General features: G+C 43.9%; 1 protein-coding gene across 6 annotated transcripts; it reads right to left on the bottom strand.

Annotated features, from left to right (window-relative positions):
• Window positions 1-32,118: 32,118 nt before the first annotated feature.
• On the bottom strand, window positions 32,119-71,212 carry LOC136541816 (structural maintenance of chromosomes protein 6B-like). Of its 6 annotated transcripts, none has more exons than XM_066533924.1 (16): window positions 71,005-71,212; window positions 70,792-70,897; window positions 70,242-70,375; window positions 69,361-69,416; window positions 68,257-68,343; window positions 67,560-67,880; window positions 66,576-66,695; window positions 57,119-57,253; window positions 54,588-54,664; window positions 54,429-54,504; window positions 52,119-52,193; window positions 51,886-51,990; window positions 51,621-51,787; window positions 51,445-51,547; window positions 51,225-51,337; window positions 32,119-32,371 (listed from the first exon to the last, which is right to left on the bottom strand). In XM_066533924.1, the coding sequence occupies exons 1-16, from the start codon at window positions 71,111-71,113 to the stop codon at window positions 32,299-32,301; spliced, it is 1,857 nt and encodes a 618-aa protein (XP_066390021.1). In that variant the 5' UTR covers window positions 71,114-71,212; the 3' UTR covers window positions 32,119-32,298. The 6 variants fall into 6 exon arrangements, with proteins under 6 accessions (XP_066390021.1, XP_066390022.1, XP_066390023.1 ...); XM_066533925.1 differs by having other exon boundaries at window positions 32,119-32,365; XM_066533926.1 differs by lacking the exon at window positions 32,119-32,371 and adding an exon at window positions 34,124-34,443.
• Between the last annotated feature and the right edge of the window lie 696 nt (window positions 71,213-71,908).

Genomic DNA, 71,908 nt, shown 5'->3' with positions numbered 1-71,908 from the left:
CATTTGTATCGGTTAGCCGACACGATTAAGTTTTAGAAAAGACTATTCACCCCCCCCCTCTAGTCGCCATCTCGACCCTTCAAATGTGCTGCTAGTAGAGAGCTTGAGCTTTAATTTGCTATCTGTGGCTCAATTTGTGTGACCTTGGATTTAAGTTCATATTTAGAGTAGATGATTTAGAGATCATAAGTGTAGATGGCTCTAATTTGATCTTCAAAGGCTTTAGATTTGAGAATCAATACTTGGTTGATTTCAGTGCTACTAAAGCTCAATTATCAACATGTTTGTTCACTAATTCTAGCATGGGTTGGTTATGGCATAGAAGGTTTGGTCATGTTGGAATGAAACAATTGAATAGATTGATTAAGCATGACTTGGTTAAGGGCTTAAAGGATGTAGTATTTGAGAAGGACAAGTTGTGTAGCTCTTGCCAAGCGAGGAAACAAGTTAGAAACACACATCCTAAGAAGAGCATAAGAGTACATCTAAGGCATTTGAGTTGTTGCACATGGACTTATTTGGACCAATACAATATACTAGAATTGGTGGCAATAAGTATGGCTTTGTGATAGTGGATGATCATACTAGATACACTTGGGTATTCTTTCTAATAGATAAGAGTGATGTATTTGCCACATTCAAGTCATTTATCAAGAGGTGTCACAATGAGTTTGAAACAACCGTCAGGAAAGTGAGAAGTGACAATGGTAGTGAATTCAAGAACACAAGAATTGAAGATTTGTGTGATGAATTTGGGATTAGGCCAGCCAAGTACACTCCATAATCAAATGGCCTTATTGAGAGGAAAAATAGAACTTTGGTTGACATGGCAAGGTTTATGCTTAGTGAGTATAATGTTAGTCATTCATTTGGGCCAAAGTAATCAACACGACTTGCTATTGTAGCAACTACCTCTATGGTCACCCAATGATGGAGAAGACACCCTATGTGCTATTGAATGGTAGAAAACCCAACATTGCATACTTTAGAGTCTTTGGATGCAAATGCTACATCTTGACGAAAGGCACTAGATTGAGCAAGTTTGATAAGAAATGTAATGAAGGTTCTTACTTGGATACTCCACTACAAGCAAAGTATATAGAGTTTGGAATTTGGCTAGTGGCACTCTTGAGGAAGTTCATGATGTTGAATTTGATGAAGCCAATGGTTCCCAAGATGAAGATGAGAATCTTGATGATGTTAGAGGCATTCAATTGACAAATGCTATGAAGAACATGGATGTTGGTGACATAAGACCTAGTGGTGATAGATGTGGAAGATGATAGAAATCAAGTGCAATCCTCTCCAAATGTGCAAGTTGGTACAAATCAAGCTAGTACAAGTGGTGCTCATGACAATGTGCAAGATCAACAAGTGGCTAGTTTATCATCTCAAATGAATCAATCAAATGATCAACCAAGTGCAAGGAATCAAGTTCCATTGCTCCAACCAACCGACATAGCAAGAGATCATCCTTTGGATCATATTATTGGAGATATTTCTAGAGGTGTGCACAGATCAAGATTGGATTCATTTTGTGAGCATTTCTCATTTGTATCATCATTTGAACTAACCAAGATTGAAGAAGCCTTGAATGATGTTGATTGGGTTAATGCCATGCATGAAGAGTTGAACAACTTCACTATAAATCAAGTATGGGAGTTAGTTGAAAGACCAAAGAACCACAATGTGATTGGAACCAAATGGGTCTTTATAAACAAGCAAGATCAAGATGGGATAGTTGTAAGGAACAAAGTAAGATTGGTAGCACAAGGTTACACTCAAGTAGAGGGTCTTGACTTTGGAGAAACTTATGCCACAGTTGCTAGATTGGAAGCAATAAGGATTTTGCTAGCCTATGCTTGTGCCCACAACATCAAGTTGTACCAAATGGATGTGAAGAGTGCTTTCTTGAATGGGTACATCAATGAGTTGGTTTATGTTGAGGAACCACCTGGTTTTGAAGATGACAAGAAGCCCAACCATGTTTACAAGCTAAGAAAGGCATTGTATGGATTGAAGCAAGCACCAAGAGCATGGTATGAGAGGTTGAGGGATTTCCTACTCTCTAAGGGATTCAAGATAGGCAAGGTTGACACCACTCTTTTCACCAAGAAGACTGGCAAGGACTTGTTTGTGTTGCAAATCTATGTGAATGATATCATATTTGGATCAACCAATCAAGACTTTTGTGAAGAGTTTGGGAAATGATGGCTAATGAGTTTGAGATGTCCATGATTGGAGAGCTTGGTTACTTCCTTGGTCTTCAAATCAAGCAAATGAAGAATGGCACATTTGGGAGTCAAGGCAAGTACATTAAAGACATGCTCAAGAAGTTTGGAATGGATAAGGCCAAAGCTATTAGTACACCTATGGGGACAAATTGAAACTTGGATAGTGATGCTAGTGGCAACATGGTGGATCAAAAGTTGTATCGGTTGATGATTGGAAGCCTACTCTATGTGACCACATCAAGGCCAGATGTCATGTTTAGTGTGCATGTGTGCAAGTTTTCAAGCCTCACCTAGAGAGAGTCACTTGAAGGCAACAAAGAGAATATTGAGGTATTTGAAGCATACACAAAATGTTGGTTTGTGGTATCCTAAGGGGTCAAGATTTGAATTAGTTGGATATTCGGACTCCGATTATGTGGGATGCAAGAAGATAGAAAGAGCACATTGGTCACATGTCAACTATTGGGAAGATCTCTCGTGCCTTGGTCATCAAAGAAGCAAAATAGTGTAGCACTTTTAACCGCTCAAGCGGAGGGCTGGTAGTTGTTGTGCTCATTACTTTGGACGAAGGCCACTTTGGATGACTTTGGAATCAAGTTCAAGCAAGTGCCATTGCTATGTGACAATGAGAGTGCAGTGAAGCTCACCAACAATCCGGTTCAATATTCGAGAACAAAGCACATTGATATCCGCCACCATTTCATAAGAGATCATAAAAAAAAGGGGACATTTCAATTAAGAGTATGGGCACCGAAGATCAACTTGCAGATATATTCACCAAGCCACTTGATGAGAAGAGGTTTTGCAAGCTAAGAAATGAATTGAACATACTTGACTTCTCAAATATGTGTTGATGTACCCACACTTACATGACATGCCTCTCCGTCGAACAAAGCAAGGTAAAATTGTTTGGCATGGCATACACCCTTTGCTAAGGACTTGTTTAGTGCATCTAGTCATTCCTCATATGAATTAGGCTCATTCATGAAAATCAAATGGATTTGATGTTTGTATGGTACCACTATTGCTTTTGTGATTGACTTGATCTAGTGGTATCATATGACATGTTTGTGGGCTTGTGAACCTAGTGTTTAATCTAGCTAATGAGCTAAAAGGGTTTAACTAAACCTGGGCAAGATAACCAATGAAAGTTGTGTAAATAAGCTTATCCTTGGATCAAACCGAGTTAAATTTCTTTGGTAAATGATCTACATTGAACCAAATTGAGTAAAATGATCCTAACTTACATGGTTTCACCCCAACCTATCTCAAATTTGAGCTTATCTTTCGTGGTAATTAATGGCAAAGGGGAGAAATAATTCACAAAGATAGTAAGCTAGGGGAGATTTGACAATCTAAGGGGATCAATTAAAATTTGAAGCACACAAGTAGAGGGAGCAAGCTCATAAACTTGAATATTGCATTTGAATGTGCACTAACATATGTTTGCTTGCATTTGCACAATTTTAAATTTGAATATCCATGCTTGTGTGGTGTTTGCTAGTTGTAGAACATGATAGATGAAATGAAAACTAGCATGCATAGGATGATAGCTAGATATTATATGGTTTATAAGTGGTACTAGAGCCTTGCTTATAATGTTGATCTCACGAGGTATCTAGTCTTTGTTGTATCTAGCTAACCATGGTGCTAAGGATGGTATTATTGGTGCACTCTGAATTGGTATCATGCTTCAAAGGTCCATTCTTCACACCTTAGCATCATTTGGTAGACATTACTCTCGCACATTTCCTATCCATGCATATGTGCAAGCTTTTAATCCAAACTCTTAGCACATATGTAGTGGGAGCCAATGCTACCAATTCGGGTTTATGAAACTTGTCCAAATCCTTTACATATGGTAAAAATGCTTGGGCAAGCAACATGAATCCAAAATAATTTTAATTCATATCTTTGTGAAGGGTTGTCATCAATTACAAAAAAGGAGGAGATTGAAAGCCCTAGTTTCATTTTGGATAAAGGATGAAACCTATTTGGACTAACCCTATGCTCTAAGTGTGAAATTAAGATAGGTTGGTCAAACCCAAGTGATGGAGCAAGGTGATGATCATGATGTTGGTGATGACCACAATGAAGATCAAGAGCTCCATTTTGGAAAAGAAGAAAGAGAAAAACAAAATGGGCTCAAGGCAAAGGTATATTTGATAGGGCCATTTTGTTTTGCCAATCAAGACACCTTAGTGGGTGTGAGTGGATTTAGGATGGATAGTTGTACTATTAAGAGGGGTGATCTCACAGTTAATGTGGTTATCTAAGTGCCACTAGGTGAACTAACACCATGCATTTGCATTAGGACCTAGTGAGTGCTAACAACCATTGAAAATGCTTTTGAAAAGGCTAACACACATGCACAATGGTGATACACTTTGTGGTTAGCATTTGGGAACAAAGGTGAAGTGACAAGAGAAGAGGAGAAGGTCACTACGGTGACCGGATGCTGTCCCCGGGTGGACCCGATGTGTCTAGTACTTAACCCTAGGCTCGGCCTACTTAGGCGGAGGTGACCGGATGCTGGCAATTGGGAGCGATCGGACATGACTAGAACATTGTTCATCGACTAAAAACATGAAGATAGAGTTGACCGGACGCTGTGGTTTCGACCGGACTCGGGGGTCGGACACGTCTAGTCACGTTTCGGTAGCTCTCTGTCTTGAAAATTAATTCCTCAAACTCTGGTGGAGTCCGATCGCTAGGACCGGATGCGTCCGGTCAGTCCTAAGCGGCTCTAGGAGCTCTCTGGACACTGACCAGACTCACGGCGTGGGCGTGTCTGGTCATTGATCGGTGCGTCCGGTGCGTGGCCGACTGAGCGCGCACGTGTAGCCATTGGGCGCCAGCAGTAACTTTCAAATGGTCGGGACACATGGCTGCTCGTGAGCGACCGAACTCTGTTGACCGAATGCGTATCAGTGCACAGAGACTGGGTTAAGAGCCCAACGGGTATGTGACTTGTGGGGGCTCTATAAATAGGTGTTGGCTAGCTCTAGCTCACTCGCTTGGATATTTTGATCACTGATACATCCTTGTGAGCTAAGCCTAACCTCTCCCACTCATCTCCATCATTGATTCATCATCTTTGTTAAATTGGGAGTGATTCTATTGCATTTGCTTAGTGTTTGAGCATCTAGTGGCACTAGTGATCGTGTGAGCTATGGGATTGCTTGTTACTCGATCTTGGTGTTTGCCACCACCTAGATGGCTTGGAGTAGCTTGAGGAGGTTGGCATGTGTTGGTGATTGTTCGTGGCCATCTCCCGGTGGATTTGTGAGGGGTTCTTGGGCTTATTCCCCGGCAGAGTGACAAAAGCACCTCTAGTGGATTGCTCATAACTTGTGGATCCTCATCTTGTGTTGGTTGTGCGGCAATTATGGGTTTGGTGCGTGATGCCTATTAGCGCGTGAACCACCAAGTGAATTAATCGCTACAACAAGGACGTAGCTTGCTGGCAAACAAGTGAACCTCGGGATAAATCTTGGTGTCATCTCTTGGTATTCTTGATTGATTGATTGTCACTTGCCACGGTGGTATAACCTCTCTAGATCTCTTGTATTACTTTTGCAATTATCTTGTGTAGAGCTTGTGGTAGCCTAGCTAGTTGAGTAGCTTAGCTTAATTAGTTGTGATTAGTTTATAGCTAGCTCAACTAGTGTAGAGAGTAGTGACATAGCCATTGTGTGCTTAGGGATCATAATTAACTATAATTGTTGATAGGTGGCTTGCCTTTGTGTAGAGCTAGAGCAAAACGCATTTCACCATTTAGTTGACTAAAAAAGTTGCTCTAGTGTATTTATAGAAATTTTTATTGGCTATTCACCCCCCTCTAGACATTTAGGACCTTTCACAACAAAGGTGTAATAGAGTGCATGATTGGGTTTAGGATAAATAGTTGTACTATAAAGAGAGGAGCATTAAAGTGTTTATGGTTGTCTAGTGCCACTTGGTGATGACATTCTTTGCGTATACATTAGTGAAAACCCTAGTTTGGTTTTGGTAATTGAGTGCCAACCATGTGGACTAATGCTTTCATTGAGTATGATTAGCTAGGGTCCACTTGATAGTGATGAACAAGGCATAAGAGGTGATGGAAATGGAGATCAAGATCACATACATGCAAGTGTTCATCAAATGGAGAGAAGATGGATCAAAAGCAAACCACAAAGGCAAAGGTATAAGATATGGTTTGTTTTTGCCAACCAAGGTGCAATAGAGTGCATGATTGGGTTTAGGATAGATGGTCATACTATAAAGAGGGGAAATCTTTAGTTGCAATATGGTTATCTAGTCCCACTAAGTGTGAGTTTCATTTACATATGCATTGTGCTTAGTGACGTGGTGAGGTGCAAGAGAAAACCCATTAAAATGTTTGTGAAAAGTCTATCTCACTTGCACAAGTTGTTGGAACACTTCAAGACTTAGCACATTTGAAAAGGGGTGAAAACTAAGTGTTTGAGGTGCCTCTTCAGGCACCAGATTAATGTGGTGTGGCCCTATAGAGGTCACCAAATCAAGCAGCACACGGTACAAACTTAACCCACGCTAGGGTTAAGCACCGAATTGATCTGATGCTCAACCCAAGGGACCACCAGATGATGCATGGTCACTATTCCTAACATGGGGTTTTTAGAGGTGGTCACTGGATTTATGGTGCTAGGCACCAGATCAATCCTGTGACCCAAAAACCTCTTTGGTCGCTTACTGGATGTCACCAGATTGATCCAGTGTGTGACCAAAGGGTGTCACTAGACTATGTGTTAGGACTTTTTCGATCATTGGGCTTAATGGATAGTTCTAAAATCCGACCGTTGGATAGTCACCGGATTGATCTGGTGGTGCTTGAAGGGAAGCACCAGATGATCCGGTGATTATGTTTTCTAGGCCGTTTTACCCCCAATGCTAATTGAGTTGTTGGCTCTATATATCATGTTTGGCTAGCTCTTTTGAGGTTCTTGGCACCCTTGGCTTGGCTAAAATTATTGCACACATAGAGCTCAAGCAACCACTCCAACTCACTTGCCAAGTTCGTGATCGCATTTGTGTGAGATTGTGAGTGATCTACAGCATTGCAAATTGAGGGATTGCATTTGGTGGCACTAGGTGGTCTTTGTGACTCGAGATTTCTTTTTAGTCTTGGTAATTGTTGTCACCTAGCTGGTTTGGTGCTTGTGGAGGATCATTGAGGAGCTCTTGGTGATTGTTGTCGCCTCCGATCATTGGCCATTGTGAGGGGTTTTGTGCTCACCCCCACGGGAGATTCGCAAAGAGTAACTATAGTGAAATCAATCAAGGTTTGGAGAGGTTGTTAGTGATCTACCATATTCGAAGTGAAGTGGTGATCTAAGGATCTACCTCAATGGGGACGTAGGTTGCCGGCAATCAACCTAACCTCAAAGAAAAAAATTTGTGTCACTTTCCCTCATTGGTTTGCTCTCTCAACACTTGCTTTTACATTTCATATCTTGTGCTTATGTTGTTGCTTGGTAGCTTAGTGTAGTTTATTTGGTCTCTTTGTTAGCTCACTAGTTGCTATGTGGTAATTCTGGTTGTTTGTGTACTTGAGTGCTTAATTACTTGTTCTTGCAACTAGACTTGTGTTGGAGGCTTGATTTGTATTGAGTAGGCTAGGCAAAGTAGTGCATATTGTGATTGTCTCTTTTTACTAACACTTTGCTTAGTGTTTTGAGCTTATAGAAATTTTTATTAGGCTATTCACCCCCCTCTAGCCATCCATAGATCCTTTCAATTAGGCCTGGTAACATTGTGAGAAGCAAGCAAAAATGCTTTCAGAAACTTCCTTGAAAATGCTAACTTGGTGCTCAAGTGTTTGTGTTCAAAGGATGAACACACTTTAAGTTACTACACTTGCAAAATTGGTGAGAAGTGCTGTAGAGATAGACTTTTTGTACTCACTGGAGATGTCTGGTGTGCACTAGAGTGATTACACAGTGCATATAACACCACCTCCTAGGATGTAACTCAGTCGTTATTTCAAGTCAGTTTGATCCAAGGGCTGAAGATTAATGCTCTAGGCTATATATACCTACCTGCACCCCCCCTTAGGGCATGCCTCATTTGATCCTGAGAGCTGAGAAGCCAGAAACCCTAATTCATATGTCCACCAGGATCAGGGCTAGCAATCAAGAGAAGATTAGTCCTCGATAGGATCTAGTCTTGTATTAGAGATAGAGAGATAGAGTTAAAGGGAAGAGTTTTGGAGGAGTCTCGGCCTATCGGTGCTCTTTATGGCTTGTACCCTGGCAGAATTAAGTTCTTCTTGTGCTTGCTTCTGAGATTTCTGTGGTAATTGACTTCTAATTCAAGTAAGCATCTTATTCATATTATTCTTCAGGTTTGCGACTCTCTTTTGAGTACTTTAATCCTTGTAGCTCCTGGGTTAAAGTAGTATTCGTAGTATAAGTGTGGTGCTTAGACTCGGTTACTCGTGGATGTACCCTATTTTCTGGATCGGTGGTAGCTCGTGAGGGTGACTCTTATAGCCTCATTGAATCCTATGTAGTCCACCTCCCATTAGTAGGCCTAGCAGAACTTTGTTACTATAGGAAACATACTCTGCTTGTGTTTTCTCTAGTAATATCCCTAGAATTGAACAATAGAAGACAAAGCTTACCAAAGTTAGAACTAGAAGACCTTAGCAGTCTCCTCTATGTTCCTATTATCTAGCCTTGATTGTGAAGTTGGGTTAAGTTAGAATTGGTTATTCTCACCCCGTTCCTTTGGGTTCGATATAAAACTGGGTTACTCTCGGTGAAGTGCTATAACGGTATAATATCTGTGCACTTGTGGATTATTCTGTGTGCATTAATTTATACCAACAAGTATTTCTGGCACCGTTGTTGGGGAATGGTTGTTGAGTTAACTTCGAGTCTAGCTTAACCTTGTACTATACTTTTATCCTTTTATCTTTTCTTTCCTTTTTACCATGGATCTAGAATCCACCCCTATCTACCAATATGGTGCACCCATGGGCACAAGCCTATAGCCACAACAATCTTCAAAGCCTATCCAAACACCTGGCTATGAGCTGTGCTCACGGTTAATCAACATGGTTCAGGATCAACCCTTTTCAGGCGAGGATGATGAAAACCCCTATTCTCACTTAAATGAGTTTGAGCAGACCTGTGCATGCCTACACATTGCGGGCATGTCAGATGAAACCTTATGATGCAAGCTTTTTCCCTTCTCTTTGACAGGAAAAGCTAAACATTGGTACAATCTCACCATGGAGAGTAGACAAGGAGATTGGGAAGCCCTATGCTCTAGCTTTTGCTTGCAATTCTTTCCCATCTCTAGGGTAGTCAGACTTTGTTTAGAGGTTCTATCTTTTAGACCAAAGAAGAAAGAATCTCTAGGCATGGCTTGGGAACAGTTTAATACTCTCATTAAAACTAGCACTAACCTTGCCATTCAAGACCCTATTCTTCTTCAACACTTTTATATGGGTCTTAATAGGAAAACCTCAAAGCATCTTAATATGGCCTCAGGAGCCTAGTTCTTACATGTATCCGCCAATACGAGGAGAAGCATTCTTACTAAAATCTTAGAGGATGCCTCTGAAAAAGTAGAAGAGAAGCCATTAGAGGAAGAATCCCAGATAGCTGAATCTGAATCCATAGAAAACCCATCACCAACTTTAGCTATCTTAGATCCAGAACCACCAGAAAAGGAGGAAACTCCAATTTCGGATTTCATGCTTGAATTCGAGGATGAACTTTTTGATGAATATGGAAATACCTCGAATTACCATACTATGAGGAGACCCCAGAAGTCTAGGAAATCATCATTTCATGAAGAATCTTTAGACCCTTCTGAGGAAGCTTTCCTTAAAAAGACTACGAAAGAGCTAGGGTCTATTATAAGCAATGAATGGCTAGAAGAATCAGAGCTTTCCTCTTATGTGATTCACCTAGATTCACCTTCTATATCCATTCATTGACAAATCAACAAAGCTCCTTTCGATGCTCTTTACAATCTAGTTGTGGGTGTTAACATCATGTCTACATCTTTTGCTCATGATTTATTGAAACACATGCTACTAACCCCAATAACAAAGTTATTGAAAGGCCTTTCAGGACACATTCTCCCAAGTTTGGGAATACTTTATATCCTTCCTATCTAGGTAAAAGGAACTAGGGTTCATCTAAGCTTCTATATCTTTGATATTATGGAGTTCGACCTGTTGATAGGACAACCAAATGAAAGACTTATCCAAGAAGGACAAACAGGGAAGTTGAATCTAAGACTTGGGAAAAACTTTAAGCTTTCTATACCCATTACTCATTCTCTAAATGTTGAGACTGAGCCAATTTTTGAGGAAGACCTAATGGAAGAGATTAAGGTTGCATCTCTTGATGACTTGATCGAACCCAACCTTAAAGATGATGCCTAGTTCTTCATCGAAGAAGAAGACAAAAATCCAATAGACCCTAAACCTCTAGATGAATTGCTGGAACCACCTAAGCCTACCATTGAGCTTAAACCCCTACCTTCTGGTCTTAGATATGCTTTTCTCAATAATGATCAGGATTCTCCTATGATCATAAGTGATAAATTCTCTCATGAAGAATCCCTACGCTTGCTAACTATCTTAGAAAAGCATCATTTTGCTTTCGGCTACTCACTCCAAGACCTTAAGGGAATTAGCTCTGCTCTTTGCACCCATCGTATCCCTATAGATCCTAACTCTATACCTTCTAGGGAGCCCCAACATAGGCTTAATAATGCGATGAGAGAGGTTGTTAATAAAGAAGTTTTGAAACTCCTGCACGCTGGGATCATCTATCCCATGCCACATAGTGAGTGGGTAAGCCCTGTTCAAGTTGTGCCTAAAAAGGGAGGCATGACTGTAGTTAAAAATGAAAAGAATGAATTAATCCCCCAAAGAACCGTCACTAGATGGCGGATGTGTATAGATTACCAAAAACTTAACAAGGTAACAAAGAAGGATCACTTTCTGTTGCCCTTCATTGATGAAATGTTAGAGCGACGGGTGAACCACTCTTTTTTCTGTTTCCTTGATGGGTATTTAGGTTACCACCAAATATCGACTCATCCAGATGACCAAAGCAAAACCACATTTACATGTCCATATGGAACTTATCCTTATCGTAGAATGTCTTTTGGATTATGTAATGCTCCAGCTTCTTTTCAAAGATGCAAGATGTCTATATTTTCTGATATGATTGAAGAAATCATGGAAGTTTTCATGGATGACTTTTCTGTTTATGGAAAAACTTTTGATGATAGTCTTGAAAATTTAGACAAGATTTTGCAAAGATGTGAAGAAAAAGCACTTAGTCCTTAATTGGGAAAAATGTCATTTCGTGGTTAGAGAAGGAATAGTACTTGGACACTTGGTGTCCGAACGAGGAATTGAGGTTGATAGAGCTAAAATTGAAGTAATCGAACAGTTACCTCCTCCCATAAATATAAAAGGGATCCATAGTTTTCTTGGTCATGCTGGTTTTTTACCGCTGCTTTATAAAAGATTTTTCACATATTGCTAGACCACTTACAAATCTTTTGGCTAAGCATGTTCCCTTTGAATTTGATGATGCATGCTTGAAATCTTTTAATATTCTTAAGAATGCACTCATCTCTGCACCAATCATACAACCCCCTTATTGGTCGCTACCTTTTGAAATTATGTGTGATGCTAGTGATTATGCTGTGGGGGCAGTTTTGGGACAAACTAAAGATAAGAAGCATCATGCAATTGCTTATGCTAGCAAAACTCTAACAGAACCTCAACTTAATTATGCAACAACTGAAAAAAGAGCTCCTAGCTGTTGTTTTTGCTATTATAAGTTTAGATCTTACTTAGTAGGAGCTAAGGTGATTGTTTATACTGATCATGCTGCTTTAAAATACTTGCTCACTAAGAAAGATACTAAACTAAGATTGATAAGATGGATTTTGTTACTCCAAGAATTTGGTTTAGAAATAAAAGATAAAAAGAGAGTAGAAAATTTTGTTGCCGATCACTTGTCTAGAATGTAGTTTCAAAATTTGTAGGATCTGCCCATCAATGATTTGCTACGGGATGACATGCTCTACAAGGTCACAAAATCTAACCCCTGGTACGCAAATATTGTTAATTTTATGATTGCAGGTTATGTACCACAAGGGGAGAACAAAAGGAAGCTCATCTACGAAAGTTGTCTCCACATATGGGATGAACCGTACCTCTTCAGAGTTTGCTCTGACAGCCTACTCAGAAGGTGTGTACCGGCAGAAGAAGACATCAAGATTATAGAATGATGCCATTCATCACCATATGGAGGATATTATGGGGCATTCCGCACTCATGCGAAGATCTAGCAAAGTGGATTCTTTTGGCCAACCATGTATGAAGATATGAAGGACTTCATCTAGAGATGTGGAGCATGTTAGAGGCACAGGAATATCAATTCAAGAGATGCCATGCCACTCACCAACAACCTCTAGATAGAGCTCTTCGATGTTTGGGGAATTGACTACATGGGCCCATTTCCAAAGTCAAAAGGCTATGAGTATATCTTGGTGGCAGTTGACTATACCTCCAAGTGGGTTGAAGCCATGCCATGTAAAGCTGCTGATGCAAAGAACTCCAAGAAGATGTTTGAAGAAATAATATTTCCAAGATTCAGAGTTCCAAGGATGGTGATTAGTGATGGAGGAACTCACTTCACGGACAAGAACTTCCACCACTATTTGACAAAGCATGGGATCCATCACAATGTTGCTACTTCGTATCACCCTCAGACAAGTGGCCAAGCAGAAACATCAAATAAACAAATCAAGAACATTCTGCAAAAGACAGTCAACGAGATGGGAACTGCATGAAAGGATAGACTACCCGATGCACTATGAGCCTATAGAACGGTCTATAAAACACCATTGGGGATGTCACCATATCAATTGGTCTATGGAAAGACCTACCATCTACCTATCGAGCTAGAATTCAAAGCTCATTGGGCCATCAGGCGATGGAACATGGACTTTGAAGCCACAGGAACCAAGAGGAAGATGCAACTCTCTAAGCTTGATGAATGGCATGAAAAAACATATCATAATGCCAAGATATATAAGGAGAGAACCAAAAGATGGCATGATAAGAGGATCAAGAAGAAGGAGTTCGCTCCTAGAGATAAGGTATTACTTTTTAATTCTAGGGTTAAATTATTCAAGCACGGAAAACTTCGAAGCAAATGGGAAGGACCATTCAAGGTGATAAGCACCTCATCACTTGGAGCAGTAACACTTCAAAATGATGAAGGTACATTATTCAAGGTAAATGACCACCGTCTCAAGATCTTTCTAGATGCTAATAAACCACCTGAGGAATTGGATGAGGTAGATTTTCTGATTTTTCCATAAATTACACCAGTGTCATCCTCCGTAATGAATTGTAATGCGAAAATATACTTTTCGGGATTAGATAGAGTTTAGAAACCCACGTAAGAAAAATCACCCTGAGAGGATGACATGTGGGGCTAGTTGGCCCCACCCCTAGGCTGCCTAGCCCACTATCAGCCCCTCTCACATTCCCTCAACTATCTCATGTCTTCTAGATGCTTCCTTGTTAGAATCCCACAATTTTTCAATTCATTCGCATATCCTTTCGTATGGCACCCTTAGGAATAGATCTTGATCGCTACTGCAAGTTGTTCCCCCCTATATAAACAAGCCTCTGCCTGCCTCCATAGCCATCTCATCAAAGTATTCTTCTCCAATAGCAGCAAAGCTCTCCTCCGCTATAGTTCCCATGGCCGACAAGCAGAACATCCCCTTTGGGACCGACCTCAACAAGCTACCTCCTATAGAAAAGCCTCTACCCTTTGTTCCTGTAGGTGAACATCTCCCTCTAGCCATTGTTCCTCCCAAGTAGTTAGCTCCAATTCCTCCAAAAAGGAGCTATGGATAGTCTTACTTCGCCCAAGTTCGTCAACCTACGCTCACTCCGTCGTAGGAGCGCCTATTCCTGAAGGACAAGTCGCATCAGTTGAAGGGCCCAATGATCCAAGTATAGAAGAACATCAAGCTCTTTCCCTCGAAACCCAATGAGATGCTGACGAGTGTGAAGACTAACAAGTTCAGGGAGGTCTCATGTGCCAAATACACTATGGCCACGCCCTGAGTAGTTTTTGATGGCGTACGAGCTGCACCAGGGCAGATCAAGATCATTCCACCAAAGGAGACGATGAAGAGACCTACACCAGCTCCACTAGAGAGGGAAGAGAAGCATCCGAGGATGATAGTTGTAGCCCTAGAGAAGAGAATTGATCTTCTTACCTAGACCATCACAACCCTCCAAGAGAAGACCAATCTCCTTACTAGGACTATCAAAGTTATGCATAATAGGATGGAATTAGAGCATCTTCAGTGGAAGAATTTAAAAAGCAAAATCTCTATCCTTTCCAGCTGTGTTGAAAATAAAAGACAAAACTAAGTAATAGGTCGATTAATAAGGCACAAGTGTTAGGTTAAGTGTTATCGTGTGTTTAGGTTTGTCGCTTAGCTCAGATAGTTAAAAGATTGTGTCAGGTTAGTTAAAGTTTGTGCTTAGTTTGTGCTTGTGTAATAAAGTGACTTACTAAAATTAATGGAGTCGTATTATTATCTGCTCTCTATTTTTTTTATATATGTTTGTCTCCACATGTTGTGCAAAAAGTTATACAGGGAAACAAGTGTGGGGGAGACACACCGCAACAACAAAACGTAATTTAATCGCGGAAATCATGAAATTCAAAAAGGTAATGAGTCAAGAACCACGTATGACAAAGCGGGCCTTGAGCAGACCCTAGAGTGGGCCGTCTAGCCTCCTCTATGGGCCACCCGGCCCATCACTGCACCGCCTTGCCTTGCGCTTTGTCCATGGTCAGGTTTGTGGCCCATACACTCTATTTTTACATGTTTTGCTTTCCGTTTCGAACCAAATTGAAAATCACTTGATAAAACAACTTAAAACATGAGGAAAGGTTATTTCAGTCATGACTTAAGGATAGACTCACATAATACTTTTCCTAGAAGTCATGCTACTTTTGGAACTTATTATTATTAGGGACCCCATGTCACTTAGGTTGTTGTGGAATGAGATATAATAGAATAATGAGAACTTGGTTCTTGATGTCTTGTTATTGGAGAATTTTATTTCAAAAAGTAAAATGAATACTCTCCTTTGTGGTAAAGCAATGTCCTACCAGAGCCATACATGATATATAGACTAGGGAAACCTTCTACATATACTACTTGTCATGGTATTGAGTTTGGTCAAACCTTGTGACCCTTGTTGAGAAACTTATCATGCTCTCAAGATCAAGATCACGTACACTCCACATATACCTGCTGCTCCTACACTGGGAGTATGCAACAATATGCTTTCTATCCACCCAAAAATGTTCTACTCCTACACTGGGAATAGACACAAAAAAATATGCTTGTTAGGATAAATGCTCCAAGTTCTTGTAAATGTTCTCTTGAAAAGTTTCAATTATAGAAAAAGAGGCATGGGGCTATGCAAAAGTTATTCATGAAAGAAAAAGAAAAAAAGAAATGAAAAAATGGACAAGTGTCCAAGATATCTAAAACAATGGGTACTCAGACACCCGCCATCAAAAAAAGAAAAAGAGAGATGAATAAGATAGACCATGTTTTCTCACAAAAGTGTCTCAAAGTTTCAAAAACAAGAGAGATATATTTCAAGGAGCATAGTAGAATTAGGTTAGCCACCATATACATATTCCACACACATGCACATCTTGAACTAAAAGTATGACATTTTTCTCCTTGGATCCTTATTTTGACTTTACAATATATACAATGCAAGTATGTTTTCATATTCTTCCCTACCTGAGCTCCACATAAGCTTTTAGAAGTAGGCAAGAAGAAGGCAAAGTCATTAATGCCTTGGTGAGGATCCAAAAATACTACATATACAGAGTGATTTGAGAGTACTACAAAAGGAGAAGGTAAGCTATGTTTTATTTTAAAAAATCTTAAACTATCCCTCCAATTGACTTGACTGAAGGAAGATGGTGATCTGTTTCAAGCTGTTCCACGCATGGTAGACACTTTGAATCCCATAGTGCATGTATAACTGGGAGTAGTTTTATATTGATGACTTGTCCTAAGGTTGTCTTGAGTAATCTACCCTTTTATCGAGGACGAGTAAAAGCCTAACTGTGGGGGAGTTTGTTGATAGTAGTTAACATTCATCACAAACCATCAATATACCTTGCATATAGATCACCAACATAGACTTAGGGGTTTAAACTGACAAATTCCATGAGTTTTGGTGAATCTGTATTTCTAGCATGATTTAATCAGAAAATCATCAAGGGGGACCTATTTGTCAAAGGAAATCACGGAATTCCACCGTGGGATCAACGTGGGAAGGTTCCAGAAGACTCCAGGAGGCTCTCCACCAAAGCGGGGCTTGACCCACTGACATGTGGGGCCAACTGGCCCCACCTAGAGGCCACCGGCCCTAGTGGGCCCCACTTGTCATCCTCTTTGTTATGTCGATTCTACACCGCTTCCTAGGATGCATCTCAGCCGTTATGTCAAGTCGGTTTGATCCAAGGGCTGAAGATTGATGCTCCAAGCTATATATACCTACCTACCCCCCCTCAAGGCATGTCTCATTTAATCCTGAGAGCTAAGAAGCCAGAAACCCTAATTCATATCTCCACCAGGATCAGGGCTAACAATCAAGAGAAGATTAGTCCTCAATAGGATCTAGTCTTGTATTAGAGATAGAGAGATAGAGTGAAAGGGAAGAGTTTTGGAGGAGTCCTGGCCTGTCGGTGCTCTCTCTACGACTTGTACCCTGGCGGAATTAAGTTCTTCTTGAGCTTGCTTCTGAGATTTCTCTGGTAATCGACTTCTAATTCAAGTAAGCATCTGTCGATGTTTGACCACCAATAGCCTGCCATGGGGGGTACCTAGGGCAGTATGTTTGGGCTTCAGCGTATGCAGAACTTGATAGTAAACGCAAGAGACAGTTGATTTATCCTAGTTCAGACCCTCGATCTTTGATCGAGTAATAGCCCTACATCCAGTCGGCGTTAGCCTTTGCGTTGGATTGATTGTAAAGTGTTCTGTTGTCATACAGTTGTTAAAAGTCCCTATCCTTAGGATCCCTGCCCTCCTTTATATAGTCAGGAGGTCAGAATCCTAGTCAGTTTACAATAAGAGTAACTAGTAGGATTATAGAATAATACTACTACTAAGATTACAGGGGAAGAATCCTAGTTAGACTAGATCTTCACCCTTCCTTGCGGGGTATCCCATGGGTCCCACACCAACAAGCCCCCGAGCACTTCATGGTTGAGTTCTGGAAGCCTCGTCTTGCTCCTTCAAGTCTTGTCGAGCAGGAACAAGCGTCGTCCGAGTGCTTTCTTGAGCGAAACTATGTAGCGCTTCGTGAGATCTTCGCATGGTGTGTACCTTTTTTGAAGAAAAAAGTACTCCCATTTGGATGTAGCCCCCGAGCCTCTTGCTGTTTGGCACAAGGAGCTTGAGGGTCTTTTCTTAAAATCACCCTGATTCTTCGTCGAAGGGCTCCCGAGCATATACCCAAGTTCTTTGTCAAAAAGAGCTCAGATATAGCTATGTTCGGGTTCTTTTTGTCGAAAAGAGCTCGGATATAGCTATGTCTGGGTTCTTTTTGTCGTGTGGCCTTGAAGTCGTCTATCTTGAAGAAGTCTTCTGAGTGATGTGCACTTTTTTGAAGGAAAAAGTGCACTCACTAAGTGTAGCCCCCGAGCCTCTTGCTATTTGGAACAAAAAGTTGGAGGGTCTTGAATCTTATGTCGTTTGAAAGAACTAAAAACCTCTCCTGTTGCAGCCCCTGAGCATATATCTAGGTTGTTTTGTTCAGGAAGAACTCGAATGCAGGGTCTTGGCATATTCTCTAGTAGTCTGCTGTTGTCAGATGTAGTTGTATGGTGGTGGTTGAGTGTAAATGTTGTTTGTTCATGAGTTGTACAGTGTTGGTATATCCTTTCGAATATGCTTGTCCTTGAGTACCGTTCCTTCACGCCTGAGTCCTCTTTCATTGAATTCTACCTTTTCACTGTGTCCTTTGTTAGGTTTGTTCCGCTGGTGCTCCTGGTCCATATGCACCGCTTCTTTGGCCTATAAATATCCTCCTCCTGTGCTGTTTTGATTCATCAAGCATTTTTGTTGCGTGGTCTGAAGTCTTCGTAGTCATGAATATGTTAGTTTGTGAAGTAGAGCAGCCCCCAGGCGTATTTTACAGTTCTTGCGTATCTTGCCATAGCTGGAGGGAGTCTTGTGATAGGGATTAGAGGTAGGCTAATCCTGTAGCAACATTGTACTTGGAAGTACATGGCGGTAGTTGGAGGGAGTCTTGTGATGTGGGATGCGATCCTTCATCTGGCAGTTCTGGGTTGATCCTTATCGCCTGCCCTGAGACTATCTAGTGCAGATCAACACCATATCCAGCATCACATTGGACTTGGGTAGACAGATGTCTGCCGGCCTTCTTTGCTCCATGTTGTCCCATCGTGCTGTTGATTTCTGCCTTGGATGCACTGCGTCTGTCCTTTGAAGAAAATAGTGTAGCCGAGGGCAGTTTGTTCTACCGAGTAGCAATTTGGAACACGTAGTCGTTCCAGAGCCTAGCCGTGTCCGGGTTCCTCTTTGCTACTTTGCTTGTCGTGGTACCAAGTTCATTGGGTCTTGTAAGATGTGTAATCTTCTATTTTTTGAAACCATTTATAATGGAAAGAATCTTGCCTTCTGAGTTGTCATTCTTTATTCTCCTGATGTCCCGGTTGTTGATGAGATTTCGAAGTTCTTTCTGTAAGGACTAGGTTGTTGCGCTCCTTGTGAGGTAACCCTTCTTTGCTTTATTGTTGATGAGTTCTTTTGTAGTAATATGATAACTCCACCGTGGTGTTGGATGGATAAGTCTAAAATCTGCCCGTTGAACTGTATCGTTGTGTGGATTTGAGCCGTCCGTCATTTTAGCCACATCGGTAAATGGACCGTTGTGTCCTCATGCCATGTTAAAATGGGCCTGGTGGGCCACATTTTTACCGATGTAAAATCTATTTAAAGGCTTTTGTCTTCCTTTTCTTTGGTACCCTACCTTTGCCTTGAAACCCTAGCCTTCGAAATTCCACCGCCGCCATTGCTGCCGTCGTCTGAGCGCTTCTGTCTTAGCCTTCTCCATTCTTAGTGCCCCATTACCTTTGCTAGTATATGGGTCCAAAGAAGTCAGCGAGTAAGTCCTAGGCGACCTTCGTCGATGAGGAAGCATCGCTCTCCGTCATCGAAAATCAAGAATTCATGGAGATGAGGGCCGCTCAGAAGATCTGGCCGGCTCCAACAACAACTGAAGACCAGCTTCGCTAGCTTGTCAGCGATGGCCTGATTTAGAGCAAGAGTATTGCTGATTGGAGAGCTCCAGGCGAGCATCGGGTCCCTGCTCTAAGTCCTGGTGAGATCATTCTTTTCATCTCCTTTATCTGTGCCGGTCTGTGCCTTCCTGCTTTTGCCTTTCTTCACCAATTTCTTAACTATTTTGGGATTAGCCTGAACCACCTTGCTCCCAATGCTGTTCTTCACCTTTTCGTTTTCGTTCATCTTTGTGAAACCTTCCTTGGAATTCCTCCTTCTCTTTCATTACTTTTTTCGCCTGAAGCCCCAACCCCACCGCGATGACACCAATGTTCTTGGTGGCTACGGGTTTCAGTTTCGCCAGGGTCTTAAGAGCAAGTTCTTTGACTATGACCTGGTTGATTCTGTAAGGGATTAGTGTGCTGACTAGTTTTATGCTGCCAACTTGATTCCCCCTCTTTCTGTTCATTCTAGATCTAGCCCCTTGGTTAATGTCCGATGGGATAAGAACCCTGTGACAACTGCCGAGCTCCAGATGATCAAGCCTTTTCTCAAGAGGATTTGCACTCTAAAACAGCAAGGCTTGACCGGCTTCGGGATTATTTCAAGTTTTCTTCATCGTCGAGTTCAACCTTTGAAGGAGCGTGAACATTATGGTTTCGAGTACTCTGGGGCGAAGGACCCTTCTTGTATGGTCCCTGCCCTTGGTTGACCAATGAGGTGGTGCTCGAGCGTCTTCAGAAGATGCTGAAAGGAGTAAGCATCATTCCGCTTGCTGTCCTCGAGTACAGGGCTAACAACCCGCCCCCTGCTGTGAGTTGTTCTTTTCTTTATGTGGGTACTTTTGATTCTCTTTCGTTGTATCCACTTTTGCTTAATCTTCCTTGTCTTGTTGTTTTACTCTTTTTATAGGAATTGGGGCGTAATTTCACTGATCCAATTCCCCTTGATGATCTCCCTGCAACTATGGAGGCTGGGGGTAGTCTTGCTAGGGCATCCTTGACCAGTAAGTCTCAAACTACCATGATGCTTCCTGGTGTTTCTTCCACATTTTCTGTCGTATATGAAGAGTATGTTCCTCGTCCAATTCCTTGAGCTCCTCGTACTTTCAGAAAGAGGGGGCGAGCGGATAGTTCTTCTTCTGCTCCATCTGCTGCCAAGAAGTCTCGCCAGTCGAGTACTCATCTAGGTACTCCAGTTGTAGCTAGCATGCTCTTAGGTGAGCATATTAATACGCTCTGTCCCTTTGTTGTTTGTTTTTATCTTTGATCAAGCACTTTTGTCCTTTTTCAGCTAGCGCTATGGTGGCCTTGGTTGAGAGTGAGGAGGAAGAGGATGATGATGCCCCCCTTGTTACTCGTCGATGAGTTCTTTTCTTGTTTTCCTATTGTTGGACCCCTCTTTTTGTTTTGACTTTGGTCTTGTTCTCTTGTAGTAAGCGGTCATCGGGGTCAAGTTCTTCTGGTGCTCTAGTACTAGCCGCACTGCTCCTGTCGCAGGGTGGCGGTGATGTTTTTGCTGCTATGGTTCCCCCTGCGAGGTCTTCTCTTGTTTTATTTCTTTGCTTCTGTTCTCCTTTTTTCTTATTCTTATTTACGAGTTTCCTTGTCAACTTCCAGGCCTTCATCTTCCTTGAGCCTCTAGTTGACTTCTTGTCAAACCTCTGGTGCACCCTTGCGTACTGAGTCTTAGGACTCAGAACGCACGATCGCTAAGGTGGCTGTGAGGGGGACAGAGTCCGCTGCTGCTGAATTGTCAGCTCCCGAGGTGACCATGGCCATGGCGGTGGGTTCATCTGAGGGATTGGCCATTCTGGCTCCTGAGGTGACTGTGGCCATGGTGGCGGGTTCATCTGAGGGATTGGCCATTGCTTCCCAGGAGATTGCCCTGGTCGTGCCTTCTTCGCCTCAGCCGTCTTCTCCCTCTCCTCTTCTTGCTTCCGGTGGTCCGCCTTTGGCTGATGATGTGGTGCAGCAATTTGATGCCACTCATCGATTATTGGAGCTAACCGCCGCCTGGGGAAGCTTGTCGACCCTTGCGACTTCTTTTGGGGAAAGGCTCCAGGTAAGTTTTTCTACAGTTCTTTCTTTGGATGTTTGTTTTTCTTCTGTCCTTATGTCTTGTTTTCTCTCTTTTTGCTCAGTCTTTTTCCCATGATCATACGGGCTTCTTTTTCTCATCTGAGAATGAGAAAAAGTTGTCTTCTGAGGTGAGTACTCTAAAGACTGAGCTTGACCTCTGTCGGGCCAAGTTGGAGTCTGAGCGTCAGACGCGTCAGAATGAGGAGAAGGCTCTCCATGCCCGGGTAGTTGAGGTAGAAAAGCAAAGGGATGCAGCTACCTAGGAGGCCTTAAAAACATGGAGGCCATGAAGAAAGAGTGCCATGGTATCGCGAGTTCTTTTTCGCTTCCCTTTGTATTCAAATTTGCCTTTCTGCTGACTTGTCTTTTGTTGCTTGGTCTAGCTCTCTGAGTTGAAAAGCAGAAGCTCTTAGAGGGTATCGAGGAGATGAAGACACTCGCTCGTACTAGCCACAATAAGGCTAAGGAGGTAATTACTCAAGCTAAAGAAGAACTCGCGCTTGCTAAGTTGATTAGGCGCGGAGCTGACAGAGATCTTGTATAGGCCTAAAAAACCGTTGAGGACTTGACTGCAAGTTGGCAATGGCTACTGAGAACTGGAAGGCTTTGTGGAAGTCTTTTCGGTCAGTAGCCGACCTTCTCCGGACTCCAGCAGGTGACGGTCATTCTTGGGCCCAGTTCATTCCCAAGTGCCAACCCATTTCTAGGAGTTCATGAAGAGGTGTGCCCATCTTTGCACCAGGAATGTTCTTGCTCAGGTCTGGGTTCTTTCTCTAAAGTTTCCTTTGCCTAAGGTCGCTGATGAAGTCGAGAGCCAAGAGTACCTGGATGCTGTTGAGAAGTTAGAGCCCAAGGTCGATGATTTAGCCAGGAAGATTGTAGACAATCTTAACATTGATGTTTCTTCTCCTGATGACAATGCCTGATGTAATCGACCTTTGTATTCTAGCTTCTTGTGACAAAACACTATACTTGAAAACTGAATGAAGATTGTTGATGTCTTTTTTGTCTGTATTTCTTTGTCTCGTAAACAACTCGGCTTTGGTAAATTATTGTCCTGACAAACTTTCTTGATCTGTCAAGTGCTTTTCTGGCTTTCATTTGTGCCTCGTAAACAACTCGGTATATGTAGATTGATGTCTTGACAGACTTCCTTGATTTGTCGTTAGTACTGAAAAGACTTAGGACATCTCTAGCTTCTTCCTTTTGTCTTAACACAGAGTGTGGTCAGCATCTGGTCCTATCTCTAGTTGCAAAAATATCCTAGGACCGGTAAGCCCCCAAGCACTTCATGGTAGAGCTCTAGAAGCCTCATCTTGTTTTCTTCAAGTCTTGTTGAGCAGGAACAAGCGTCGTCCGAGTGCTTTCTTGATCAAAACCGTGTAGCGCTTCTTGGGATCTTCTGAGTGTAGCCCTCGAGCCTTTTGCTATTTGGAACAAGGAGCTGGAGGGTCTTGTCTTGAAATTGCTCTGATTTATGTTCATGCTTAGTTTCAGTCATTTTGCTTTTTGGTTCGGGTGTTAGCTTATTAGCTACCCTCATCGGCAGACTCAAGCATCTTTTTAGCTCTTTTGCTCTTCGCCGGTATGCTCAGGCGTCTTTGCAGCCATTTTGCTTTTTGGTTCGGGTGTTAGCTTATTAGCTACCCTCATCGGTGGGCTCAAGCATGTTTTCAGCTCTTTTGCTCTCGGCCAGTATGCTCGGGCGTCTTTTTAGCCATTTTGCTTTTTGGTTCGGGTGTTAGCTTATTAGCTACCCTCATCGGCAGGCTCAGGCATGTTTTTAGCTCTTTTGCTCTTGGCCGGTATGCTCAGGCATCTTTTCAGCCATTTTGCTTTTTGATGCCCATTGGAAACAACTCAGGGAAAGCCATAATAAGACATATGTTTGTCGAGAAAGAACCATCTTTATTGATCATGAATACTAACGGGTCATAATAGTACATATGTTGTTGATGCGCGCTATCTTTACTGATCACGAACATTGATCTCTTGTGGCTTGTATATATATTTTCCCTTGAGTTGTTTTCATGCGTAGAATCTTTGTAGTTGGCTGATGTGCCATGTATAAGGCTGGATAACGAGCCAGCTCGGCTCGTTTGGGCTCGGCTCGTTATGGCTCGTTAAGATAACGAGCTAGCTCGGCTCGGCTCGTTATCCTAACGAGCCAGAAAGCCAGCTCGGCTCGGCTCGTTAAAAGCTCGAGCTGGCTCGTTAAGCTCGCGAACCAGGTATAAAAAATACACAAAATATAATATTTGTATTTATCTAAAGTTTGAGAATAATAATAATACAAAAGAAATGCATCTAGACCAGTTACCAGTCAATTTATAGGGTCTAGATCAGTTATCAGTCAATTATAAAGTGCAAGACATGAAGTAATACAAAAACTAATACAAGTTTTAATACTTTTTTTCCTGGAAGCTTGGCTTGTTTAGCTCGTGAGCGGCTCGCGAGCTGGCTCGAGTTGGCTCGTTATAGCTAACGAGCTAAAATCTTGGCTCGGCTCGGCTCATTATCATAACGAGCCGAGCCGAGCCGAGTCGAGCCAGCCACGAACCGAGCGAGCTAACGAGCTTCGAGTTTTTCATCCAGCCTTAGCCATGTATTGTTGACTTCTCTTCCGTCTTCAGTTATCAACTTGTATGTGCCTGGTCCGGTACTTTTGTGACGATAAAAGGACCTTCCCATGGACTTAGTAGTTTATGGCGTTCATCAGTTTTTTGTATTCTTCTTAGTACTGGTGTCCGACTTGTAATGATCGAGACTGGGTATTCTTGTTGTAGTGGCGTCTGAATCCTTAGAGATATCTTGCTGATTGAAGGGTAGCGTTTACTATGACTTCTTCTGTACTATCGAGCTCTAATCTTCGGGTTTGTTCTGCTTCTCCTTCGTCATATTGTTCTATCCTTGGTGACATCCAAATCAAGTCAGCAGGTAGTACGGCTTCTGATCTGTAAACTAGGAAGAAAGGTGAGTATCCGGTGGCTCTGCTTATTTGGGTCTGTAGCCCCCATACGACCTTAGGTAATTCTTCAATCCATTTTGATCCATAGTCCACTAGTTCTTCATACAGTCTTGGTTTTAATTTGGCTAGTATGAGTCCGTTAGCCCTTTTGACCTATCCATTGGCCTCTGGATGTGTGACTGATGCGTAATCTATTCTAAAGCCATAGTCCTGTGCCCAACTTTGGAATTCTGTGGCTGTGAAGGGGGAACCCAAATCTGTGATGATTCGATTGGGCATGCCGAAGCAGTGCATAATATCTTGAATGAACTCGACTGCTTTGGTTGTGTTGTATTTTGCAAGTGGTTTGTATTCAATCCACTTGGTGAACTTGTCAATTGCTATGAAGATGTACTCGAAACCGCCTTTTGCTTTCTTGAGAGGTCCTACTTGATCCAGCCCCCAACAAGAGAAAGGCTAGGCAGGTGAGATGCAGATGAGGTTGTGAGCTGGCACATGAGCTTGTCTTGCGAACAATTGACAACCTTTGCATCTTCTAATGAGTTCTTCTGCGTCTTTCAAAGGGGTTGGCCAGTAGAAACTAGTGCGGAATGCTTTGCCAACTAGTGTTCTTGAAGCGGCGTGATTTCCACAGCAACCTGAGTGTATTTCGTCTAGGATCTCTTTGCCCTCTTCAAATGAGATGCATTTTAGGAGTACTCCTAATGATGCGGCTCTTCTGTAGAGCTTGTCTCCCACTAGGATGTAATTCTTGCTTCTGCGAACAACTCTGGTAGCTTCCTCTTTTTTCGCTGGCAGCTTATTCTCTTTGATGTAATCGATAAAAGCCTGGGTCCATGAAGTGGTGATTACCAAAATCTGGGTGCCTTTAGCTGAGATTTCAGGGGTTGTCTCATCGGGTTGTTTGATAGAGGGAGCTGATAACTCCTCTATGAATACACCGGGTGGGACCTTCGCTCTGTCTGATCCAAGCTTGGCGAGGACGTCTGCCGCAATATTAGAATCGCGCAGGATGTGTAGAATTTCTAATCCTTGAAAATGTTTTTCGAGCTTTCGTATTTCTGCATAGTAAGTGCCCATGTTTTCTTTGGTGCAATCTCAATCTTTATTGACTTGATTGATGACTACTGCTGAATTGCCATATATGAGTAAACGCTTGATTTCGATGGTAATTGCCACTCGTAGCCCATGGATGAGGGCTTCGTATTCTGCTTCATTATTTGTAGCTTGCCATAGTATCTGAAGGACATACTTGAGTTGTTTTCCATCTGGGGAAATGAGGAGAACACCTGCACCGGCTCCGCCTAGCTTGAGTGATCCATCAAAGTACATCTTCTAGTGATCAAGGATGGTGTTTGACATAGGTTGTTGAATTTCTGTCCACTCAGCAACAAAATCAGCTAGGGCTTGAAATTTAATTGCCTTCCATGGGGTGAAATTGATATTGAGAGCACCAAGTTCAACTGCCCACTTAGATATGCGCCCTGTTGCATCTCTGTTGTGTAGGATGTCTCTGAGTGGGAAATCTGTCACCACGGTAATCTTGTTGCCTTCAAAATAGTGGCGAAGCTTGCGTGAAGTGACTAGTAGGGCATAGAGTAGTTTTTGTACATGCGGGTATCGGACTTTTGATTCTAACAGTACTTCGCTGATGTAATATATGGGGCGTTGTACTTTATATACACACCCTTCTTCTTCTCTTTCTACGACAATCGTTGTGCTGATCACAGTGGAAGTTGCTGCAATGTACAGCATCATGTCTTTGTATTTCTTCGGAGGTGTGAGAACGGGTGAGGAGGTGAGGTATGCCTTGAGTTTCTTGAAACCTTTGTTGGCTTCTTCTGTCCACTCGAACTTGTCTGTCTTCTTTAGCAATTTAAAGAAAGGAAACCCTTTTTCACCCAGTCTTGATATGAAACGATTGAGGGCCACCATGTAGCCTGTTAGCTTCTGCACATCTTTGACATTTCAAGGAGGGCCCATCTCTGTTATGGCTCGAATTTGCTTGGCGCTTGCTTCAATTCCGCGATGACTGACCAAGAATCCGAGTAGTTGTCCTGAAGGAACTCTGAATACACACTTGTTTGGGTTCAATTTCCACCTCCATCTTTTCAGGTTTTTGAAGGTTTGCTTTAAGTCTTCAATTAGTGTATCCAGGTTCTTTGTCTTTACTACTACGTCATCCATGTATGCTTCTACGTTTTCATCGATCTGATCACCGAGGCATGTTTGGATAGCTCTTTGGTAAGTTGCACCAGCATTCTTGAGTCCAAATAACATGGTTTTGTAGCAGTAGGCACCGAATGGAGTGATGAAAGATGTCTTGCTCTGGTCTTGTTCCTTTAATGCAATCTGGTGATATCCTGAATAGCAATCAAGGAAGGATAATAGGGCAGATCCTGCTGTTGAATCAACTATCTGATCAATGCATGGTAGCCCGAATGGATCTTTCGGGCAGTGTTTGTTGAGATCTTTGTAGTCGACACACATGCGCCACTCGTTCAAATTCTTTTTCTATACCAGAACTGGGTTTGCTAGCCAATTTGGATGGAGGATTTCTCTGATGAATCCGGCTGCCATTAGTTTCGTAATTTCTTTTTTAATTGCTGCCTTCTTGTCGGGTGAGAATCATCATAGTTGTTGCTTCACAGGCTTGGAGCCTTCATTGATATCAATTCTATGCTCAGCCAACTCTCTTGGGACCCCTGGCATGACGGTCGGCTTCTAAGCGAAGATATCTTTGTTGTCCCGAAGAAAGTTGGCGAGCGCGAGTTCCTATTTTGCTGATAGGTGGGCGCTAATGGTTGCCATTTTTGAGGGATCACCGGTGCCCAGGTCGATTTGCTTAACGTCGGCTTCTTTTGGTGGTGCTAGGATGTAGGGTTTTTTAGCTGATATCTCTAGCTCTTCTGGGCTCATTTCTACTGCAACAGTGGCTATTTCTTTTCTTCCATCGTTGGCCTATGCTTTTGCTGCCATTTGGATTGCCTAAACATTGCAGTCAAAAGTGCGCTTCAAATCACTACGAAGAGAAAGGACACCATTAGGCCCTGGCATTTTAAGCAACAGGTACGGATAATGCGGTATTGCCATGAATTTTGCTAGTGCTGGGCGCCCGAGGATTGCGTGATATGATGAATCGAAGTCTGCAACTTCAAACTTGTTGAACTCTGTATGGTAGTTCGAGGGAGTCCCAAAAGTAACTGGTAGAGTGATTTGTCCAAGTGGCATTGCTGCCTTATCGGGTACTATGCCATAAAAAGGCATGCTTGTTGATGTAATCATCCTGGCGAGTTGTAGTCCCATCTTCCTTAGAGTTTCTGAAAAAATGATGTTGAGTCCAGCTCCCTCGTCGATTAGTACTTTTGTGACAGTCATACCGGCAATAGTTGGATCTAGAACCAGTGGGTAATGGCCTATGTTTCCTACGCTAGTCCATTGGTCTTCTCTTGAGAATTGAATTGGATACTGTGACCAGTTGAGATATCTTGGGGTAGCCGGTTCTGCTGCCATGATAGTTCACAGCTCTAGCTTTTCTTGATGTTTGCTTCTAGAATCTAAGACCCCGGCAAAGATTACTGCTACTGTCCCCCTGGATTTTTGGAATCCCTTGTCTTCATGGTTGTCTTCTTCTTTTTTCTGATTGCCTTCTTTGGTATTTTCCTTACTATCCTTTCTTGTGTATCGATCTTTGAAGGTGTAGCAATCTCCGATGGTGTGATTTCCTTTGGGGTGCAAGACGCAACGCATGTTTTCAATATCATCATACCTCCTGGGCTTGGAAAACTTCCTTGATTTGTTAGTGACTGCTATGGTGTTGTCTGGTCCATGTTTTCTTTCCTGATTTCTGTTGTTTTGATGATTTTGCTTGTCCGGGTTGTCTCGGTTGTTTCTATCCGAGAATCTTTCTCGTGTCTTTTCCTCTGCAATAATCATCTTTTCCACTGTTCGTCTGAATTCTTCATTGTTTCTTGGGTTTTCTTTATAGAAGTCTTGAAATTGCCACCTATCCATGATTCCATGAGAGAAAGCTTCGATTACTTCTCATTGGGTGATGTCATGTACTTGAGCTTTTAGTTCGCCGAATCGTCGATAGTAATTTCTGAGGCTTTCACCTCCTTTCTGCTTGAGTCCTTTTAGCTCTGCATGGGTGATTGGGTGTGTAATGATACCCGTGAAATTTTCACAGAAATCTCTTTGCAAGTCCTCCCAATTTATGATTGATCCTGGATTCAATTTATTAAACCACTGAAGGGGCATGGTTTCTAGGGCCATGGGAAAGAATAAGGTCTTGATGTCATCATCTCCTCCGGCCAATTCAATCGATTGTGAGTAAATCCTGAGCCATTGCTTTGGTTCTATCTTGCCATCATAATTGGAATGGTTGGATGGTTTGAACTTGTGAGGCAGTCGTATTGAAGCAAGTCTATTTGCAAAACAGGGGAATCTATCGTGCGTTCTGGCTTCTGTGTATTATGATTCAGTGCCCCCTTCTTGCCAACTGTTGTCTTGGTGAGAGTAGTTTTGCGTAGCTGTCCGTGTAGGTGCTTTGCTTCTAGCCTTTCTTTGTTGTTTGACCCGGTCGTTTTGACTATGATTTCTTCTACTTTCTCTATTGTGACTTCCACTTGGTCCAAGTCTTTCGAAAGCGGACTTCCTTTGATTTTGATCTTCCTGCTCATGAGATGTTGACCTGTCAGGTAGTCTTGAGCGGGCCCTTCCATCATGTGTCCTTAGGACTATTGATCGAAGGAAGTCCCGGAGCTGTTCTTATTTTTCATTGGGATGTGAAGTCGCCCTGAGTTCTTCTAGTGCTTCTCGGATCTTATCGTAGGGTGTATTCGCTGCTCGTCCTTCTTCAACCTCTCGCTCTGATTTTCTTCTATTGTACTCGACTAAGTCTGACTCATATTTGATCCAAGTTTCCTTTCGCTGCTTAGCACGACGTTGACGTCCTTGTTTCAATTTGTTCTTTCTCTCTCTGGCTTGCCTCTGACTCTCAGTCTCACCATCGTGCCCCTAGATAAATGGCGATATGTTGGATTCGGATTCATCTAAAGACCTGACGTCGGGCGCTTCTGGGGGAACCAATGGTGATCGAGGACGGCGAATCATGAATACTTCTCGAGCGTGAGTTGTTCTATCATCGGCGTTGGTTTCCGTACTGTTAGAGTTGTTGATAACTTTAGTAGAGGCTTCTAGGTCGCAGATCAAGTCTCTTTCTTGGTAGGGTAGAGTTGTTGTTGTCATATCGTTGACTAGTTGGGTGCCGCCATCCTCAGGAACGAAACCTGGCCAGTGGACGATGCAGTCTTGAGACGTTATAGTTAAGACGAGACCTTCCTGGGCCCCTTTCAGTGGCATTCTAAGCACTGGATTCATGGATCCTTCGGGCCGTGTCTGATAAGATGTTGCCATGTTGCGGAGTCCGAACGGAAGAGGACCCAACTTCTTTTTAGTACTCTGAGTGTACTCTGTGTAGTATTCTTGATAGGTTGATGTCATGTTCCGGAGCCTTATCGGAAAATAACTCGGTTTTCTGAAAGAACTCGGATGAGACTCTGTCTCAGAAGTGGAACCTGAGTTTGAATCGGATGCATAAAGTCATGAAATCTGAGTTGGATTGGACATCATGAGCTGCGCAAATCTTCTGGCAAGTTGATCTGTCGTTGTCGCTGAAATGGAAAAGTCCTGATGATGATCTGAATCTTCGAGGAGACGGCCTTGGAGCTTGTCATCGTCGCCTGCCTCACAGATCCATGAACCAAAGAGGAAGGTTGATCCCTTTGAGAAGATCATGTTGTCGAGGTCCATCGAGCTCTCGGATGCAAAATCGCCGAAAGCCCCTACCTGGCGTGCCAGCTGTCGATGTTTGACCACCGATAGCCTGCCACGGGGGTATCCAGGGCAGTATGTTCGGGCTTCAGCGTATGTAGAACTCGACGGTAAACGCAAGAGACAGTCGATTTATCCTGGTTCGGACCCTCGATCTTTGATCGAGTAATAGCCCTATGTCCAGTCGGCGTTAGCCTTTGCGTTGGATTGATTGTAAAGTGTTCTGTTGTCGTACAATTGTTAAAAGTCCCTATCCTTAGGATCCCTGCCCTCCTTTATATAGTTAGGAGGTCAGAATCCTAATCGGCTTACAATGAGAGTTCCTAGTAGGATTACAGAATAATACTACTACTAAGATTATAGGGAAAGAATCCTAGTGGGCGGCGTTGTTCCTACTGGGCGGTCGCGGGATTGCGCTGAGTTCAACGTGTTGCGCGGGATCAATGTGGGCGATCAAGACTGGTGGTGACTGGTGCACCCCGATCGCAATCGCGATCGCGTCGTGCCCTGGAGGACGTCAATTGCGTGACTTCCGTGAGTTTCCTGCTGACGTCGCATGCGGGGAGGATGTCGATTGCAGAAGGTCCCACCTGCCATGACCGGTTGTATCGGCCGAGCGAGGAGATGATCGCATGGGGGAGGACAGGAAGGTGAGGTGAAGTTTTTGTCGCACCAAAATGGTGTCTTTTCTTTAGTCTTTTTAGTTGCGAGAGATTCACCGCTGAGCCATACTCCCTCCATCCAAAAAAGAAAATCACTATGGAATACGTGCAGGTCAAACTTTCTCAACTTTAACTTGGTTTTATAGAAAATGCTTGTAACATTTATATCTCCAAATAAGTTTATTATTAAAGTATATTCAACAATCTATCTAATGATACTAATTATGTATTACAAAATATTGATATTCTTTATTTTATATATAATTGGTCAAAGTTAAAATAAGTTGACTTCTTAGGAAGCGAGAACGACTTCTATTTTAGGACAGCGAGTACATCGTGTTAGCTTTTTGTGTACTCCCTCCGTTTTAAATTATAGTTCGTTTGACTTTTTTTATCCCAAATTTGACCACTCGTCTTATTCAAAAAAATTGTGTAAACATAGTCAAATTTAAGTCATTCTTGAAGAACTTTTGTTAATAAAGCAAGCCACAGCAAAAGAAGTGATATTTTGCAAAAAAAATTTAAATAAGATGAGTGGTCAAACTTAGGGTAAAAAACTCAAATAAATTATAATTTGGAACAGATTTAGTAGTTCGTATTTTCACTGACCGCTTGGATTTTTTCATCTTGGTGATTAGCTGCTTGACGATGGGTATAAAGAATCTATTAATCACGAGGCAAAACTTAATTATTTCCTTGCAATTATTTTGTTGTCGTTAGTTTCTTAATAAACATGTGCGAGAAAATATCACGATCATTATCAAACTATAAAGATATATGTTAATCTTACATATAGATAATAAAAATATTTTAACTTTATGTATATCTCTATTAGCATTCTAAGTCTCAAGCACAGGTCTCTAAACAAACGGACCTTCTTTAAAGTTTAGACCTATCTGGCTAGGCAAAAAACATTAACTTTTCAGATAATTCTTAGGCAACATTTTTTTTTTGCCAGGCAAGCCTTCTAGGTTTTCAATCAAACAGGCCCTGTATCAGTAGAACACAGCAGACAGCTGCATAAAAGCAGCTCCAGATATTTTACATTTTATAAAGTTCTCTCAATACTTAATGATCTTTGAGGAGTAACCAGAAAAAAAACCTTGTTTTTGCTGACAACATGAATCCCGCAGTCAAGCTTGGACTTGATCAACCTGCGTGCGTCCAATGAGGTGCTTGTAGTTATAGGCCGCCTGCTGCCTGCACCTTAAGCAATATTCATGTCAAGTGTCAACACCATTGCTGAACAGCATAGTACACATGTGCCTGATCCATGTGCGAATCTGAATCCAAGAGGATCCATGCATCCGTATCTTATCTTCAGATATGCCATGCGGCCCATGCCGTCCGGATATTCGATGTTGGGTACCACGGTGGGTCTAGCCGAGAAGCGGTGGCACGCCACCTCGTCAAGGTCCCAGAACTTGGCGGGAGCAGTGATGCCAGAGTTCGAAGAGGGCATTGATGTCGCGAAGCTTGATGCGAACCGTGGCAATATGCGGCTTGACGGCGTGGAGCTCTGGCCTTGTTTAGTTGGGAGTAGTTTGGGATTTTAGCTACTGTAGTACTTTCGTTTTTATTTGGTAACTAGTATTTAATCATGGACTAATTAGGCTCAAAACGTTCGTCTCGCGATTTTTACCTAAACTGTGTAATTAGTTTTTTTTTGTCTATATTTAATGCTCTATGCACGTATCGCAAGATTTGATGTGACAACTACTGTAGCACTTTTTGAGAAAAGTTTTTGAACTAAACATGGCCTCTATCTATCACGTCCACCTCCACGGCTGGACGCGGCGGCAGCTCCTGGCGCAACCGCATGAGCTCCACACCTCCTGGTATTCCCAAATATTATGATATTTTAATGTTACACAACCAATTCTTCCTTTTTAGTAAAAATCATATACAAGGTGAAAATATATTCATCTTTCACTAAAAACATAATTCCCATTCAATAAATGTACCCTTGAAAAGTGATTAGTTACCATACGTTTGGAATTAATCAGGTAGACTGGACAGCAAAGGCCCCAGTTCAGTCAGGGCTCACTTCATCGAACACCTGCAGCCGCAATTCGTTAATTTACAGCCATAGTTGCCCTGTTCGCTTGGCTGATAAATCATGGCTCAAAGTACTGTTGGCTGATTTATTGTGAGAGAAAAATACTGTTCGTTGCTGAAAAAGTACGGCTTATAAGCCAAAAGAACAGAGCGATACGTCAGCTGATAGCCGGACATCTATCTTAATTAACTTATATAGGCAGTTATCATGTGGGCTACGTCAGCTGATAGCCGGACATCTATCTTAATTAACTTATCATTGAGTTCATGCTTGATGTAAAGAAATAAAGTCTTATGTGATCTTGGAGTTATTTACTCTAATTCGCTGATGCCTATTTGACTTGATGGTACTCTAATATATAGAACTGTGTGCACTGCACGACTCATTAGTCATGACAATTATCAGCAGGATACCAGGCACCAGACTGCTGTATGACAAATGAATTTGTTTGTCTAGTAAAAAAACCATTTCCAGTGACTTATATGGCTCTTCATCAAACGGTTAACCCGGGCTATAACTGTACAATGAAATATTTGTTTTCATATAAAGGCTTTGTTTGGATACATGTGTATCCCCTTCAATTCACGTGTGTTGAAGTAGAATGGAATAAAATTTAGTTTAATTCCATTTCAATACACTTTAAACATGTGGATTGAGATGAATACATATACGTCCAAACGAGGCCGAAGAAGGGAAATGCCACCTCTGGTACGGGATTTTATTTTTTATTTTTTTGAAACGAACTGGTACGTGATTTTATTAGATGATAACACAATGTAAAACGGCCGGAGTAGTAAGTTTGAAGCGGAAGCGTTTATTTACTGGAATAATGTGGCTTTTGGTTTAGGGATAACGTAAACAAATCATGGAAGGAAAAGGAACTCAAGTAAGCCAACGCCAATTAAAGCAAAGTCAAAGGCTACAGTTGTGTATGGGGATACAAATAAAAATTAAAGGTCAGCCTGTAATTTACACTGATAAATGCAAAGTAATGTCAACGAACTTATTAAATATATGAGCAAGGTTTTGACCTAACAAAAACATATGACGACAAACGAATCTATATTTGTACATAAACTAAAATTGAGCCCACACATCGTCGATGTTTGCTCACAATGGACGCATGGAGCATTATATTCCTGGTAGCTTCCTCACAATGTCAGCTCAGAAAAGATTTACGCTCATTTTTCATTCATCTACAGTGAGTTCTGACGACTGGCTGTTGGGGGGAACAACTAGTAAGAACAGAGCAAGCAAACCGATCGAATCTTCTGATAATGTAAAGGTCAACAGGAAGGGTGGTAACAAGTGAAAGTAAAGTATCCATAGTCAACTACTCGTACTTCTGCACAGTCAGCACAATTGGTAATCAACGAATCCTGGGTGTGGGCAGTTACAAGTCAACTGAGCCCATGATCGTCACAGCACATATTCAGTTCAGGCCATGTTTAGTTTCAAAAACTTTTCCTAAAAAGTGCTACAGTAGCCATCACATCGAATCTTACAATACGTGCATAGAGCATTAAATGTAGACGAAAAAAAATAATTGCACAGTTTGGTTGAAAATCGCGAGACGAACGTTTTGAGCCTAATTAGTCTATGATTGAATACTAATTGTCAAATAAAAATGAAAGTGCTACAGTAGCCAAAATCTCAAACTTCACCCAACTAAACAAGGCCTTAGATAGGTGAAACTCCAAACAATACGCGTTTGACCAAATTAAATTACATCCCTTACTATGCTAGTAGTACTTACGTACAATGCATCTGCCACTAATTGCTTACTTCTCCAGGTTAATGAAATGATTCGATACTTGCTCCTGATAATTAATTTGTTTTTGCAGGACGACAGTCCTGGCCGAAGTTACAACAAGCAAATTATGTATATGGTGAAAAAACACAATAAGGTCAAACATTATTACAATTCACACAAAAAAACGACATTTATATTAAGAGAAATATGAGATACTCTTAAGTACTCTATATGTATTCGGGGGAAGACTAACACTGATTAATTCAGTCCTAAGTAGTCTACCTATGTATATGATGTCTTTCTTTGTAATACCAAGAGGGGTGCTTAAGAAGCTAGATTATTTTAGATCTAGGTTTTTTTTGGCAAAATGACAACCAAAGAAGGAAGTATCGCCTTGACAAGTTGAACATACTATGCCAACCTAAGGAACAGGGGGGTTAGGCATCCATGATTTGGAGCTAAACAATACTGCACTTCTAAGCAAATTGTTGTTTAAGTTGCTGACATCTGATGGGATATGGCAACAGATAATCAGAAATAAGTATTTAGGCTCAAAGCCTTTATTCCAAGTTTATTGGAAAAGTGGGGACTCTCATTTCTGGGAAGCCTCATGAAGGTGAAACGGGATTTCCTTCGTTTTGGCTCATTTGTAATCAAAGACGTTCCCAAGTGCGGTTTGGGATGGACAAACGGCTCGGAAACTCACCTCTAAGTGAACAGTATCCTTGCTTATATAACATCACTAGTGTCGATGTTTGACCACCGATAGCCTGCCATGGGGGTCCCCGAGGCAGTGTTGTTCGGGCTTCAGCGTATGCGGAACTCGACGGTTAACGCAAGAGACAGTCGATTTATCCTGGTTCAGACCCTCGATCTTTGATCGAGTAATAGTCCTACGTCCAGTCGGCGTTAGCCTTTGCGTTGGATTGATTGTGAAGTGTTCTGTTGTCGTACAATTGTTCTCTCTTTTGTCCAGGAGCCCTGCCCTCCTTTATATAGTCAGGAGGCCAGAGTCCTAGTCGGTTTACAATGAGAGTTCCTAGTAGGATTACTGAATAGTACTACTACTAGGATTACAAGGGAAGAATCCTAGTTAGACTAGATCTTCTCTCTCCTTTGTGGGGTATCCTATGGGTCCCGTATCGACAAGCCCCCGAGCACTTCATGGTTGAGCTCTGAAAGTCTCGTTTTGCTCCTTTAGGTCTTGATGAGTAGGAACAAACGTCATCCGAGTGCTTTCTGGAGTGAAACCTTGTAGCGCTTCTTGGGACCTTCGAGTGGTGAGTGCTTTTTTGAAGAAAAAGTACATCCATCTAGTTGTAGCCCCCGAGCCTCTTGCTATTTGGAACAAGAGGCTGGAGGATCTTGTCTTGAAGTTGCTCTGTTTGTTCGTTGAAGTTTTATAAAAAAGAACTCGAATATGGCTCGTTCCGGGTTCTTTTTGTCGTAATGTCTTGAAGTGGTCTGCGTTGAGGAAGTCTTTTGGTGACGTGCGCTTTTTCGAAGAAAAAGGACACTCACTGAGTGTAGCCCCCGAGCCTCTTGCTATTTGGAACAAAAAGTTGGAGGGTCTTGAATCCTTATGTTGTTTGAAAATTTATGTTCTGAAGTAGTTCCTGAGAGTTGGATTATGTCATCATCTGAGTAGTTTTGCGGCATCTTTCCGAAGCAACCCTTTAGTCTTAGATTAAACCATCATCCGAGTAGTTCCGCAGCATGCAGCCTCCGAGCGTATATCCTTGTTGTTTTGTTCAGGAAGAACTCGGATGCGAGGTCTTGGCGTATTCTTTGATAGTCTGCTGTTGTCAGATGTAGTTGTATGGTGGTGGTTGAGTGTAAATGCCTTTTGTTCACGGGTTGTACTGTGCTGGTATATTCTTCCGAATATGCCCGTCTTCGAGTACTGTTTCCTCTCGCCTAAGTCATCCATTATTGAGTCATGTCTTTTCACTGTGTCCCTTGTTAGGCTTATTTCGTTGGTACTCCTAGTCCATGTGCGCCGCTCCTTTGATCTATAAATACTGTCCCAGAGTGCTTGTTTTCATCCATTGGACATTCTGTTGAAACCTTCGTGGTCATGAACATGGTAGTTTGTGAAGTAGAGCAGCCCCCGGGCATATTTTGTAGTTCCTGTATGTCTTGTCGTAGCTGGAGGAAGTCTTGTGATAGGGATTAGAGGTAGGCTAATCCCGCGACAGCATTGTGCCAGGATGTACGTGGCGGTAGTTGGAGGAAGTCTTGTGATGTGGGCTTCGTTCCTTCATCTGGCAGTTCTGGGTTGATCCTCGTCGCCTGTCTTGAGACTGTCCGGTGCAGATCAACACTATATCCAGCATCACATCAGTCTTGGGTAGACAGATGCCCGCCGGCCTTCTCTGCTCCATGTTGCCTTGCCATGCTGCCGATTTCTGCCTTGGATGCACTGCGTCCGTCCTTTGAAGAAAACAGTGTAGCTGATGGCAGTTTGTCCTTCTGAGTAGCAATTTGGGACACGTAGTCGTTCCAGAGCCTAGCTGTGTTCGTGTTCCTCTTTGCTACTTTGCTTTTTGTGGTACCGAGTTCGTTGGGTCTTGTAAGATTTGTAATCTTCTATTTTTGAAGCCGCTTGTAATGGAACGAATCTTGTCTTCTAAGTTGTCTTTTACTTTTCTGCTGTGATCCCTGTCGTTTATGAGATTACCAAGTTCTTTCTTAAATAACCGGGTTCTTTTGTTCCTTGCGAGGTAGCCCTTTCTTTCTTCTTGGTTTGACGGGTTGTTCTTGTAGCAATCTGATAACCCTGCCGTGGTGCTGGACGGATAAGTCTGAAATCTGCCCGTTGGTTTGTACCGTTGTGTGGATTTGTGCCCTCCGTCGTTTTAGCTACGTCGGTAAATGGACCGTTGCGTTCTCACACGGTGTTTTAACGGGCCTTGTGGGCCGTTTTTTATCACTGAAAAATCTATTTAAAGACCTTTTATCTTCCTTTCCTTTGCTGCCCAGCTCTTGCCTTTAAACCTTAGCTTTCAGAAATCCATCGCCGTCATCGTCGCTGTCACCCGAGCACCACCATCCTAGCTTCATCTTCCCCAGTGCCTTTTTGCTTCTGCTAGTTCATGGGAAAGAAGAAAACCGCAAGCAAGTCCCAGGCGACCTTCGTGGACGAGGAGTCATCCCTTTCTTCGATCGAGAACTAGGAGTTCGTGGCCATGAGCGCTGCTCAGAAGGTTTGGCCGGCTCCAACAACAAGCGAAGATCAGCTGCGCGAGCTCGTCAGCGACGGCTTGATCCAAAGCAAAGTCATCGCTGAATGGAGAGTTCCGGGCGAGCATCGGGTTCCAGCTCCGGGTCCTGGTGAGATTGTCCTCTTCGTTTCCTTTGTCCGCGTCGGACTTTGCCTTCCTGCTTCTGCCTTCCTTCATCAGTTTCTTGGTTATTTTGGGGTTAGTCTGAACCATCTAACCCCTAATGTTGTTCTCCATCTTTCTGTTTTCGTTCATCTTTGTGAAGCTTTCCTTGGAATCCCTCCTTCTCTATCTCTTTTTTGCTTTTTTTTGTCTGAAACCTCAACCCCGCCGCGAAGAAACCAGCGTTCTTGGCGGTTGCGGGATTCAGTTTCGCCAGGGTCTTAAGATTAAGTTTTTTGACTATGACCTGGTCGATTCTGTAAAAGATTGGCGTGCCGAGTGGTTTTACGCTGCCAATTTGATCCCTTCCCTTGTCGTCCACTCTAGATCTGGTCCTATGGTGAATGACCGATGGGACAAGAAACTTGAGTCACCTGCTGAGATTCAAGTGATCCAACCACTCCTTGATAGGATTAGTATGCTGAAACAGCAGGGTTTAACCAGCTTCGGTATTGTTTCGAGTTTTCTTCATCACCTAGTTCAGCCTTTGAAAGAGTGGGAGCACCTTGGCTTCGAGTATTCTGGGGCCGAGGATCCTTCACGCATGGTCTCAGCTCTTGAGCTGACCGGTGAGGAGGTACTCGAGCGTCTCCAGAAGATGCTGAAAGGAGTGAGTGTTATTCCTCCTGCTGTCTCCGAGTTCTCTGCCAACAACCCGCCCCCAGCTATGAGTTGTCTATCTCTTTGTTTGGGTACTTTATGTACTCTTGCTGCATCCATTTTTGCTTAACTTTTCCCTGTCTTGCTGTTTTATCCTTTTTCGCAGGAGCTTGGGCGGAACTTTGTCGACCCGATCCCCCTTGATGTTCTCCCTACCGTGGCGGAGACTGGGGATAAACTTGCTGGAACTTCTGCAACTAGTAAGTCCCAAACCTCTACAGCCCTTCCTAGGGTTTCTTCCGGATTTGTTGATGTATATGAAGAATATGTTCCTCGTCTAGTCCCTCGCGGTCCTCGCAGTGTCCCGAAGAGGGGGCGAACGGATGGGTCTTCATCTGGCCTGCCTGTCTCCAAGAAGCCTCGCAAACCAAGTACTCCCTCAGGTACTCCAGTTGTTGCTAGCATGCTCTTAGGTGAGCACATTTAATACTCTTTGTTCCTTTGTTTTCCTGTTTCTCTCTTGAACCAAGTACTTTTTATTCTTTTTTCAACAGGTGCTCTGGTTTCCTTGGCTGAGGGAGAGGAGGACGACAAAGTACCTCTCATCATGCGGCGGTGAGTTGTTTTCATATTCCTGTTGCATTGAATTTCTCTTCTTTGTCATGACTTTTAGACTTGAACTTTTTTTGAAGTAACCGGGCGTCGGGTATGAGTTCTTCTAAGGCTCCCGCGCCGACTTCTTCTGAAGCTCTGGTGTCGAGTTCTTTGGTAGCCTCGGTACCGAGTTCTACCGCTCCTCCAGTGTAGAGTTCTTCCACGGCTCTAGCCCCGGCTTCTTCCGTGGCTCCGTTATCTGCTATCCCGCTCCCGTCGTCGGGTGGCGGGGACGTTTTCGCTGTGGTGGTCCCCCCTGTGAGGCCTTCTTTTGGCTTCGCGAAGAAGAAAGTGGTTGGGTGAGTAGATTCTAGCTTCATCTTTTTGCTTCTGTCTTCCTTCTTCTGGTTCTCATCGGTGCCTTTTTTTTATCAATTTTTAGTGTTTCGTCTTCTCTCGTTTCTTCATCGACTTCTTCTCAGCCTTCCGCCGTGCCATCGAGTTCCAAGCCTCAGGACTCGCAACATACTGTTGATGAAGTTGCTACGGGGGCTTCGGAGCTACCTGGCGAAGTTGCGGACTTGGCCGCTCCAGAGGTGACTGTAGCCATCGCGTCGGGTCCTTCTGAGGGATTGGCTCCGGCTTCCCTGGAGGTTGCTTTGGTCATTCCTTCTTCGCCCCAACCGGCCTCTCCTTCCCCTTCTCTTGCTTTCGGCGGTCCCTCTTTTACCGGTGACGTGGTGCAACAGTTCGATGCCACCCATCGGCTATCGGAGCTGACCGCAGCCTGGGGGAGCTTGTCGACCCTCGTGACTTCTTTTGGTGAAAAGCTCCAGGTAAGTTTTACTGCCACTCCTCTTTTGCATGCTCGTTTTTCTTCTATCCTTACGCCTTATTTTCTCTTTGTCTCTTTTTGCTCAGTCTTTCTCTCGTGATCATTCTGGCTTCTTTTTCTCATCTGAAAATGAGAGAAAGTTGTCTTCTGAGGTGAACGCTCTGAAAGCCGATCTTGACCTCCTCTGGGCTAAGTTGGAGACAGAGCGTCAAATGCACCAAAAGGAGGAGAAGACCCTTCGTGCCCGGGTAGTAGAGACGGAAAAGCAGAGGGATGCCGCGGTGGAATCTACGAAGAAAGAATGCAAAGGTGCCGCGGGTTCTGCTTGTTTCTTCTTGTATTTTGACTCCTTTTTTCACTGACTTGTTTTTCGGTGTCTTGTCTAGTTCTCCGAGCTGAAAAGCAGAAGCTCTCGGAGAGTATCAATGAAATGAAGGCTCTTGTTCACTCTAGTCATAACAAGGCTGAGGAGGTAATTACTCATGCTGAGGAAGAACTCGCCCTTGCTAAGCTGATTAGGTGTGGAGCTGACAGAGATCTTGTGCAGGCCCAAAAAACTATTGAAGGCTTGTCCGGGAAGCTGGCGACGGCTACTAAAAATTGGAATATTTTGTGGAAATCTTTCCGTTCAGTAGCTGATGTTCTCCGGACTCCAGCAGATGACGGGCAATCTTGGGCTTAGTTCATTCCTCGGATTCCGACTCGTTTCCAAGAGTTCGCGAAGAAGTGTGCTCAAGTATGTACCAAGAATGTGCTGGCCCAGGTCTGAGTTCTTGCTCCAGAAGCGCCTCTGTCCAAGATAGCGGAGGAAGCTGATAGTCAAGAATACCTTGATGCCGTTGAGAGGATGGAGCCTGAGGTCGAAGATTTAGCCAGTAGGGTTGTAGATAGTCTTAATATTGATATTTTCCTTCCTAATGACAATGCTTGATCCAATTGACCAGCCTCTTGTAATATTATACTCCTCTTCAAACGAAGGTTCTTTATTTTTGTTGATGTATTCTTTGCTCGGGTGTGGTCAGAGTTACTTGACTTGTTGCATACTTTGTCCTGTTTTCATCTCTGCTCTGTAAACAACTCTGCGCGTTATCCTGACGAAATCCCTCGATTTGTCGAGTACTCTTCTTTTCTTGCTCTTTTGTGACCCATCGAGTGCTTTGTCCGCGCTATGACTTGTTAGATATAGATCTTTGTGTTGACAACCTTTTGTCTGCTCTATGCAAAACGACTCGGCATGGAATGTTGTTTTGACAAACTTCGGCATCCGAGTGCTTTTTAGATCTTTGTGTTGACAACCTTTCGTCTGCTCTATGCAAAACGACTCGGCATGGAATGTTGTTTTGACAAACTTCGGCATCCGAGTGCTTTTTAGATCTTTGTGTTGACAACCTTTCGTCTGCTCTATGCAAAACGACTCAGCATGGAATGTTGTTTTGACAAACTTCAGCATCCGAGTGCTTTTTAGATCTTTGTGTTGACAACCTTTCGTCTGCGCTATGCAAAACGACTCGGCATAGAATGTTGTTTTGACAAACTTCGGCATCCAAGTGCTTTTTTGAGTGGCGCTTGTGCTTTTCTGAGGAAAAGTATTCCTATCTAGATGTAGCCCCCGAGCCTCTTGCTTTTCGAAACAAAGAGCTGGAGGGTCTTTTGGAGCTCAATGTCGCTCGACTAGCTTTAGTGTTAGCTTTTAGCTACCCTCATCGGTGTGCTCAAGCGTCTTTTCAGCTATTTTGCTCTCGGCCGGGGTGCTCAGGCATGTTTTCAGCCATTTTGCTTTTTGTTTCGGGTGTTAGCTTCTAGCTACCCTCATCGGCGGGCTCAAGCGTCTTTTCAGCTATTTTGCTCTCGGCCGGGATGCTTAGGCATGTTTTCAGCCATTTTGCTTTTTGTTTCGGGTGTTAGCTTCTAGCTACCCTCATCGGCGGGCTCAAGCGTCTTTTTAGCTATTTTGCTCTCGGCCGGGGTGCTCAGGCATGTTTTTAGCCATTTTGCTTTTTATTTCGGGTGTTAGCTTCTAGCTTACCTCATCGGCGGGCTCAAGCGTCTTTTCAGCTATTTTGCTCTCGGCCGGGATGCTCAGGCATGTTTTCAGCCATTTTGCTTTTTATTTCGGGTGTTAGCTTCTAGCTACCCTCATCGGCGGGCTCAAGCGTCTTTTCAGCTATTTTGCTCTCGGCCGGGATGCTCAGGCATGTTTTCAGCCATTTTGCTTTTTGTTTCGGGTGTTAGCTTCTAGCTACCCTCATCGGCGGGCTCAAGCGTCTTTTCAGCTATTTTGCTCTTGGCCGGGGTGCTCAGGCATGTTTTCAGCCATTTTGCTTTTTGTTTCGGGTGTTAGCTTCTAGCTACCCTCATCGGCGGGCTCAAGCGTCTTTCCAGCTCTTTTGCTCTCGGTCGGGATGCTCAGGCATGTTTTCAGCCATTTTGCTTTTTTGTTTCGGGAAAACAACTCGTTGAAAGTCATGACAAGACATGCTGTGGATGAATATCATCTTTATTGATCATGAATATAAACTAATACATATGTTATCGAAGAATATTGTCCTTCGTTGATTGTGAACATTGGTCCCTTGTGGCTTGCATATCTGTTTTTTCTTGAGTTGTTTTTACGCGTAGAATCTTCTTAGCTGGCTGATGTGCCATGTATTGCTGACTTCTCTTCCATCTTCGGTTATTAACTTGTATGTGCCTGGTTTGGTGACTTTTGTGACAATGAACGGTCCTTCCCATGGACTGAGTAGCTTATGTCGTCCGTCAGTCTTTTGTATCCTTCTTAGCACTAAGTCTTCGACTTGTAATGATCGAGGATGGGTACTCTTGTTGTAGTGTCGTCTTAAACCTTGTAGGTATCTGGATGACTGGAGGGTAGCGTTTACTCTGACTTCTTCTGAGCTGTCGAGTTCTAATCTTCTTGTGTGTTCTGCTTCTCCTTCATCGTGTTGTTCTATCTTTGGTGATGTCCAGATCAAGTCGGCAGGTAGTACGGCCTCTGACCCGTAAACTAGGAAGAAGGGTGAGTAGCATGTTGCTCTACTTATTTGAGTTCGTAGCCCCCATACTACTTTAGGTAATTCTTCAATCCATTTGGACCCATAGTCTACTAGTTCTTCGTATAACCTTGGTTTTAATCTGGCTAGTATGAGTCCATTAGCCATTTCTACTTGTCCGTTGGCTTCTGGATGTGCAACAGACACAGTCTATACTGAAACCATAGTCTTGTGCCCAGCTTTTGAATTCTGTAGCTGTGAAGGGGGAGCCTAGATCCGTGATGATGCGATTGGGCATGCCAAAGCGGTGCATAATGTCTTGGATGAACTCGACTGCTTTGGCTGCGCTGTATTTTGTGAGTGGTTTGTATTCAATCCACTTGGTGAACTTGTCAATTGCTACAAATATGTACTCAAAGCCGCCTTTTGCTTTCTTTAGAGGTCCTACTTGATCCAACCCCCAGCAGGAAAAAGGCCAAGCGGGTGGGATGCAGATAAGATTGTGAGCTGGCACATGGGCTTGTCTTGCAAACATTTGGCAACCTTTGTATTTTCTGACAAGTTCTTCTGCGTCTTTCAAAGTTGTTGGCTAGTAAAATCTGGTGCGGAATGCTTTGCCAACCAGTGTTCTTGAAGCGGCATGATTTCCACAGCAACCTGAGTGTATTTCGTCTAGGATCTCTTTGCCTTCTTCAAATGAGACACATTTTAGGAGTACTCCTGATGATGCTGCTCTTCTGTAAAGTCTATCTCCTACTAGAACGTAGTTTTTGCTTCTGCGAACAACTTGGGTGGCATCTGCTTTATCTGCTGGCAATTTATTTTCTTTGATATAGTCGACGAAAACTTGGCTCCATGAAGTGTTGATTACCAAGATCTGAACGCCTTTAGCCTGAATTTCAGGGGTTGTCTCACCGGGTTGTTTGATAGAGGGAACTGATAGCTCTTCTATTAATACGCCGGGTGGAACCTTCGCTCTGTCTGATCCGAGCTTGGCGAGGACATCTGCTGCAATGTTGGAATCGCGCAGGACGTGTAGAATTTCTAATCCTTGGAAATGTTTTTTAAGTTTCCGTATTTCAGCACAGTAAGCACCCATGTTTTCTTTGGTGCAATCCCAATCTTTGTTGACTTGGTTGATGACTACTGCTGAATCGCCGTATACAAGTAATCTCTTTATTCCGAGGGTAATTGTCACTCGTAGCCCGTGGATGAGGGCTTCATATTCTGCTTCGTTATTTGTAGCTTGCCATAATATCTGAAGGACGTACTTGAGTTGTTTTCCTTCTGGAGAAATGAGGAGAACACCTGTGCTGGCTCCGCCTAGTTTGAGTGACCCATCAAAGTACATCTTCCAGTGGTCAAGGATTGTATCTGATAAAGGCTATTGAATCTCTGTCCACTTAGCCACAAAATCAGCAAGGGCTTGAGATTTGATTGCTTTTCGTGGGGTGAAATCGATGTTAAGAGCTCCGAGTTCAACTACCCACTTTGATATGCGTCCCGTCGCATCTTTGTTGTGTAAGATGTCTCCGAGCGGAAAGTCTGTCACCACTGTGATCCGGTGGCTTTCAAAATAGTGGCGAAGCTTGCGTGAAGTGATTAATAGGGCGTAGAGTAGTTTTTGTACATGCGGGTACCGTATTTTTGATTCAGATAATACTTCGCTGATGTAGTATACGGGTCGTTGTACTTTATACACGTGTCCTTCTTCTTCTCTTTCTACGATTATTGTCGTGCTGACTACCGCAGTGGTCGCCGCAATGTATAGCATCATATCTTCGTCTTTCCTTAGAGGTGTGAGAATTGGTGAGGATGTGAGGTATGCCTTAAGTTTCTTGAAAGCTTCATTGGCTTCTTCTGTCCATTCGAACTTATCTGTCTTCTTTAGTAGTTTAAAGAAAGGTAGTCCTTTTTCACCGAGCCTTGAAATGAAGCGATTGAGTGCTGCCATGTAGCCCGTTAGCTTTTGCACATCTTTGATGTTTCTGGGTGGGCCCATTTCTGTTATAGCTCGAATTTGCTTGGTGCTGGCTTCAATCCCGCGCTGACTGACCAAAAATCCGAGTAGTTGTCCTGAGGGAACCCCGAATACACATTTATTTGGGTTCAACTTCCATCTCCATCTCTTCAAGTTTTCGAAGGTTTGCTTTAAATCTTCAATCAGAGTGTCTGGGTTCTTTGTTTTCACCACTACATCATCCACGTATGCTTCCACATTTTCACCGATTTGATCCCCGAGGCAAGTTTAGATAGCTCTTTGGTATGTGGCGCCAGCATTCTTTAGTCCAAAAGACATGGTCTTGTAACAGTAAGCGCCGAATGGAGTAATGAAAGACGTCTTGCTTTGATCTTGTTCTTTTAATGCGATCTGGTGATACCCTGAATAGCAATCGAGAAAAGATAATAGTGCAGACCCTGCTGTTGAGTCAACTATCTGGTCGATGCGTAGTAGCCCAAACAGATCTTTTGGGCAATGTTTGTTGAGATCTGTGTAGTCGACGCACATGCACCACTCGTCCGTGTTCTTCTTTTGCACAAGGACTGGGTTTGCTAGCCAGTCTGGATGAAGGATTTCTCTGATGAATCTGGCTGCCATCAGTTTTGTGATTTCCTTTTTAATCGCTGCCTTTTTGTCGGGTGAGAATCATCGTAGCCGTTGCTTTACAGGCATGGAGCTTTCATTAACATCAATTCTGTGCTCAGCCAACTCTCTTGGGACACCTGGCATGTCGGCCAGCTTCCAAGCGAAGATATCTTTGTTGTCCCAAAGAAAGTTGGTGAGCGCGAGTTCCTATTTTGCCGAGAGGTGAGCACTGATGGTTGCTGTCTTGGAGGTATCGCCAGTACCTAGGTCGATCTGCTTGACATCGGCTTCTTTCGGTGGCATGATGATGCTGGGCTTTTTAGCCGGTATTTCTAATTCTTCTTGGCTCATCTCTACAGCAATTATGGCTATTTCTTTTCTACTTTGATCATCTTGTGCTTTGGCTGCAATCTGGATTGCTTGAACATCGCAGTCAAAAGCGTGTTTCAAGTCACTTCGGAGGGAAAGTACTCCATTAGGTCCTGGCATCTTGAGCAGCAAATACGGGTAATGCGGTATCGCCATGAATTTTGCTAGTGCCGGTCGTCCGAGAATTGCGTGGTATGATGACTCAAAGTCTGCCACCTCAAATTTGATGAATTCTATACGGTAGTTTGAGGGTGTCCCAAAAGTGACTGGTAGAGTAATTTGTCCGAGCGGCATGGCTGCTTTGCCGGGTACTTTTCCATAAAAAGGTGTGCTTGTTGGTGTGATCATCCCGGCGAGTTGTAGTCCCATCTTCCTTAGTGTTTCCAAAAAGATGATGTTGAGTCCGGCTTCCCCGTCGATTAGTACTTTGGTGACAGTCATACCGGCAATAGTTGGGTCTAGAACTAGTGGGTAATGGCCTGCGTTCCCTACGCTAGTCCATTGGTCTTCTCTTGAAAATTGGATTGGATATTGTGACCAATTGAGATATCTTGGTGTAGCCGGTTCTGCTGTCATGATAGTCCGCAGTGCTAGTTTTTCTTGATGTTTGCTTCTGCAATCTGGAGCCCCTGAGAAGATCACTGCTACCGTTCCCCTAGGTTTTTGGAATCCTTTGTCCTCATGATTGTCTTCATCTTTTTTCTGATTGTCCTCTTTGGTGTTCTCCTTACTATCTTTTCTTGTGTATCGATCATTGAAAGTGTAGCAATTTCCGATGGTGTGCCTCCCATTAGGGTGCAATGGGCAACGTATGTTTTCAATGTCATCATATCTTCTGGGTTTGGAAAACTTCTTTGATTTGTCGGCCATTGCCACGGTATTGTCTGGTCTACGTTTTCTTTCTTGATGTCTGCTATTTCGATGATTTTGCTTGTCCGGGTTGTCATGGTTGCTTCTATCTGAGAACCTCTCTCGTGTTTTTTCTTCTGCAGTAATCATCTTTTCCACTGTTCACCTGAATTCTTCATTGTTTCTCAGATTTTCTTTGCAGAAATCTTGAAATTGCCACCTAGCCATGATTCCGTGAGAGAAAGCTTCAATTACTTCTCGTTCGGTGATGTCATGCACTTGAGCCCGTAGTTCGCGCGAATCGTCGATAGTAATTTCTGAGACTTTCGCCTCCCTTTTGCTTGAGTCCTTTCAGTTCTACATGAGTGATTGGGTGTGTAATGATTCCTGCAAAATTTTCACAAAAAGCTCTTTGCAAGTCCTCCCAATTTCTGATAGATCCTGGATTTAATTTATCGAACCATTGGAGGGGCATAGTTTCTAGTGCCATGGGAAAGAACAGGGTTTTGATATCGTCATCTCCTCCAGCTAGTTCAATTGATTGTGAATATATTCTGAGCCATTGCCTTGGTTCAGTTTTGCCATCATACTTGGAGTGATTAGACGGTTTGAATTTGTGAGGTAATCGTACTGATGCAAGCCTGTTCGCGAAACAAGGGAATCTGTCGTGCGTTCCGGCTTCTTTGAATTCGGATTCGGCACCACCTTCTGGCCAAGCGTTGTTTTGATGGGAATAAGTCTGCGAGGCTGTCTAGGTAGGCACCCTACTCCTAGTCTTCCTTGGTTGTTCAAATTGGTGGTCTTGATTATGTTCCTTCCTACTTTCTCCGTTATGGCTTCCACCTGGCCCAAGTCTTTCGAAAGCGGACTTCCTTTGATTTTGATCTTCTTGCCTGTGGGTTGTTGATCTGGCGGGCAGTCTCGATTGGGCTCTCTCTTCATGCGTTCTTGGGATCGTCGATCGAAGCAAGTCCTAGAGCTGTTCATACCTCTCTCCGGGATGTGAAGTTGCCCTGAGTTCTTCTAATGCTTCTCGAATCTTATCATAAGGCGTATTTGCCGTGCGTCTTTCTTCGACTTCTTGTTGTGATTTTCTTCTGTCGTATTCAGCCAAATCTGACTCGTATCTGATCCAGGCTTCCCTACGCTGCCTAGCACGGTGTTGGCGCCCTTGCTTCAACTTGTTTTTCCTTTCTCTAGCCTGTTTCTGACTCTCGGTTTCTCCATCGTAGCCCTGGGCAAAGGGTGATATGTTGGATTCTGATTCATCTGATGACCTGACATCGGGTGCTTCTGGGGGATTTAATGGTGACCGAGGACGTCGAACCATGAGTACTTCCCATGCGTGAGCCGTTCTGTTATTTTGGTAATTGAGCATTAATCTAGTATGGTTACTCAAATTTTAGACTTTCACAATTTTAATTTGCATCATTATTTATTTATTATAAAAAAATAGTAAAACGTATCCGCGTATCGTGTTTTCTTAGAAATTGTCGTATCCGCGTATCCGTATCCGTGCTGCATAGGCTGCTTGGATGCGGGGAGCATCAAGGCTAGTTACATCAACACCCAGGACCAGCTCGCCGACCTTCTCACCAAGTCCTTGGGCAGGTCAAGTTCCAGAAGCTTCGCGCCAGGATTGGGATGGTTCAAATTTCCCAGAAGGCGCCACACAAGGCTTAGGGGGAGAATGATAGACTTGGTCTATAAGTCTTGTTTATCTAGAGTAGTTGGTGGCCGTGTCAGCCCTTATCTTATCTTGCTTTAGCATCTGATTATCTTATCCTACTTTAGCATCTACTTTAGAATATGTTGTAATCCTTTCTTAAGGACCAAGCAAGCTACCCTATATGTATCCCCAACCTGCCATAGTTGTGGCAAGGCTAATGAAATCTGAATCTAGCCCCAAATCAGTGCTTTGGTTCCAACACTCATCATTTCTTTTCTGGAAGACACTTTAGAACAGCAAATGATTTTTGAAGGTTGCCAATTTGTATCCTGGACTTCCAATGTCCATTTGTCCACAATATCACCACTTACACGGCCAAACTTATTGCAGCTTATAACGACGACAGTTAATCACGTGAGCATTTGAGAGACCACTGATCATCTCAATAAGGCTGTTCTTCGATACAGTGATATTTTTGTAAGGGGTCAAAAGAAATCAGGTTATAGCATTTTTCAGACAAATTTCTCATCATACTCGTAAAGGGAAAAATCAGCCAGTTGGAGTTGATCTTTCTTCAAACCTCAACAGGCAGAAAACTACCAAGTGAATGTTTAGATGGTAAATTATGGAAGGGAGTAATCTGAAAATTGCATGGCCAAGAAGTGTATGCTGAAGTTCTGTCCTATAAGTTTCCTATGTGTTCGCAGAGGGGAATGGGCAAATGACTAGAATCCTAAGCTTACCTTTTAAAAGATCTATAGTTCTCAGTATTCACACATGTTTCTCAACCAAAGTTCCAAAAGGCGACGCCTTAGGCGAGCCTAGGCGCGACTAATCAGGAGGCGATGGGCTTCGCCTGGCCTATGGGGGTAGGCGGACCCCTAGGCGGGCACAGCGCCTCAGCGGCGATTTGGCGGCGCGCAGGGGCGGCGCACAGGCGGAAGCCCCAGGCGAGCGCGCGAAATTTTCTGCCCACGCGGAAGCGCGCGCGCGAAATTTTCCGCCCACGCGGAAGCGCGCGCGCGCAGCTGGCTTCAGGCGCGCGAAAAGAAGCCTCGCGCAGGAAGGATAAGAGGGAGAAGGGGGGAAAAGGACACGCGCCTGCCTGCTTCGTGCTTCTCCCGCTCTCAGACGGCCACTGCCGCTCACCCGCCTCTGCCTGCGACGCTGCGACCCCGCCGGGAAGCTGCTCCCGCCGGCCGCGCTCCTCCCTGCCGACACCAGGCAGGTGGATCCGCAGGCCGCGCTCCTCCCCGTCTAGAAGCTCCTCCCCCTTCCCTAAGCTCCTCCCCGCCTGGAAGCACCTCCCCGCTGGTCGCACTGCTCCCCTCCTCGAAGCTCCTCCCACCGGTCTCGTCTTCCCATCAGTGCACCCCTTCCGCAAGCGCATCCCTCCCCGACGGTGTCCTCCGGTCCTCCCTAAGCGGCAACCGGCAGCCCCAAGGTCAGTCCCCTCCCTTGCTCGCTGCTCCCCTCTCCTGCTCGCTGCTCCCCTCTCCCGCTCCTCTCCCCTGCTCTGAAGCTGAATACTAAATCTGCATACTGAATTTGCATGTATCTGTGATTGCCTGAATACTGAATCTGAACTCTGAATGCCTGAATGCTCTAAATGACTACTCTGAATGCCTGAATGTTAGAGAGCCTGATCTGTGCTCTGAATCTGAATGTATGCCTACTTTGAATGCCTAATCTGAATGCATGAATGCCTGAATGTTACTCTGAATGCCTAAATGTAGGATGTGTGACTGATTGTTATAGCTGATTTTCTACATATATGTATTGCCTGAATGTTCAATGAACTCACTTAAATCTGAATGTATGTATAGGCTATTGCATACTGAATGCCTGTCCACTTGTTTGTGCTTCAAAATTTGTAATTACTAGCTGTTGATATGGTCTGTTCATGGATGGGAGATGGCCGAAATCATTCAGATAAGTGTCAACTTGCTATTTTCTATCTTTTGATGAACTGCTTGCTGTCTATTGAGTATTTACAAGCTGTCAATCCTTGCTGTAGGAACCAGGAACAAGCTGTCTATTGATTATTGAGCCTAAGCCAGTAAGCCACTAAGGTATGTCTACTGCCCTCCCTTTTATATACTGTATTCAGCTACTCTATGCTTCTATTTAACTAATTTACTCAGCATTTCTGCTATATAATATATATATGTGTGTGTGTGTGTGTGTGTTTTGTGTGCTAAATTCACAAAACGCCTAGGCTGGCCTAGGCGCTAGGCTAGGGGTCAGCGCCTAGAAAGCGCCTAGTGCCTTCTTAAACTTTGTTCTCAACAGAAACTAGATAAATGCTAGAGTGAAAAGAGTATGACCAAATCATGATCCAAAAAACAGCAGCACCAATGAGACATACATTTTGCAACCATCAGAAGTATATACTTCCTTCAGATTCCGTATCCTCTGATCAAATGCAACAGACATTCCCATTTCATCATCTCGAACTAGGACCTGTCTCTCTGCATGGCGCTGAAATAGTGATTTTTTTAGCAACATGGTCAAAAACTATTATTAAAACAGAAGCATCTGAACCAAAAGAAAGGAAAGAAATTAGCAAAGTGTGCATGACGCATTACCTGATCCACTAATACATTTAATATAGTTGGAAGTTCCGAATGAATAACTGAAAGTACTGTCGGGTGTGGCGTTGAAGGAAGCAAATGACAAGGAATTTGTACCCTACTCAAAGATGGAATAAGAATTCATCTGAGACAACCAAAGATGAACAAAATAGAACACCTTATCGTCTTACCGTGGTTTAGCGAAGTCATATATAATAATTTGAAGGTTGCGGTAGTTCACTTCTTTCGCGCATTCTCGTAAAACGAGTAAATCCTTATGGCATGAGACAATGAAAGCATCTAAAAAGCTCCCTAATGCACATTCAATTGCAATGGACCAGAAGTCGCTTGCCAGTTGCTGCATCAAAGCAAATAACACAAGGTAGTGAAACCTGTAGTGAACAGGTATAGTAATCAAAAGAGACAAGACAACAATCAAAGATAGTTATGGCATACCAAATGACATCCTATTGGACCAATAGGATGGCATTTGAATTTACTCTTGTGTCTCTCTACTGATTTATAGAGGCTCTGAAGTCTATCTCCTCCGAAGGCTGTTAGCTGCAAAGGAGCATTACTAGTTGCTACAAATTAATTTATACAACCAAATAGTTGCTACTGAAAATGTCAGAAAACACAGCATTATAATAGTAGAAATATTTAATGCTTAATGAAGCATCGGATATTACTTTGTCATGTTGGCGCCGTCGTAGATCATCAATTTGACTTTTCAGTTGATTGATCCTACATCCATCATCTTCTATCTGCAAAGTACATGCAACAGAATATACAGTACAATACCACAAGGATCCAAGACAAAGAGGCTGACACCATAAACATAGCAGCGCAGGCAAAATTACATGTGGTGCAGATAATTGTGACTACTCAAATTATTCCCCTAAGCTGAAGCCATGTCACTAACCAGGAAGGAGCTATACTTCTGGGTTTTGGCCAGGGCTAGGGGCATCTCATTTTTCCTTGCCCTTGGGCCTCAGCAGTCAGTAAACTCCGCCTATGGTGGGGCGCCTTTGGTGTCCCAGCATAGCAGGTCCCAGGCCTTAGTAAAGGAGGAGGATTGTGTTAGGCATGGCGAGCCAATATAAAAACTTAGCCACTTTAATGGAGATGAAACCCAAAAAGTTGCGATGGATTTGCGGTCACACAAGAATGGACCAAGTTTGGAACGATGATATACGTGATCGCCTAGAGGTAGCACCAATTGAAGAAAAGCTTGTCCAACATCGGTTGAGGTGGTTTGGCCATGTCCAAAGGAGACCTCCAGAGACACCAGTGCATTGTGGAGTCCTAAGCCAAGTTAATACTTAATAATATGAGGAGAGGTAGAGGAAGACCGAAATTGACATGGGGGGAGGCAATAAAAAGAGATTTGAAAGCTTGGGATATACGTAGAGATCTATGTTTGAATAGGCTTACATGGAAAGCAGCTATTCAAGTGCCTAAACCGTGACTTGGGGCTCTTGGTGGGTTTCAACTCTAGCCTATCCCAACTTGCTTGGTACTGAAAGGCTATGTTGTTGTTGTTGTTGCTTGGGCCTCAGCAGTCAGTAGGAGTCGTCTTTTCCCCTTGGTTAGGTCAAGGTTGTTCAATGTTTTCAAGGGCGTGCGTGTAATCAAACACCTAATTGTGTGCATGTGGGTGTGTTCGTCAAGGACTCAAGGTTATTGCCCCTTTTTCTTCTTAACATCCCTCCCATCTAATTTTGATAAGTGCATATAAGGGTAAAAAAGTTTCTGAAATCAAATGTCTGGTAGGAGGTGCGGGCGCCCATTGTGCCTCAAGCGAGACAGACAGCACTTTGGTTTTGCTCAGAGATTGAATGCGCTACAACACAGCCGCTCTTTCATCTGCCCTGGGGTCCAAGCTGTTAGAACCAAAGCACAGGTTTGGGGCTAGATTTCTGATTTCATTAGCCTTACCACAAACATGGCAGGTTGGGGATACATATAGAGTAGCATACTTGGTCCTTAAGAAAGGATTACAGCATATTCTTAGTAGATGCTAAAGCAAGATGATAAGATAAGATGCTGACATAAGCACCAACTACTCCTAAGATAGATAAACACAAGACTTATGCTTTCACAAGCTGAATAAATCCCGAGTCGTTGAGTGGCGTGGATCACTCAGGACATTGCCATGCTAGCATGCGAGAGTTGACAGGACCAGAGCAACGTTTTTAGACGTGTGGCAATGGCCAAGCATGCTGGGCACCAAAGCGACGATGCAGCGTACTACAATGCAATTAGTGATCTCCTTGGTCTCTGTCAGAGCTTAAGCGTCGACTAAAAGCAGATCGAGTATAATGATATACAACTCTCTTACGTGTTCAAGGGGAAAAAATTATATGGTGCAGAGTGCAGAGAGTTGTGACTGTTCAAATCATTCTCTGATTGATGGTTTGACAAATTTAGCATCCATATGTCATATCATTTTCAGCATAAATGAGATTTGACTTAGGTCTCAGTTCTATTTTATATTGCCATCAAGTATTATAGTTGCTTTCTAAACCTCCTTTTTTTTCAAACACACAGGAGTTGTGTATCATTATATTAAGAAGAGTCCAGGCGACTCATACAACCCCCTAAGGGCATGACCAACTTTCTAAACCTCAATAGTTATTTTTTTTAATAAACTTATAGCACCCTAAAGCTCCAATTGTGGATCACTTCACTCCTTTAACACTTCTTTTCCTCGGACAGGCAGGAGAGTTGTGTATCATTATATTAAAGAAGAATTACAAGGGTAAGGACCCCTACAACACACACCAAAGAACAACAGGCTTTGTCAGTTGGCAACACAGAGACACATCAATGTCACTGTTAGGTTGGCCAGTATGCTTCCTGAGATGGAGCTAAGAGATGACACAGTTTGTTGTGCAGAAAGCTGGTTTTCTTGTGGCACACTTGAGAATCATAACAAAACTGCAATGAATAAGCCACTCTAGGCAGACCCAGTTTGGAGGCAAAAAAATTACGAATACCTCTTTTCCGATGTCACTGATGTTTTTAATAATGCCCCGTAGTTCTTCGGATGATTTCTTTTCTTCCTCATTTAATCTGGATGACACAAGGAAGAATCAAACATCCAATAAGCAAACCTGGTTGTCACCTAAAGCAAAAGTAATTAACATGAAAACTACCTTGTAGCATTTAAATGGGCAGAGTTTATCTCCTGCTGTAATTCCCGTATGCTATCCTCAACTTGAGATACTTCAGCCTTCGATTTCATATAGAAAGGATTCAGATGAGAATATGAGATAGAATAATAGGAAGTTCCAAAAGAAAACTAAAAGTTCCAAAGCCAAATAAATATACAAAAGAAACCAAAAGGGACATAACACATTAGAGCTGACTGCTGGAGAATATCAAAATATTAATAAAAGCCCAAATATATCCCAATAAGAGGTATATGCCAGCATAGGATATACAGTTGTGGTTCAGGCCCAGTGGCCCACCAACCAAGCAGACAGAGCCCGCCTAATCCAGGACCAGAATAAGTATGTCCAGAATTTCCTAATCGGGTTACAGAGCACTAGAGCAGGGGCAACACAAAACAGAAGCTAGAGCCTTGGCTAACAAGGGAAAAACTCCTATCCGAATGAAGACAGACTAATATATGAACACAGGAGGACCTTAGAATTGTGAATCGAACTCAAGACCTAATGCCTTGCTGAGATCACCATCCCAATCTCACCGAGTTCGTAGTCTAGCAGCATCATGCCCAGACCCTTATAACTAGGTATAGACACCTACACTGTAACCAGATCATCAATAAAGAAGGAAAAGAACACATGGCATAGGGTTATTATCCTTCAGGAGGTCTGAACCAGTATTCAATGTGTGTCTCATGTTTGTGTATTGGACAACGATACCCTAATCCAAAAGGCAACCAATTTATTAAAATATTATTTACGATATCTAAATCTTTGACAAGTACAAATCTATTTAAAATAATACCTGGCTTCACTGTCTATGAGAAAAATCACCAACTTTCAAACGCATTTGGGGGCATCTTCTCATCTAACTTTTGCTACATAGTAGTTATTAGGCAATGCATAGGTGCCTAGCCATGAGCTGTCTGTAACTGAGTACAGTGAGTTGCCCCAGGGAATCATGCAATATAATATGTACAATTATGAAAAAGTATATATTTTCCACAAGAAATTGATCGACAGAAAAGAGACATGAGATCTGGTTGCAGGCACCCTTGATCTTCTAAGTTAATTGTATATGGGAATGTGTGATGCACCATCCTTAGTTCGAATTTTCAATAAAGAAACAAATTGTGTAAGATACGGGTGAATGTGCACTTTAACTTTTTTTCACTTATGTTCAAGATATAAGGCCAAGATCTGAACCAAGAAATCAAGGTCATGTGTGGCTTGATCTATTAATGAACGATTGTGCACAACAACCCAAAAGAGTTGATTAATTCCATAGCCAACTACAACCAATCATGTTGGCTACTAGCCATTGCTATTGAGATAGAGTTACTTTTTGAAAAGGAAAGAGGAAAATACAGTGGCGGTCCTCAAACTTGTCCTAGGGTGCCATCTAGGTCCATAAACTTGCATATTGCACAAGTGCATCCCTAAACTTGATAATCTATATCATCTAGGTCCATGAACTTGCAGACTTTAGAAGTGTGCCCCTCATCTTACTAAATGGTGGTCATCTAGGTCCGAAGTGTTAGACATATGAACAGCAGTGTCCACTTGCATAACCATCACAACTATAACCGATGAAGAAGTGGATCACTTTTTATGGACTCGCTCAGAATGACCTTCATGGCCTATTAGAAATAGAAGGTGCTCTGGTGCAATCCCTACCAAAAGAAAAGGATTACAATCGGGCTGGTAATAATCGATAGAGTCATCCTTCCAATAATGGCCATGTTGTAGACTCCTTCATGGGCCGACAGTACCGCCGTCGACCGAAGTGACAACCCAGCCCAAGGCATGGGTAGAGCGACATAGGCGGCATGCAGAGCAGGAGGGTGGTAACAGCAGGGAAATAGGAAGGATTGTTAGGCGAGTTTGTGGATTAGGAGGTGCACCTAAAATATAAAGGGGCACCTTAGTTTGGATTGTAATCATCGAAGAGAATCCACCTTCCCATGTGGGGCGTGGGTTTCCTCTTCGCCAGTGGCACCAGGTTTTTCCACCGCCACCGCCGTTGACCACGACCCTCCACCAGTTCCTCGCTATCCTCCGCGTTCTCTGCCTCAATCCCAATTGCTTCCACACTCACTACTACGCTTGCCTCACTGAGTAGTGAGTAGCCTGCCCACGCCGTATCAGGCCAAATTCAACCTGGGCTAATTCTTGTGCTATTAGTAACCAATGATTTCATTTGGCACTAGTCTTTTTTCTCTTGATACTTATAGTTGTGATAGTTACGCATGTGAACACAAAGCATATCAAAATTAGATTAAAATTAACACATAGTTGCTCATATGTGTAACAATTTGGACCTGGATGACACTATTTAGTAAGACCAGAGATGCGCTTATACACTCTGCAAGCTATGGACCCAGATGACACAAATTAGCATGTTTAGGGTTGCACTTGTGCAATCTGCAAGTTCATAGACCTAGATGGCACCCCAACAAACAAGGACCGCCTGTGTATTTTACTCAAAAAATAAAATACATTTAGAAGAAAAAAATCACCTGAGTTTGTTGCATATGCTGCAGCTCAAATTCATTAACTTGCTCCTCTAGTTGTCTCACACGGGCATTCATTTTATTCAACACTTGTCTTCCACGAGCATGCTCTTTCTCTAGATCCATCTTCAGTTTCACAGCCTGCAAAGGAACATGAATAACTAAGAAGACAGCTAACAAAGTAATGGTGCAATCATATCTAGTATCTAATAGGAATAGATGCAATTTCAAATTTTCAGGAAATTTGTCACATAAATAATAAATAAGACAATTTTCACATAATTGACAACACATAATTCTAATTTACTTCAATGGGTAACCTATTCTCCCAATTAAATTGCTTTAAATGGTATAGAAGATGTGAATGCTCATATAAGCACATTCAAATGGCAAAAGGAGGCAAGTGAACAGTTTGTTAGAGTGCGCAGCAAATCCAGCCCAGCTCGCCTAGGTCCACCATAACCCACAATATACCAACTCCGCCTATGTTGTCTCAACATAGCAGGTCCCAAGTCCTGGTAAAGGAGGAGGGTTGTGATAGGCGTGGCGAACCAACGTTAAATCTAGCCATTCTAATGGAGATGAAACCCAAAAGAAAACCGTTAGGCGTAACCCTCCTAGCGACGCACCATATCGGAACCCGGGTATGGTGTTAAATGGGCAAAGGCCGGGTCGGCACCCCCTTGGTGACGCGTCGTGTCGCGATCTGGGCATGGTGTCAAGTGAACGAGGATCGGGTCGTCACTTCCTTAGTGGCGCGCTACATCGGCGCCCGGGTGTAGTGAAAAATGAGCAAGGGTCTTCACATCTGAGTCGACGGGTGCGAAGGGTAAGGAAGCTAGTCGAACCAACTAGGATCCGTTTAGGTAGTTGGAATGTAGGGTCGCTTACAGGTAAGTTAAGAGAATTAGTTGATACCGCGACTAGGAGGCGTGTAAATATATTTTGCGTTCAAGAGACTAAATAAAAGGGTCAGAAGGTGAAGAAGGTGGACAATACAAGTTTCAAGCTTTGGTACACAGGGACAGTCGCGAATAGAAATGGAGTAGGAGTTTTGATTGATAAGAGCCTCAAGAATGGTGTGGTGGGAGTGAGAAGGCAAGGAGATAGGATTATCTTAGTCAAGCTTGTCATTGGTGATATGGTCTTGAACGTAATTAGTGTGTATGTCCCCCAAGTAGGCCTCGACGAGAGTGCTAAGAGACAGTTTTGAGAAGACTTAGATGGCCTGATTAGAACTGTACCTAGTAGTGAGACGTTTTTTATAGGAGATCTTAATAGGCATGTAGGTACTACAAGCGCAGGTTTCGAGACAGTTCATGGAGGTTTTGGGTATGATAGTAGGAATCAGGAGGGGGGGAAGTTCTGGACTTCGCGGTAGCTTTTGACCTGATGATAACCAACACTTTCTTTAGAAAAAGAGAATCTCATCTAGTGACCTTCAGTAACGGACAACACTCTAGCCAGATTGACTTTGTCCTCGCAAGAAGAAAGGATAAACGAGCATGCTTGGGTTGCAAGGTGATACCAGGGGAGTGTTGTTTCTCAACATAAGCTTTTAGTGGCAGACTTTCATTTTCAGATGCGTGCCCGTAGGGATAAACAAGCTAAGATTGAAAGAACAAAGTGGTGAAAACTGAAAGAGAAGACGTCAGAGGTATTCAGAGAAAGGGTTATCAAAGAATGCTCTTGGAAGGAAAAAGAGGACATAAACAACATATGGAAGAAGATGGCAACCAACATTCGGAAAGTGGCCTCAGAGGTGTGTGAAGTAACCAAAGGAAGTGAAGGCGAGGCTAAAGATACTTGGTGGTGGAACGAGGAAGTCTAAAGAGCTATTAAGGAGAAGAAAGAATGATATAGACACTTGTACCATGACAAGAGTGTGGACAACATAGAGAAGTACAAGGTGGCAAAGAAGACTTGAGTACGAAGGAATGAGAGAAGGACATTTATAGAATGGCTAGGGTTCGTGAGAGAAAGACAAGAGACTTCAACCAAGTTAAGTGCATTAAGGATGAACGGGGGCATCTCTTGGTGAAGGAGGATGAGATCCGATATCGATGGCAAGAATATTTTGACAAATTATTCAATGGTGAGAATACGGACACAACCTTTCAGTTCAATGACTCTTTTGATGATACCAATAGGCGCTTTGTACGGAGAATCCAAGAATCTGATGTCAGAGAGGCGTTGAAAAGGATGAAAGGAGGTAAAGCGATGGGACCGAATGGTATCCCAATCGAGGTGTGGAGATGCCTCGGGAACATAGCCATAGTATGGCTAACTAAGCTGTTCAACCATATTTTTCGATCTAACAAAATGTCTGACGAGTGGAGAAGTATATTGGTACCAATCTGCAAAAATAAAGGGGATATTCAAAGTTGTACTAATTACCGGGGAATTAAGTTGATGAGCCATACTATGAAGCTATGGGAGAGAGTTATCGAGCATCGCTTGAGAGCAATAGCACGGGTCTCTATGAATCAATTTGGTTTCATGTCTGGAAGGTCAACCATGGAAGCCATTTTCTTAATAAGACAAGTTATGGAGCGGTATAGGGAGAAGAAGAAGGACCTGCACATGATTTTTATTGACTTGGAGAAAGCTTATGATAAAATACCAAGAAATATTATGTGGTAGGCTTTGGACAAACATAAAGTTCCAACAAAGTACGTCGGGCTCATTAAGGACATGTACAACAATGTTGTGACTAGTATTCGAACAAGTGATGGGAGACACGGATGACTTCCCGATTAGGATAGGACTACATCAAGGGTCAGCTTTGAGCCCTTATCTGTTTGCCTTAGTGATGGATGAGGTCACAAGGGACATACAAAGGGACATCCCTTGGTGTATGCTTTTCGCGGACGATGTAGTGCTAGTTGATGAAAGCCAGACACGAATGAATCAGAAACTGGAGTTATGGCGGGACACTTTGGAGTCCAAAGGTTTTAGACTCAGTAGAACTAAAACTGGGTATATGAGATGTGACTTCGGCACTACTACTCGGAAGGAGGAAGATATTAGTTTGGAAGGTCAAGTAGTGCCTAGGAATGATACCTTTCGATATTTAGAATCAATACTACAGAGAGACGGGGATATTGATGAAGATGTTAGCCATAGAATCAAAGTAGGGTGGATGAAGTGGCGCCAAGCATCTGGTGTCCTATGTGACAAAAGGGTACCACAGAAGCTAAAATGCAAGTTTTATAGGACGGCGATTAGACCTGCTATGTTGTATGGTGCAGAATGTTGGCCTACGAAAAGACATGTTCAACAATAAGTGTCGCGGAAATGCGTATGTTGCGTTGGATTTGTGGTCATACAAGAAGGGATCGAGTTCGGAACAATGATATACGTGATAGATTAGGGGTAGCACCAATTAAAATAAAGCTTGTCCAACACCGGTTGAAATGGTTTGGACATGTCCAACGGAGACCTCCAGAGGCACTGGTGCGTAGTGGAATCCTAAGCCAGGATAGTATCGTGAAGAGAGGCAGAGGAAAACCGAAGTTAACTTGGATACAGGCAATAAAAGAAGACTTGAAATGATAGAATATACCCAAAGACTTAGCCTTAGATAGGAGTGCTTGGAAAACAGCTATTCACGTGCTTGAACCTTGATTGCTTCTGTTGGGTTTCAACTCTAGCCTACCCCAACTTATTTGAAACTTAAAGGCTTTATTGTTGTTGTTGTTGTTGTTGTTGACTAAACCAAACAATCTCCCCCGTTACACACAAACAATCCACCCGTTACATATCGGGCCAAACTCTTCACATCGCACACAACCCGTGTGATCTCCAAAAGACGTTATCCAAGCCCGAGTCCAATGTTCCATGTCACACACAACCCATGTGACCTCCGAGACATTAATGGGCTCCCCCATCACCATGTGACCCCTCCGGAAGACGTTATATGGGCCTAGAGTCCAACGCTCCATGTCACACACAACATGTGTGACCTCCAAGATGTTAAATGGGAACAGGCTAGCCCATCACCATGTGACCCCTCAGATCTTTTAGGGTTTTTGACCATGGCTCTAATACCACTTGTTAGAGTACGCAGCATATTCGGCCTAGCTCGCTATACCCACAAGCCAGCACCTCCTTAAGCCCAAGTCCACCGGAGCTCACAACATATCAAGGCCTCGGAGCTAACTCAACCCAAAAGACTAGCCTAATAAGTTAAGACTACCCCCGCTTTATATGTTGTGCTCCCCATCATCAATTTCTGATGTGGGACTAAACTAACACAATTGCCTGCAAGTGATAAATGTGAACAATATCATATGACTAGTGGTAAAAACGTGGCAACTATCCATGACCTAAAGGTAAAATTTAGATAATAATTTACACCAAAATGAGAAGTATAACCAGAAAACTGAAACATGCAAAGTATAGGTACTTGCAATGTAGTGCAATTTCATATTCACAAGGCCATGAACACGCATACAATATACATCTATTATGAAAGCAACATGCAATAGCACCAAGATTGTTAGATAGATATGTACATTAGGAAAGTGTATATTAGGCAAGTCTATATTAGTATGATTAGCACCTGCCATGTATTGCATGTAAGCTGCCATGTATTGGCTATATATATCAAGGTCACCCCCCACGTTGGGTGTGTGGTGTTTTCCCTTCTATCTCTGTTATTCTACATGGTATCACAGACCGAGATCAATTAGATCCCGGACCTTCTACTTCCGCCTCCTTCCTCCCCACCTCTCTCCTGGGCGCTCCTCCTCCCTGTGGCGAGATGTCTTCCAACGCCGATGCCTCGGCCGCAGCCGCTGCCGCTGTCGCAGCCGCTGCTGCACCACCACCGCCGCAGGCCGTCGTCGTCCACCCCTACACCGTCGTGAACGTGAAGACTCACATTCCGGTTACCCTGGAGATGAAGAATCCCAACTTCACCAAGTGGGCTTCGTTCTTCAAGGCCTTTTGTGGGAAATTCAGCCTTCGCCCCCACATCGACGGGCCAGCTCCTCCGGCTGCTGATCCATCGTGGGACATTGCCGAGTGCACTGTCCGCGGCTGGATCCTCAACACCGTCGACGACTCGGTTCTTGATCTTGCCATCACCGACGAGAACCAGTCCGCCCGCGAGCTGTGGGTGGCGATTGAGGGCCTCTTCCGCTCCAACCGCGCGCCTCGGGCCGTCTTCCTGCTTGAGGAGTTTCACTCCTTGAAACAGGGTGACTCGACGATTGACGAGTACTGCCAGCGCCTCAAGATCAAGGCCGCCGCTCTTCGGGACGTCGGCCACACCATCGAGGACTCCCAACTCGTCCTCAGCCTCCTACGCGGCCTCAACCCGCGCTACACTGCCACTGCCAACGACATCGCCAACTCCCCCGAGCTGCCTTCCTTCTCCAGGGCGCGAGAAATGCTCTCCCTCAAAGAGCTGCGCCTCGCCAACGACGAGAAGACCACGGCTGCATCTGCCATGGTGGCCGCCTCTGGCTCCTGCACTTCTCCAGGGTGCCGCCCCTCCTCCTCTGTGGCCACTGGCGCTGCTCCCAAGGGCTCTGGGGGCGGCAAGAAAGGCAAGGGCGGCAAGAAACAGGGCGGATGGCGCGGCCAAGGCATCGGCGCTGGCTGGCAGCAGGGCAGCGGCAGTGGACAGCAAGGGGGCAACCGCCCCATGGGGCCCTGGTTCTGCTACAACCCATGGGCCTTCCAGGGCGGCGTTCCTCCTCCAGGCAGCAGCTGGCAGCAGGGCAACAGCCCCGGCGGCTGGCCCCCTCACGGTGACCAGGGCGAGCGTGGCCAGGGCATCATGGGTGCCAGTCCGCAGGCCCACACCGTCTTCGCTCCCCCTCCGCCAGCTCCATCCGCTCCACTGTGGGATCAGGCCGGCCTCATCGCCGCCTTGAACCAGATGGCGCTCCAGAACTCCGGCTGGGTCATGGACTCCGGCGCCACCTCCCACATGCACAACTCGGATGGTATACTCCTCTCCCGTCAACTCTCTTCTATCCCATCCATCACTGTTGGCAGCGGCCATCATCTTCCTGTCTCTTGCTCCGGCAGCTCCACATTACCAGGCCACGCGTCTCCCTTCTCGCTTCGCAATGTTCTAGTTGTCCCCTCTCTAGTGCGCAACTTACTTTCGGTTCGCCAATTCACTCGTGACAACAATTGCACTATCGAATTTGACGCATTTGGCTTTTCTGTTAAGGACCTACAGACCAGCGCGTGATTCTTCGCTCCAATAGCTCCGACGGCCTCTACACCGTCCCTGCCACGCCACAAGCCAACCTCGCCACCTCCACTGACCTATGGCATCATCGTCTTGGTCATCCAGGAGCTGCTGCCCTACATTTGCTTAGACAAAATAATTCCATTTCCTATAATAAATCAGCTCATACTCTGTCACTCATGTCAACTTGGCAAGCATGTGCGGCTGCCTTTTGGCAATTCCAGTTCAGTTTCCTCTTTACCTTTTGAGCTTATACACTGTGATGTTTGGACATCCCCGGTCGCTAGTATTTCTGGTGCACAGTACTACCTTGTCATCCTCGATGACTTCACCCACTTTTGCTGGACCTTCCCCCTAGTCCACAAGTCCGAGGTAGCTACTCACATCACTCAGTTTTGCGCCTTCGTCCACACACAGTTCAACCTTCCTATCAAGGCTGTTCAGGCCGACAATGGCACTGAATTCGTCAACAATGCCCTCGCCACCTTCTTCGCCTCTAGCGGCATTCACTTACGCCTCTCCTACCCTTACACCTCCCCTCAAAACGGCAAGGCTAAACGTATCATCTGTTCTCTGAACAACATATGTCGCACGCTACTCATCCACGACCACATGCCACCCGAATATTGGGCAGAGGCGCTAGCTACAGCCACATATCTCCTCAACAGGCGCCCCTGCTCAGCCATTCACCATAGAGTTCCCTATGAGCAACTCTTCAAGCAGTCCCCAGACTACACTATTCTTCGTGTCTTCGGTTGCCTCTGCTATCCCAACCTCACCGCCACTTCCAAACACAAGCTAGCCCCTCGCTCCACAGCCTGTGTCTTTCTCGGATACCCCTCCTCTCACAAGGGTTATCGGTGTCTCGACCTCACAACTAGACGGATTATCATCTCCCGTCATGTTGTCTTCGACGAGAATCATTTTCCGTTCAGCACTGACCCCACCAGTGAGCCCACAAGCTCTCTGGATTTTCTTCTTCCAGGTCCAGCTGCGCCGGTGCACCACACTGCCACCATGGTGCCCCCTGCGGTCGCTCCGTCGCCAGTCGCCGCTGAGCAGCCGCGACGCCGAGCTCAACTGGAGGAGCTCGCTGAGGACCCCGCCATCCTACAGATTGGCCTGGTCCTTACTCCTGGCACGGCTGCTCCTGCTCCGACCGGTCCACCTCTACGGGTCTACGTTCGGCGGCGTGCTGGTGCTCCCGCACCGGCTGCTGAGCCGGCTCCTGCACCACTGTCTGCACCAGTCGTGGAGGTGCCCCCGCCGGCGCCCGCTGTTCCAGAACAGCCGGCTCCTGCTCCAGTTGTGGCAGCCTCTCCGCCACCTCCTACTTCGAGCCGACCTGTGACGCGCCTCCAGACAGGCTCGCTGAAGCCTGTTGATCGTTACGGCTTCCCATCGTCTGCTCACGTCGCCACCGCCTCCATTGCCTCACCCATTCCCCGCGACTACAGAGGGGCCCTTGCCGACCCCCAGTGGCGCGCGGCCATGGCCGAGGAGTACAAGGCTCTCGTCGACAACGACACGTGGCGACTCGTTTCCCGGCCCCCAGGTGCCAACGTGGTGACAGGCAAGTGGATCTTCCGGCACAAGTTCCACTCCGATGGCACCCTGGCTCGTCACAAGGCTCGCTGGGTCGTTCGCGGCTTCACCCAGCGCCACGGCATCGACTACGACGAGACGTTCAGCCCCGTCGTCAAGCCTGCCACCATTCGGGTCGTCCTCAGCATCGCCGCTTCTCGTCAGTGGCCCATCCACTAGCTGGACGTGAAGAATGCCTTTCTTCACGGTCACCTGCACGAGACGGTCTACTGTCAGCAGCCCCCCGGCTTCGTCGACCCGGCGCGTCCCGACGCCGTCTGTCTTCTTCAGCGCTCCCTCTACGGCCTCAAGCAGGCCCCGCGGGCGTGGCACCAGTGCTTCGCCACGTACGTTCGACAGCTCGACTTCGTCGCTTCTGCCACCGACACCTCCCTCTTCGTCTACACTGAGGGCGGCACCAGTGCCTACTTGCTGCTGTACGTCGACGACATCGTCCTCACGGCTTCCTCGGATGCTCTGCTCCGCCGCATCATCGGTCGCCTTCACTCTGAGTTTGCCATGACAGACCTTGGGGAGCTCCATCACTTCCTGGGGATCTCCGTCACTCGCTCCTCCGACGAGCTCTTCCTCAGCCAAAGGCAGTACGCGGTGGATCTTCTTCAGAAGGCGGGCATGGCCGAATGTCACTCGACATCGACGCCTGTCGACTCTCGTGCCAAGCTCTCTGCCACGGAGGGCGCTCCCGTCGCCGACCCCGCCACGTACCGGAGTCTCGCCGGCTCACTTCAGTACTTGACGCTCACTCGCCCCGACCTGGCGTACGCTGTGCAGCAGGTGTGCCTCTTCATGCATGATCCGCGCGAAGCTCACCTTGCGCTGATCAAGCGCATACTTCGGTATGTGAAGGGCACACTGTCGGCTGGCCTCCACATCAGTACTGGGCCTATCGACAAGTTGATTGCCTACTCCGACGCTGACTGGGCAGGGTGCCCCGACTCCCGCCGCTCCACCTCAGGCTTCTGCGTCTTCCTCGGCGACAGCTTGGTGTCCTGGTCGTCCAAACGGCAAACCATGGTGTCCCGGTCCAGTGCGGAGGCCGAGTACCGGGCTGTTGCTCATGTGGTCGCAGAGTGCTGTTGGCTTCGACAGCTTCTTCAGGAACTTCACGTTCCATTGAAGGTCGCCACAGTTGTCTACTGTGACAACGTCAGCGCTGTCTATATGACAGCCAACCCGGTCCACCACCGCCGTACCAAGCACATTGAGATCGACATCCATTTCGTCCGTGAGAAGGTGGCTCTCGGCGAGGTTCGCGTTCTCCATGTGCCGTCCAAGTATCAATTCGCTGATCTCATGACAAAGGGGCTGCCGGTTCAGCTCTTTGAGGATTTTCGGTCCAGTCTGTGCATCCGGAATCCTAACGCTTCGACTGAGGGCGGCTGATAGATATGTACATTAGGAAAGTGTATATTAGGCAAGTCTATATTTAGTATGATTAGCACCTGCCATGTATTGCATGTAAGCTGCCATGTATTGGCTATATATATCAAGGTCACCCCCCCACGTTGGGTGTGTGGTGTTTTCCCTTCTATCTCTGTTATTCTACAATTGACAACTTACAAGTCATAATGTCTTTAAGCAATTGTTGTAAAACATCATAAACAACATATAAAGCAATACTGAAAGCTACTTAAGCCAACAATACACCTCACGAATGTCATGATCCATTTTTTCCTTCATCCTCCTTGCTTCCTGTGTCTTCTCCGAAAAGGATTTAAAATTTTCTGTCTTCACAATAAATTCTTTCCTCAGTTCCTCTATAATTGCCTACAAGATAAAGGAAAAATCAATTCAGTTAACAACCATTTCAACATTTCAGACCTGTTGAATTATTAATTTAGCACACAAATTTTGTAGCATGAATGCAACATCCTCAGGGAGTAGGGAAAACTGTAACATAAACTACTGGAAGAAATGAAACTTGAACCATGGCAATTCCATTTCAACAGGTTAGTTTGTAAACGAACAAATGATGACTTCAAACTGCCATGAAATAACCAACTGCAAATGTTTTAAACAAATTCAGAAGATAAACATTGTTAGCCATTACGAATTTTGGTATTATACCCTGCATTGCATATTTAGGGTCTGTTTGGATCCACTGCTCTAAACTTTAGAGCTAAAGTCTTCAAACAGGTGGTCTAAGGTTAGCTCTAAACTTTAGCCTACCTCACATTAGAGCTTCAGACCTCAAAAGTGAGCTAAAGTGCTCTAAAGTTTTTAGAGCTCTAAAGTTTAGAGAATGGGATCCAAACAGGCCCTTACAATATAGAAGCTCTAATTAGCTGACCCAAATTTCTACATAGCTTTGATCAAAGTCCACTCCATTCATTATTACAAATATCATACATGGCCGTTCAAATGTATTAAAGAAGTGTCCTTGAATTCATCCTTTGATCTAACAAAACCATGAGTACAATACAAGCAAAAAAAATTAGCAGTCTATTATGAATTTATATTTGGTAAAATGCTGACTAACAAACATGAAGTTCTTCCAGCGTTACTTGTACTCAACTAGGGATTTAATATAGTTAGGCAGTTAGATAACAAAAAATATATATCACAACATACATAGAACAGGACTGCTCTAAAAAAATGAGACAGAATTGTTCCCCTTAAAGTATCACTTACTGTATTTCGATCAATTCGTTCTTGGCATGCAGGGATACGCTCTTTGAGTTTCTCAAGCGTCTCTTCTTGTTCCCCAATCTTTTTATCAACATCATAAACCCATGACCAAGCCAACTTTTTCTTCAAGTTTTCAATCTCGTGTGCTATTTCCTCAATATGTTCCATATTCTTTATCTTCTCCTGAATTTCATCAAGTTCTCTGAGCGCTGGCCTAATTGACGCTTCCAGATCTTCAACTATAGAGTCCACAATGTTCAGGTTGTCTCTTATTGTAGCAAGCAAGTCATTCACTTGTTGAAGAAGCGTAGCCTTGAAAAAGAACTGAAGCAAAACAGAAAGATATGAACAGTAAAAACCTAGAACGAGGCCAGTTACCAGTTATATTAGGAGAGCATACAGAATGCGCAGGTGCAGCACACTTTTAAACTCCAACTTAATGACTGAAGCCTAATTGCTCAAGTTTATCTAAAATGGTACAGTATATTCTGAAATCTGGCCATCAATAAGTTGAGTATTATCTTTTTCATGAAACAACAATCAGCAAATAATTCAGCAAGAATGAAAATATACAATGGCCAGACCACTGACAGGCACATGAATTTGCATTCGACAATAATAGATCATTGAAAGGCATAGATGTTCCGTTGCATAGTTAAAAATTGCAGAAGAGTGGTGCGAAACTAAGAGTTTTGATTACCTTGAACTTATCCTTGTCATTTCCTGAATGTAAAAACTCTCTGCTTTTGTCTTGACTCATAATTACACAAGGGTTGTCAACTTCAATCTGAAAAGTGACACAGATGCATAACAACGCAGACAACATATATCTAGTAATCACATTACAAATAAGCACTCCAGCAGAAAGGTATAAAGATGAAAACAATTAGATATCTATAGAATGAACCCATGTTGAAGTACCAACTGTTTAACCAAAAGCATCCATAAATATACACCATGCTGGGAGCTTGGTCCATTTGGAATCACCGCAATCGCTGTGTGTTTGATGGGATTCAACTGAGCCTAAATAGTGTTCTGGTTTCGGTAAAAAATGAGTTTCTGCTGTGGAGTTTGGCCAGAGCTCGGGGAATATCCAATCTCCTTGCTCTAGAGCCAGCCAATGCGTGAGTTCCTTTCTACTTTCTAGTGGTCTTGGGTCAAGTTTGAAAAGTGTGAGAGAGATACACCTTTAGATATAGAAGGGTGTGTGTATGTGTGTGGCTGTATGGGGTTTCTAAACCCACTCCTTTACTCTTCTTAATATAATGATACGCAGCTCTCCTGCGTGTTCGAGAAAAAAAAAATATACACCATGCTGTCAAGAAACTAGACCTCCCTGGCTTTGGGCCGGCGGTTCCACTCCTGCTGTGGCTACCTCAGCCTCCCCTCTGGCTGGTCGGCTTGTTGTATATTCTATCTCTTTGTACAGGTTTATGTTTATTTTTAAAATACATAAAATCCTACAGTGGGGGCTTCCCCTGCTGTATTTCCCATTCAAAAAAAAACTAGAAACGATCTATATTACCAACATCAAGGAGTGCAGAGCTCCTATACTGCTGACTGAATTTGCCCACGTACCATGTTGGATGTGTGTGTTGTATAGCATAACCTCACCATGTGCCTTAAGCACTCAAGAGAGTGTGGCAATTATCAACTTAATATTAACAATCATACAATCATATTTTGCCTATTTTGAACCAGTACTCCAGAGAAAAACAAATAATGAAGAGGCAACCAATGAACTAAGCAAGTCAAACATACAAGCATGTTCTGTTCTAAGCGTTCTAAGCAACAAGCAACTTACGTTAAAATGTTCAATTATTTCATTTAGGTCATCCTTGCGATGCGCCACCTTCCTCCCTGTTCCAGTGCAAGCAGACATTAACAGTTAATATAACATAAGAGTTCAAGGGGAAATCTAAAAGAGCTGATAAAAAAATAAAGCTATTCTCTTAGTGCAATTTAGCAAATTTACCACAATTATCAATTTGTAATTCATACTTAATGGACTTCAAATATCAGCCCGTTATTCAGGTCCAAAAGCCATTGTCATATTCAAGGCATACAGTGTTTCATTTAATAGAACTTATGATGGAAATGAAGGGTAACATATAAAAACTGGGCACTCGTATATTATATCGTGGGAAGGCAGAATGTCTGTGATTTAAAAACATGTAGTAAGAAGCCAACAATTTAAGAGCATGTGAACTTTTTGCCTACTTGGAAGTGGGTCATGATGCTTGTCACAACAAAGGTTGTGACAACTCATAAAGGAAAAATGCAACAGTCTAATATTTTAAAGGGGCATTTGCATATTGAGGGCTAATTACCAAAATGTTTGCACCACTGCCCCAACATTGATTAGAAACCAAGGGCAATTGTGCTAACATTTTGAAAACAGCCAGTCCTGCGGTGCAAAGTGCACAAAAAAAGGGAATGAACTCAATAGTCATGAGAAGCCTCTATTGTAAACCAACCTTACAAGTGAATAAACAAAGGCAACAATCTATATTGATAATCTCAAAAACTACAATAATGTTAAAGAAAGTAGCACAGTCTATTAGAATGAAAACATGGCCAAAAATTGATAAATTGGTGCCAGCAACTTCACCCAAGAAACGCCACTTGCAATAGAAGAACACGATCAACAATCGGGGAGGCTAGAAGTAGAACAAGTACTATTACCATGTTGATCTTTCAAAATTGTAGAACCAGCTGATTCAGTAATCCTGCGTTCCAATATAATAGTGTCCCCGTATACTTCAGGCTTAAACACATCTTCCCCATGGTTATTAATATCCACAGTAATTGCTGCATAGCTGGAGTAGTAGAGAAGATGAAAAAAAATAGACCAGGTTACAGCTGGTTGCAGAAAGGAGACACGGTACCTTAAGTGAAAGGTTGTACGGTGAAGAATATGTGTGGAAGATAAGAATCCACTGTATGCATGAAAACAGTCTGAGATAATATCTTTACGTTTTTCAGATACAATATATTGCGCGAATATACTAGGTGTAGGTGTGTGGCACAATATTTGCAGTTCTCCATAATCAGAACTCATCTGTATCTATTAGCCACATCGACAGACTACAAAACAGCACAACGCAGTAACAGAAGTCCACAAAGGTCGTTAGCCCTAAAACTGATTTAACTCTTTCTTTAGAAAATCATTAACTAAAAATTAATATTCAGGTCTAAAGGAAGAAGGGGAGGAAAGAGAGAAGGCGAACGCAACCTGCAGCCGGTCTTGATGAAGTCCTTGAGGGAAGCGGCGCGCTGGGTGTTCTTAGCGCGGCAGCCGAAGGCGACGCAGAGGGCCGTGAGGATGGCGCTCTTCCCGCCTGCGCCGCCGCGTCGTAGGAGAAGAGAAGGGCAAAGGGCATCATTCGTCAGGAGGCAACGCGATAAATGGGGAGAGGGACGGGGGGTTAGGGTTTGGGAGGCGTACTTCCGTTCTGGCCGGTGATGAAATTGACGTGCTGGTCGAGCTCGATGTGGAGGCTGGAGTGGCACATGAAGTTCTCCAGCCGGATGCGGGAGATCGTCCCCGCTGCCATCGCGGGCGACCACCACGCGACGCTTCCTCTCTCTCTCTCTCCTCGTCGGTAGAAGCTTGAACCCGTTGCGGGGGTTTTGTTTGGGGGCAGCGGGTGCTTTTCGCTGGGAAGAAGCCCGCCAAACCCAAAAAAAAAAATGAGCCTTTTTGTCTTCGGGACATCCACAAAGTGTGGTTTTGTGGCACGCTGCACTCGTCCCTTTGTCAGGTAATGTCTTGTTTAGTTCTAAAAAGTTTTTTAAAAAAAAATGCTACAGTAATTATTATATCGAATCTTGTGATACGTGCATAGAGCATTAAATATAGATGAAAAAAAACTAATTACACAATTTGGTTGGAAATCGCAAGACGAACGTTTTGAGCCTAATTAGTCCATAATTAAATACTAATTGACAAATAAAAACGAAAGTGCTACAGTAACCAGAATCCTAAATTTCACCCAACTAAGCAAGGCCTAAACACTGTGAAGTTATGGGTTTTTTTTGTCCCATACACACTTTTCATAATAAAAAAATATTTCGCATCTTAGGAAGGGCGAGGGGTAGAGTAAATAAACCTGTATACCTGATGCAATCTATGGCTGTGAGCCAAGCCGTCACCCGCCTCACCGACCATCTAGCAGCCCATTTGCTTCACCCTCATCTCTACCCGTATGCTCCGGCGATTTTTGCTCCGTCCGCCACGTAGCTTCACGTATTGAAATAAAAATTAAAAGGTGGGGCAAGTTCTAGTGAAAAAAAATATATGAACCAATTCAGGTATTGCAATAAAAAAATGAAGGCAAAAAAGTTATAAT

Source organism: Miscanthus floridulus, chromosome 3 (assembly GCF_019320115.1).
Source record: "Miscanthus floridulus cultivar M001 chromosome 3, ASM1932011v1, whole genome shotgun sequence".
Lineage (NCBI taxonomy): Eukaryota > Viridiplantae > Streptophyta > Magnoliopsida > Poales > Poaceae > Miscanthus > Miscanthus floridulus.
Note: the sequence above shows the minus strand (reverse complement) of the source record. Positions and strands in the feature narration are given on the sequence as shown.

Bases quoted from the DNA above. Each gene is read 5' to 3' on its own strand.
- LOC136541816 (XM_066533924.1), bottom strand. From the start codon at position 71,113: ATGGCAGCGGGGACGATCTCCCGCATCCGGCTGGAGAACTTCATGTGC. The intron at 70,898-71,004 runs GTACGCCTCCCA...GCGGCGGCGCAG, and splicing joins CATCACCGGCCAGAACGGAA to GCGGGAAGAGCGCCATCCTC. The intron at 54,505-54,587 runs GTAGTTTTCATG...TGTGTCATCCAG, and splicing joins GCCCATTTAAATGCTACAAG to ATTAAATGAGGAAGAAAAGA.